The 71767-nt window shown below is 44.6% G+C and overlaps 2 protein-coding genes and 2 pseudogenes across 2 annotated transcripts; all 4 read left to right on the top strand.

The window, feature by feature from the left end:
• The first annotated feature begins 25813 nt into the window (after nucleotides 1–25813).
• Nucleotides 25814–27534, top strand: LOC101419626 (popy Class I histocompatibility antigen, A-1 alpha chain-like). Its single transcript, XM_071211093.1, has 5 exons — nucleotides 25814–25914; nucleotides 26043–26310; nucleotides 26668–26909; nucleotides 27123–27310; nucleotides 27424–27534. Exons 1-3 carry the CDS (start codon nucleotides 25851–25853, stop codon nucleotides 26816–26818), a joined length of 483 nt encoding a protein of 160 aa, XP_071067194.1. The 5' UTR covers nucleotides 25814–25850; the 3' UTR covers nucleotides 26819–26909; nucleotides 27123–27310; nucleotides 27424–27534.
• A 3592-nt stretch (nucleotides 27535–31126) lies between these two features.
• On the top strand, nucleotides 31127–33878 carry LOC111758662 (protein RUFY3 pseudogene; annotated as a pseudogene).
• A 20251-nt stretch (nucleotides 33879–54129) lies between these two features.
• On the top strand, nucleotides 54130–54308 carry LOC111759646 (small nucleolar RNA SNORA73 family; annotated as a pseudogene).
• A 4502-nt stretch (nucleotides 54309–58810) lies between these two features.
• LOC101446791 (tripartite motif-containing protein 10-like) lies at nucleotides 58811–68045 on the top strand. Its single transcript, XM_058285412.2, has 8 exons — nucleotides 58811–58889; nucleotides 59041–59813; nucleotides 60881–60976; nucleotides 61513–61743; nucleotides 62491–62513; nucleotides 62815–62930; nucleotides 63892–63924; nucleotides 64722–68045. Exons 2-8 carry the CDS (start codon nucleotides 59388–59390, stop codon nucleotides 65237–65239), a joined length of 1443 nt encoding a protein of 480 aa, XP_058141395.1. The 5' UTR covers nucleotides 58811–58889; nucleotides 59041–59387; the 3' UTR covers nucleotides 65240–68045.
• The last annotated feature ends 3722 nt before the right edge of the window (nucleotides 68046–71767 follow it).

The following is a 71767-nucleotide window of genomic DNA, read 5'->3' as shown; positions in this document are numbered from 1 at the left end:
CTACTCTCCTATCTTCACAAGGTCGGCTGTAAACTATCAGGTGAATGGCTCGTCTCTCCCTGGGGCTCCAGGATCAAACCTGGCAAAGTTCTTTCCTCTTCTATGTCTACTTGTTTGTAGTCTCCTTTTGTCTGTCTTCTTGAGTGTCTATTTGATCAGCCCACAAAGGGGGCAGGGACTCAACCCTGAGTCATTCTAATAATGTGCTTGCCTCGAAGCCCTAATCTTGATATAATCAAGTAAAAGTAAAACCTATGAATTTAATGCAAAGGGTATTATGCCCAAAGGAACAGACCAGTTTACAAACATAATCAATATCTTTTTTGGGGGAATTCATAAATAATACCAATGCTACAGATACAAAACAAGCAAACTATTTCAGAAGCAATATTTATATTAATATTGGTCACATTGAAATGAGGCAATTTTGGACATACTGGACTAAATAAAATATAGTTAAAATTGAAAAAAATTTAGCTTTGCCTGTCACCTTTTTACTTTTTAAAATGTGGCTTCTAGAAAATTTAGAACTACGTATGTGGCTCACATTATGTTTTTATTGAACAACAATGTTCTAGAAGCTTTATAATTTTACCTCTTTTGTTTGTATCTATTCATTTCAAGTTAGTGTTTGTATATTGTATTTATTGTTTTCCTTTTGAGTATCAATTTGTTTAAATAGATGATGAATGGCCAATGAATTATTTCCATTCCATTCATCTATGGCTATCCTTAAGCCAGTACCAATTCTGTTTTGATAACTGAAGTTTTATAGTAAGTTTTGAAAGTAGTTGGTGAGCATCCACCAAATTCCAACTTCTTTTAGAAATTATTCCAAAATCTTTGGTGCTTCCATATAAATTGTACAAGTCATCTTACCATTTTCTTTTTAAAAATTTGGCATAATTTTGATAGGAATTGTATGTAAACTGTAGACAAATTTTAGGAGAATATATACCTTAAAAATGAATATTTCAGTCCTTAACATGGTATATCACTCCATTTATTTAGGTTTCCTTTAGTGTCTCTCAGCTGTACTTTGTGGATTTCAGTGTATAACTTTTGGACATTTCTTTTTTTAAATTTAATTTTATTGAGGTATGTCATTCATGCATGAACATAGATAAATAATAAGTGTATAGTAAAAGTTTTGAACTTACAAAACAAACATGGATAACATCATACAGGGGTCTTGTACATCACCCCACCACCAAAACCTTACATAGTTGTGAGACATTTTTTACAAATTATGGAAGAATACCATCAAAATATTACTACTAACTATATTCCATATATTACATTCAGTGTATTTTCCCCCAACCCACCCTATTATTATTTTAATATATATATATTTATAGAAGTTGTGAACTTACAAAACAATTATGCACATGTATAGAATTCCCATACAATACCCCTTCACCAAATACACTCCACCATTGTTGAACATTTGTTACAGATTATGAGATAATGTCATAAGAATATTGTCATCAACTATGATCCATAGTGTACATTTGGTACACTTTTTCCATGTGGCAGTTTGAGATTATTTATGACCCCCCAAAAGAGAGATTATGTTTGTAAACTGGTATGCTCCTCTGGGTGTGATACCCTTTGAATGTGTTAGATCCAGTTGAGAAGTCTTTGATTAAATTATGTTAAGATTAGGGTTTTATTTGACCATATCTGGTTTGGGTTCCTGCCCCCTTGGTGGGCTGATAAAGTGGACACTCACTCAAGAAGACACATGGGAGAGGAGATAGCTCTGTCAGGTTTGATCCTGGGGTTCCAGGGGGATATGAGCCTGATAGCTTGCAACTGAAGAGAACAGAACAGCTGAGCAACTGGTAAGTCCTGGAAAGAAACAAGCCCTATGCCAAACTGATATAGGTACCCCTGAAAGATGAGCCCTATGCCAGCATACAGCTGAGATCAGAAGAAGCTGGGATCAAGGGGCTTTAAGAGGAAGAAGGAAGACTAAACCCTCATAGATGCCACCTGTCATCTTGCACCAACATGTGGTAAATGACTTTGGGTGAGAGAGTGTCTCTTATGGTACCTTGAGTTGGACTCTTTAGGGCTTTGTGAGGGTAAGCTTGCATTCCAAATAAATACCCTGTATAAAAGCCAACAGAGTTCTGGTACTTTGCATCAGCACCCCTTTGGCTGACTAATACAAAACGCAAAAGTCAAAATGAGTGAAATAAGAACTGCCTTTACAGTAATAACATTGAGTGGTAATGGATTAATTTCCCAGTGAAAAGACACAGACTAAAATAGATAAGAAAACATGAATGATCTATATGCTGTCTATGAGAGACTCACCTTAGACCCAATGTCACTAGCATATTGAAAATGAAAGGATGGAAAAAGATATTCCATGAATGCAGTAACAACAACAAAAAAAAGGCTGGAGTATCTATACTTATATAGTATGAAATGAACTTTAAATGAATAACTGTTATTAGAGACAAGAAAGGACAGTATATATTAATAATAGGGGCAATTCATAAGGAATAAATATCAATCATAAATGCATATGCACTTAAACATGATGTCCCAAGATACATGGAGCAAACATTGGCAAAACTGAAGGGAGAAATAGATATCTCTACAATGATAGTTGTAGACATCAATATACCACTCTCTACATTGGATAAAACATCTGGGCAGAGGATCAATAAAGACACAGAGAGTTTGAATGATATGATAAATGGACTAAACCTAACTGACACATACAGAACACTGCACCCCCAAAACAGCAAAATATATATTCTTTTGAAGTGCTCATGGATCTTTCTCCAGGATAGACCACATGTTGGGTCACAAAGCAGATCTTAATAAATTCAATAAGACTGAAATTTTACAGGGCACTTTCTCTGATCATAATGGAATAAAGTTGAAAATCAACAAGAGGCAGAAAAGGGGAAATTCACAAATATATGGAGATTAAATAATACAATCTTAAATAATCAGTGGATCAAAGAACAAATTTCAAGAGAAATCAATAAATATCTCAAGACAAATGAAAACAAAAACAACATATCAGAACCTGTGGGATGCAACAAAGGAAGTGCTGAGAAGGAAATTTATAGCCCTTGATGCTTACATTAATAAAGAAGAAAGAGCTAGAATCAATGACATAACTACACAGCTGAAGGAACTAGAAAAAGAACAGCAAAGTAATCCCAAAGCAAGTAGAATGAATGAAATTTAGAAGATCAGAGCAGAAATAAATGAAATTGAGAAAAAAATAGAATTATTAACACCTTCTTCAAGAAGATTAACAAAATGAACAAACCCTTAGCTAGACTGACAAAGAAAAAAATAGAAAAGATACAAATTTTAAAAAAAGGAAAAAGAGGACATTACTACTGACCCCACAGGAATAAAAGAGAGCAAAAGAGGATACTATGAATAACTGCATGCCAAAAAACTTAACAATGTATACAAAATGCAAAAATTCCTAGGAACATATGAACAACCTACACTGAGAGTAGAAGAAATAGAAGACCTCAACAAACCAATCACAAATAAAGATATTAAAAGTCATCAGTTCCCCAAAATGAAATGTGCAGGACTAGATGGTTCACAGGTGAGTTCGGCCAAGCATTCAGAGATTTAGTACCAGTCTTACTCAAGGTCTTCTCCAAAAAGTTAAACAAGAAGGAATGCTACCAAACTCATTCTATGAAGCCAAAATCGACCTAATACCAAAGCTTGATAAGGATATTACAAAAAAAGAAAATTACAGTCCCATTTCCTTAATGACTACAGATGCAAAAATCCTTAACAAAATACTTGCTAATCGAATCCTACAACTCATTTAAAGAATTATTCATCATGATCAAGTGAGCTTCATACCAGACATGCAAGAGTAGTTCAATGCAAGAAAATCAATCAGTGCAATACACCACATTAATAAATCAAAGAAGAAAAAGCATATGATCCTATCGATTGATGCACAAAAGGCATTTGATAAAATACAATATCTTCTCTTGATAAAAATACTACAAAAGATAGGAATTAAAGGAAACTTTCTCAACATGATAAAGACCATATATGAAAAATGCACTGTGAACATTGTATTCAATGGTGAAAGACTGACAGCTTTCCTGTAGAGATCAGGAACAAGACAAGGATGCCCACTGTCACCATTGTTCTTGTTCACTATATTGCTAGAGGTTCTACCTAGAGCAATCAGGAAAAAAAGAAAAAAGAAAGAAAGAAAATGCATCTAAATTGGAAAGGAAGAAGTAAAACTTCTGCTATTCACAGATTACATGATCCTATACCTAGAAGGTCCTGCCATCTCAGCATCTACAGGATGGAGGAATAAAATAATGGATTAGAGTGGACTTACTGGTATTCTACTATAGAACTATTGTGACTAGCAATGGAAGAAATTGTAGCATTGATGTGAAGGAAATGGCCACGGTAGGTGCTGAGTGTAGGGAGAGGGAAGAAGAGATGTGATGTGGGGGCATTTTCAGGACTTGGAGTTGTCCTAAATTATATTGCAAGAACAGATGCTGGACATTATATATCCTGCCATAACCCACTGAATGTACTGGGGGAGAGTGTAAACTACAATGTAAACTATCATACATATGGTACAGCAGTGCTTCAAAGTGTATTCACCAAATGCAATGAATGTGCCACAATGATGAAAGAGGTTGTTGATGTGGGAGGAGTGGGGTTGGGTGGGGTGTGGGGCATATAGGAATCTCATATTTTTTAAGTAACATTTTTTGTGATCTATGTATCTTTTTAAAAGGTAACAAAATATAACAATTTTAAAAAGAAAAAATCTACAAGAAAGCTGCTAGAGCTAATAAACAATGTCAGTTGGGTGTCAGGATACAAGATCAATACACAAAAATCAGTCATATTTATACGCTAGTAATGTGCAATCTGAGGAGGAAGCCAGGAAAAATTACATTTATAATAGTAACTAAAAGAATCAAATATTTAGGAATAAACTTAACCAAGGATGTAAACCACTTGTTTGCAGATACCTATAATGCATTGCTAAAAGAAATAAAAAAAGACCTAAATAATTGGAAGAATATTCAATGCTCATGAATTGGAAGACTAAGTATCATTAAGATATCAGTTCTATCCAAATTTATATACAGATTCCATGCTATGCCAATAAATATTCCACAATCATTTTTAAATAAATGGAATACATAATTATCAAATTTATTTGGAAGGATAAGGACCCCTAATAGCCAGAAGTATCTTAAAAGGGAAAAAGTGAAGTTGGAGGACTCTTACTTCAGAACTTTAAATCATATTACCTAGCTATAGTGGTAAAAACATCATGGTATGGGCATAAAGATAGACACATAGACCAATGGAATCAAACTGATGGTTCAGAAACAGACCCTCATATCTATGGTCAAGTAATTTTTGACATGCCTGCCTTATCCACCCAGTAGGGGCAAAATAGTCTATTCAACAAATGGTGCTGGGAGAACTAGATATCCATATCCAAAAGAAATAAAAAGGACCCCTATCTCACACCTCATAAAAAATTAATTCAAAATAGATCAAAGACCTAAATATTGAAGCAATAACCATAAGGCTCCTAAAAGAAAATGTAGAAAAATATCTTCAAGACATGGTGATAGGTGATACATTCTTAAACCTTGCACCAAGGGAGTGGATATGGCTCCAGTGGTTGAGTGCCTGCTTCCCACAGGATGGCCAAGGTGTCGTCCCTGGTATCTCTTCAAAAGAAAAAAGATAAGCAAACAAATGAAAAACCAAATCATGGAAGCTGGTGTGGCTTGGTGGTTGACAGTCGGCTTCCCAAATATGAGGTCCAGGATTTGTTCCCTGTCACCACTTCCCAGATAAAACAAAAAACAAAAAACAAAAAACACCTTCCTCCTGGCTCTTTTTGGAGATTCATAGCCATATAAACTCATTTGTCCTTTCCATTTCCCCCTTGATTCAGGTCAAAAAGCATTTTTAACTCCTGGTATTATATGTAGACTGAGATATGCTGCTGGTCTGAGTTGACCCTTTTATTCAAGGTCTTTTTCTATTTACATCATCAGCTGGTACTTGGTAGTAATCCCTCAGTGCCAGGGAGGCTCATCCCCAGGAGTCATGTCCCACCCTGGGGGAAGGCAACACATTTACATGCTGAGTTTGGCTTTGAGACTGGCCACATTTGAGCAACACGGAGGCTCTCAGGAGGTAACTCTTAGGCACCCTGCAACTCTAGGTCTTGTTCTTATTTCAGGTGCACAGGCTCACAAGCATAGTCATTAGTCTGAAGGGCTCATTGGTGGGCCTTCCTTCTTTTTTGGTCTTTGCTGTTGCACTTGGGGGATTGTTTCTGTTCCTTTAGGGACTGTGATAGAGCTCCCCTGGCTAGGAACTCCACACTCCCTCAGTTGTTTTTAATTGTAACCACTATGAAAATATCCAAACATTTTTATGTACCCTGGATATATGCCCTGTAAAACTCCCTGCCAACCATGTGTCAATAACATCCCATACCAGTATTCCTGCCCTGCCATTGTTGAACCTCTCTGTGATCCAAAACTTCTTCAAAAGTGAAGCCCAATATGTTGCCAGGTTCCATTAATAGTAAAATGGAATATAGTGATGAGTTTAAAGGTTAGATATAGAATGCATATTAATTTAGAAAAATTAAGGTAAAAATAAATTGGGGTATCAAAAAATTAAAAAATGCAAAAGCTTTGTTTTTGATATTTTGCCTTCCATCACTGCAATAAGTGTTGCCCTGTATGCACATTGGCAAGGCAACTACTTCCATCTTTTCCTCAGTGTCTACATCCTATCTTTTTCTTTTTTTCCCTATTTATTAAGCTTATCTTCACAAAAGTTTTAGATCACAGTAATTCACATATACAATACACAGTACTCCCACATATCCAACATAAAACCCTTTTCCCTTCCACAGCAACAATCTTTTTTACATATTCATACTATATTTACTGAAACTGAGGTTCAGATATTGAGACAATAGCTTTCAAACAAGGTAATATTTGGGTTTACAGTGTGGTTTATATTTTAGACTATACAATTTTCTAAAGTTTTAGTTATCTTATGTTTTACATTATGATTTACATTTTAGCCTATCAGCCCCTATATATTTTTGGTGTAATTTAACATGTCTTATATCCATCCTTGCATAATCTTGTGGAACACTTCTATTGCCCACACTGTTACATTGGTTCCATCTATTCAATACCTCTTTCCCCTTCCCCTCAGGGCCCACAGTGACAGTCAATCTTCATTGCTTGAAGGGCCATGTTCAGAGATACTTGCAACAGTGTTGAAGGCTTGACATGCTCAACTGCCCTAATGCACTGGGAGCCACCATTTCTCTCGAGAGATACAATTTCTTCTATTTGAGAACATCAGTCCTCCCCAGGATGTGGGTATACCTTCACTCTCATTATATGGGTCTCTATCCAATGATATAACCCACTATGGCAAAATGAGCATTCACATACTCCCTAGGAGCCTGTCCTGCATCAGATTATTCCCTTTAAGCATCTTAAATAGGTAACCTTCCTTATTATATTTTTGAAAAAGTTTTCTCAGCATTATACTCTCAACCAAATACCTGATAATCTCTTATGTTCATATGTTGCCCCACCCTCCCCCCAATTTCTTGGGCAATATTATCCATCCGCCCATCCCTAGCCCCACTCAAACCTGCAAAGCCCCACCCAAAGGTAATCCTATGCCCCTATTTTACCCCTTCCTTGTACGAATACTTACCTCCAGCTTATCATAGATTTCACCCATGTAGGTGTCAGCTTACATCCTTCCTCTACCCCCATTTTCCTTTAAGCCTATCATCCAGTCTCTAACCCCCTGAGGCAGCTTGGTTTACTTATTTCATATCATTGAGGTCATGTAGTATTTGTTCTTCAATGCCTGGGCTGCTTCACTCAACATAAGGTTCTCAAGATTCATCCATGCTATCACGTGTGTTTGCAGTGTATTCGTTCTTAAAGCTGAGCTGAGTAGATGGAATTGGACTCGGAGGGGATCTCTTCCCACAAGACTTGCATGCTACTTTATTGGAATTGTAGTTGGTGCTGGGGTTTAAGATATATTTAGGGGATTTGAATCTCTGGACTGATAATATGACACCCAGGCCCAGAGCCTCAACAGACTTCAGCTCCTACACTTTGATCTATTGGACTGACCCCACTCAGCTAACATGGAGTTGAAGAAGGTCAACCACCACACCATGGAGCCTAGAGTGTCTACAACTGAAAGCAGGAGGAGTGCATCCAGTATCCATGTGGAATCTAAGCCCCCACTTGACATAGATGTGCAATGGACACAACCAATCCAATGTCCACAGAGAAAATGTGGAATGGGTGTGGGAAGGGTAGCCATGGTGGCTGCTGGGTTTGGGGAATGGGAGGAAGAGATGAGATGTGGAGGCGTTTTCGGGTCGTGGAGTTGTCCTGGGTGGGGCTTCACGTACAATTACAGGACATTGTAGATCCCCCCAGGGCCCACTGGATGGAACGGGGGAGAGTGTGGGCTATGATGTGGACCATTGACTACGGGGTGCAGTGATGTTCAGAGATGTACTTACTGGGTGCAATGGATGTGTCGTGATGGTGGGGGGGAGTGTTGCGGTGGGGGGAGTGGGGGGTGGGGGCGGTGGAGTTGATTGGGACCTCGTATTTTGTGAATGTAATTTGTAAAAATAAATAATTTTAATAAAAAAAAGAAAAAAGAAAAGAAAAAAGCTGAGTAGTATTCTGTTGTATGTATATATCACATTTTATTTCTCCATTCATCTGTTAATGGGCATTTGGGTTGATTCCAACTTTTGGCAATAGTGGACAATGCTGCTATGAACATTGGTGTGCATATATTGGTTTGTGTCCTTGTTTTCAGTTCTACTGGGTATATACCCAGCAGTGGAATGGAATTAGCCATTTAAATGCTTCAGATTAGAAGATTTTTTCACAAACTTCTTATAACTAGAAGTTACTTTTATCTTTAAACAAGTTTATTAAATTACAATTAGCAACCATTGAAATTTACTTTATCTTAATTTCATTAAACATGAACTTAAAACTTTCATCATTTTAAAGATTCAATGCATGTAATTTTAACTTATTTAACTGGTATCCAATAACACACCAGCTAAATAAAATTGAAACAATTGTAGTTCATGCAAGGAATGTTCTTTTTCCTTCTTTTACAGGTGGCTAAAACCTCTTTTCTTTAATAAAATTTTAAAATTTTGAATAATCTTAAAGGTATACTGACTGCTAGGCTCTGGAATTATAATTTTTTAATTTGTTTTCATCATAATTTAGAAAAGATCTTTCCATAGTTTTCAAGGGCTTTACTTACTGAAATTTGGTAATAGGATTAGTAATTACCATTATTTTAAGGATGTTAAAAGGTTTAAATTAGGGAATTACAGGATAAAATATGATTCTTAATTCCCCAGCCTAGAAGATAGAGTTTTGGCTTTCACACCTAGCCCCTCCCTCAGAGCTCTTACAAAGAGAAGGTCCTGGGGAGACTGGGTAGGTCAAAGTGCTTAGGAAAATCTCTTTCCCATTTCCAATAGTGTCTATATTCAGATTTCTATTTGACCTTTTCAAAGGTCAAAATAGCCTAGCCTAATTTGGGATCCAGGAATATTCATTCATATATATAACTGCATATTTAATATTTTTTGAGGTACTAAGGACTGGGCATTGGACCCAGGACCTTGTATATGGAAGCCAACAGTCAACCATTGAACCATATGAGTGCCCCTGTGTTGTATTGGTTTGTTTGTTTGTTTTGCTTGTTGCTTTTTTAGGGGACACTGAGAACCGAACCTGGGACCTCCCATGTGGGAAGCAGGCACTTAACAAGTTGAGCTACATCCAGTCCCCTTCATATTTAATTTTTAATGATTTGAATAGAGCTTTTTTAAGAATTTTCACTTGTTAATTTGATATTACCATCCCAATGTAAGAAGATAAAAACTGAGCAAATAGGCAGACACAAAAAGAGGGGTAGACACAAACACACAACTCACTTATATTACTTATAATTTGCATTCTTTTACAAAATAAATTTAACTGTATAATAACATTGTAGTCAAAAGTTCTCTCTGATGGCTATTTCTAATTACTCTAATTTGCACTGGGATCAAGCAGTTTTGCACAAGAATTTTGTTCCTTTTAATTATTGGCTTATAACTAAATTGTTCCCAATGATTTAAATACAATTTACAACATTTTCCTTTACTTCAAAGCTTTGCTTATTTCTAAATTTAGACTTTGACAGACCTTGGATGAACAAGAAAAATTCCAGTATATACTCATCTAGGTTATTGAAGTCTCAGGGAAACCTGTATTTTTCCTCATGACTTACTGCTTTTAAGAACATCAACACTTGAAGTGGGAGTTGCCCCTCCTCAGTCTTCAGGAACTGGACTGGAAGACCGGACTTCCAACCCTGAGTGTTGAGAATTCCACCAGGCATCAATCCCCTGGAGTCACAAGAAAAGCAGGGTCACCAATACCAATGGAGACAGGAGTTACTTAAATTTACCTTTCCCTGAGCCATAAGGGGGTGGGGGCAGAAGTTGTCACAAAATAATCATAAGCAAAAGCAAACCCAGTTTAGAATTAGCTGAAGGCTAAGGGTGAAGTGAAACTAATAAGTTAATCACAAAATAACCATAATCGAAGGTAAGTTTAGTTTATCATTACCATTACTATAGCAAGCATAAGAAAGGGTGTGGTTAGACCTGGAGTAACCATAAACAAAGGCAAATTAGTCTAACATCACCATTACAATAGTAGGTTCCAGGCTAAATCCACCCAGTAACAACAACTTCAGAAATGATCCTTCTGCTGTTTTATAATATAAAGGCATTTTATAATGATCTTAACTCTTAGTTACAGTTTCTAGTAAGTTTTCACTTAAAAACAAGTTGGGAAGGACAACCGGTAAGATGGCGGTGGAATAAGGAGCTCCTGGAGTCAGCTCCTGCTACAGGGCAGTTAGTAAACACCTAGAGCTCTCTGGAGTTAGCTGAAGCACCTGTTTGGGGACTCCAGGAGACCAGAAGAGCATCCTGCAGCATCCTTGAAGGAATGAGAGGAGACTGCCCAACTGCAGAGTAGATTCATAAGCAGAGCACTCCATGCCATGGAGACCAGTACCCTTCCTCCTGAGGAGGCACAAGCCACCTCAGGAGTTGTTCCACAGCTAGAATTGACAGCTCCACCTCCCAAAAATGGGGGAGGAAGAGAAGGTTGGGCACCAGCTGCCACTATTGAGTAAATTCGGCTGGTTAAAGTACAATCCTAAGAACAGCTGAAGTTTGAACCTGTCCAAGTTGGATAGAGGCCAGTAGCTCTATTTTGACTCCACCCCCTGAGAATGAGGGGAAGGTGAGCTGACTGAAAATCAATTACAGTGATGGTCAGAATTGGTTTCTTTCACCTAGATTGGTCTGCAGCCCTAGCCTAGGCTTTAGCCCCACCTCTGGCAGGGAGGAGGCCGGTGGGCCCTGCACCAGCTTATTCAGGTAACTGCAGGTACATTTGGTTGCACACACTGAATAATTGGAAGTCTACTGGGAAAACTGGGGCTTTCTTGGACAATCACTGTATAGATTGCTGCCCACACCTGCAGCTCCATCCCCACCCCAGACAGGGGAGAAAGGGGCATAAAGCTTCATCAGTCTGTCTGGGCAACTATAGTGTAGGCCTGCACGACTTGGATTACTCCACACAGCTGTGAATCTGACCCTAATCCTGGCAAAGGAGAAAGTTGGAAGAAGCTTCATAGGACTCTTGGGACAATGAAGGCAGCTTGAGCCTCCACAGCTTATAGTGCCAACCACATCCTTGGCTTCTACTGCATAACCAGTAAGGGGAAAAGTGCAGGGAGCCCTATACTAAAGAGAAAAACTGCACCCAGAATAAATACTCTAGTAAGCCAGATGCCAAGACACCAACCAAAAATTACAATCCACACCAAGCAATAGGAAGATATGGCCCAGATAAAGGAACAAGCTAAACTTCCAGATGACATAAAGGAGCTGAGACAATTAATCACAGATGTTCAAACAAATCTCCTTAATAAATTCAATGAGATGGCTAAAGAGATTAAGGATATTAGGAAGACACTGTATGAGCACAAAGAAGAATTTGAAAGCATACATAGAAAAAATTGCAGATCTTATGGAAATGAAAGGTGCAATAAATGAAATTTTAAAAAACGTTGGAATTGTGAAGCAGCTGTGGCTCAATCAGTTGGACTCCTATCTATCATGTGAGGGGCTCTGGGTTCATGTCCCACACGCTATGGAGAGCTGCCCAGCCTGCAAGCACTGTGGATTGCCACCTGGCCCACAAGTGCCATGGAGTGCCACTGGCCAGCAAGTGCAGCAGAGAGCCAACTCAGCAATGTGATGCAACAAAAAGGGAGACAAGCAAAAATGCAGAAGAGCGTGCAGCAAATGTACACAGAGAGCAGACAGCAAACAAGCTATGTGTGGGGGGGAATAAATAAAAATAAATACAGAAACAGAAGAATGCACAGCAAATGGACACAGAGAGCAGACAGCATGCAAAAAGCCACGGGGGTGAGGGGGATAAAAAAAACCAAAACATTGGAATCATGTAACAGCAAATTTCAGGAGGCAGAAAAAAGAATTTGTGTGTATGAAGAAATGGCCTGTGAAAATGAACATACAAAAGAACAGATGAAGAAAAGAATGGAAAAAAGTGAACAAGGTCTCAGGAAACTAAATGACAACAAAGGAAGTGCAAACATATGTGTCCTGGGTGACAAGGAGAAGATAAGGGAATAGGGGCAGAGGGATACTTGAAGAAATAATGTTAGCAAATTTCCCAACCCTATTGAAGACAAAGATATCCATGTCCAAGAAACACAATGTACTCCCAGTCCAAAAGATCCAAATAGACCAACACTGAGACACACATTAATCAAAATGTAAAATGCTGAAGACAAAAAATTCTCAGAACAGCAAGAGAAAAGCAATGCTTAACATATAAGGGATACCCAATAAGATTAAGTGCTGATTTCTCACCAGAAACCATGGAGACAAGGTAAATACATCATACCACTGTCTTCTTATCTCCATGGTATGATATATTTAAGATGCTACAAGAGAAAAACTTCCAGCCAAGAATCTCATATCCAGCAAGGCTGACTTTCAAAAATGAGGGTGAGTTTAGAATATTCACAGATAAACAGAAACTGAGAGAATTTCTAACCAAGAGACCAGATTTTCAGGAAATACTAAAGGGTGTGCTTGAGCCTGAAAAGAAAAGACAGGAGAGAGAAGCCTGGAAAAGAGTCTAGAAATGATTATATCAATAAAACTAACTAAAAGTGTCAAAAGAGTGGTGAAAATAAAATATGACAAATAAAACTCCTTCAGGAATAAACTTAACCAATGATATAAAGCATTTGCATTCAGAAAGCTGCCACTCAATGTTAAAAGATATCCCAAAAGTCCTAAATAACTGGAAGAACATTCCATGCTAATTGATTGGAAGGCTAAATATCATTAAGATGTCAATTTTACTCAAAATGATCTATATATTCAAAACAATCCCACCAGCATTTTTTTAATTGAAAAGACAATTATCAAATTTATTTGGAAGAGTAAAAGGGTCTGAATAGCCAGAAACATCTTAAAAAGTAAAAGCAAATTCTCATATCCAGACTTTAAATAATATTGCCTAGCTGTAGTGGTAAAAACAGCATGGTACTGGCATAAGGACAGACATATAGGCCAAAGGAACCAAACTGATGGCTCAGAAACAGACCTTCACATGTATGGTCAGGTGATTTTTAACTAGACTACCAAACCCACACAGCTCAGTCAGAACAGTCCATCCAAGAAATGGTGCTGAAAGAACTGGATATCCATAGTCGAAAAAAAGGGAATGAGGACCTCTATCTCACACCTTATCCAAAAATTAACACAAAATGGTTCAAAAACCTAAATATAAAAGCAAGAACCATAATATGCTTCTAGAAGAAATTGTAGGAAAATATCTGAAGACCTGGTAATAGATGGTGGATTCTTAAAGGAGATAAGAGGGGGACTGAGATGGACTACTGATGTCTAATGTATGTAGAAGTTTTATTTAGCTTTACTGTAAAAGTGTGAAAATGTATAGAGTGGATGGTGACACATAGTGAGTAACAGGTAGTTTATAAATGGGGATGTGTCTGAAAATGGTAGTCTAGGTATGTAAATGCCAATTAACAGAATGCTAGAGAATAATCTAGGAACTGAATAGCACAGTAAACCAAGAGGTGAATGTGAATTGTGGTTGATGGTACAGATGCAAGGGTGTCCTTTGTTAGCTAGAGCAAATGGACATCACTATTGCAGGGTGGTAGGAATGTGGAGAAGCATGGGAAAAATACAACTGGAATGAACTATGGACTGGGGTGAGCAGTAATAATGTAATGTGTTTGTATCTATGCCAAAGATGTACTGTACTGATAATGAGACAGTATGAAAAACATGTTCCAAAGGTGCACTGCAGATGTGGTAACAATCAGATGATATTACCTGTAACAAATGTTCCACTACAGTGTGATGTGTTGATAGAGGGGAGTTGTTTGGGAATTCTACATATGTGCTTGATTGCCTTATAAGTTTACAACTTCTTGTCATAAAAATATATTTAAAAAATAATAATAGGGCATGTTGGAGGAATATGCATCAAATATGAGAAAAGGACTATAATTAGTGGAAAGATTTCGACAATATTTTTTCATAAATTTTAACAAATCATTCTGGACAATGCAAGGTGTCTGTGGAGGTTTGTTGTATGGGACCCCTGTAAAATGTTATGCATGTGTGCTTTGTAAGTTCACAATTTTTACTATACACTTATTGTTTAAGTATGTTCATATATAAATAATAAAAAATAATAATAATAGGGTGGGTTAAGGGAAAAATTCTTTGCTTAGTAGTAATATTTTGACAATGCTCTTTAATCATTAGTTAAAAATGTTCACAACAATGCAAGGTAATGGTGGTAGGGTGAAGTATGAGAGCCCTGTATGATGTTATATATGTTTGTTTTGTAAGTTCACAGCTATTACAATACACTTATTGTTTACGTATATTTATGTATGACTGATACACTTCAATAAATTTTTTAAAAAATAGAAAATAGTTCTAAACAAAAACAAAAAACAAAAAAAAACCCTGACCTATTATTCCAAAAAAGAATTTCAAGAAAGATCTTGGAGCCTGAGGGGAGAAAATAGGGTATGTGTACCTGATTTGATAGCTTTACTCTACACTTGCCTCTATTTTGCTAATAATTTTTATTTTTAAAAAATACTTTAGATTACATAAATGTTACATAAAAAATAGAGGAGATACCTATATGCCCCATTGCCTTCCCCTTCTCACCATTTCCCGCAGCAACAATACCCTTCATTAGTGTGGTGCATTTGTTACAATTCATGAACACACATTGGAGCATTGCCAATGAGCATGGATCACAGTTTACATTAGTTTACACTGTGTCTAACACAGTTTTGTAAGTTATGACAAAATATATATTGATCTGTACCCACAAAGACTGAACTCTATTGTAAACTATGAACTATATTCAGTGATATTAACTATAGAGATGCTGGTTCATCAATGACACCTCACTACTGCAGAACATTAATATGGAAAGATGTGTACGGGGATGGGGTGGTGTATGGGGATGCTGCCTGGTTTTTCTGTAAACCTACAACTACTCTAATAAAAAGAAAGAAAAAGGACAAGAAAGGGTAGGGAGGAACTAGTTCCAAGGCTTTCCCCTAAATAGCACCATGGTAGAAGCAGCTGGTCTCAACATGAGCTGACCATGAGGAGGGCGTCTTATCCAGAGATTCTGTAATAATGCCACATTATGCTCTCAGAGCCATAGGGAGCTAAAAAATCCTTCCACATCTGTAATAACATCCTAACCCTATAAAACCTTTATAGAGTAAAGTGGGCTGATTATAGTCATTTTTAGAGAGGAACTGAGGCCAAAGGAAGGTGGGATTAGCATCAACAAGCTGAGCGGAAGAATGTGTGGCTGGTCTTGGCCATATCTCCCCCTACGGGGCGAGCTCTGATGGGAGCTGAGGGGAGCTGGGGAGATCTTTCTGTCCCAAGACTCTTTCTCTGGTCAAGTACCAGGAATCCCCTCACTTTGATTTTTCTCCTGAGTGACTTTCTAGCCTGAAAACCAGAGACGGAGGGTCCAGACATGCCACGTCCTGAGCCTGCGGTGCTTGGTCGGCCTCGTGGCCAGGACTAGAGTCCAGGCACCAGCTAAGCCTTCAGCCTGAGCCCCCCAACCATGAAGGTGGTGCCCTCAGGCAGGCTGGAGCGCTGTGGCCTGAGCACTGGTCCTGGGCACTGGTCATTTCATCAGGAATGTGGACTTAGCCGTGGGCCTTAGAGCATCACAATTTGGACTTCGGTTTTCTGCTCTGTAAAAAATGCCTGATTCAGAAATTTGGATCTTGGACTAGAAGACTCAGAACCACTTCTGGCCCTGTCACTCTGGATTTTGAATGCCTCTGTGCAGACAGGAAGTGAGTGAGGAGCATCTGTTCTTCTTTCCAGTCGTGGACGGACAGCAGAGAGCAGCCGTCTCCTGGCCGAGGAAAGGATGCTGAAGGGGGGACCAGGAGCACCTGGAGCTCATGGCACTCTGTGTCCTCCATCTCATCTCCCTCCACACTTAGAGATTCCAGAGACTCCTGAGAAGTTCCTGTGGGGAGGCGGAAGGGCAGAGAGAGGTGGAGAAATTAGCACCTCAACTCATGTACAAGCATCTGCCATGGGTGGAGCACACTGTTAGGGGCTGGGGGTTTAGGTGCTAAAGGGCAATTGTTGTCCCTAAAGGGAGCACCATCTAGGAAGAGGGCATCCCCATGATCAAGACGCAAACACTGAGCTGTGCTCAGAGAGGCAGAAGCAGGGGGACAAGGGTTTTAGGCAGCACAAAACATTTATTTATTTTTAGGAGGTACCGGGGATTGAACCTTGGACCTCATACAAGGGAAGCAGGTGCTCAACCACTGAGAGACACCGTTCTCTGCACAAATATTTCAACTGGTCCTTGAGAGATGATCTCAGCTGAACAAAAGAAGAGGAGAATATTGTGGGAAGAAGGGCTTGCCTGCAGGCAGCCTCAGAAGTAGGAAAGTATAGGGTAGTTCAGGAAAGCAGGCATGGCTCAGCCTGGCTGGACACTGGAGACTTGGGGATGGGGCCTGGAAAGCGGACAAAAGGGAAGGTAGCATCCACCTGCAAAGCCTGTGTGAGCAGCTCCTTTGGATGCCTGGACACCTTTGGGCAGGATAGATCCAAGAAGGGACTCTGAGCAGTGAAGGATGAGCTCTGCCTCACAGAAGGTGGGTGATGGAAGGGGTGAGAACACAGGACGGAGCATCCTGAGAGCACCCCAAGTCTAGTGAGAGCTGGGGAGGCCTGGCTGTGGGGAAGGCAGAGTTAAACACCGAGATGTTTCTGGGGAAACCTCTTCAAGACCTGGTGGCCAGAGGATAAGCTAGCTCTGAGAAGCAGGCAGCGGGCAGTGCCCTTGACCCCAGAGGACATTCCTGCAGTGCCAGGCTCCTCTGCGCCTCCCTTTCTCAAAAAGAAGGTGTGTGCCTGTGGGATGCCCTTTCCTCTCCTCCCTTCCCTGGACCCCAGTTCAGGGTCGTGGTCAGTCCATGGCTCAGGTGGATCCTGGGGGCCAGGTGCACCTGCCCACAGCCAGCAGGGGAGTTCCTGCTCATGTGGGGTTCTGCTGGCAGCAAGGCCAACTCTTTGCTGCACTGTGGGGTCCTTAAGGCAGCCATGGGGTTGGCTCCATGTGGACAGTCCTCTGAGGCTGGAGCTCAAGACCCCTAAGAGTGAGCTCCCACAGAGCCAGGTGGCAGCACAGCCCCTGGGGTCCCTCAAGGTAACATTAACTCAATAGCAAAAGATGAAAGCTTTCCGACTGAGACCTGGAACAAGACAAGAATGCCCACTCTCCCTCTCATAGTCAGTATTGTGATAGAAGCTCTTCCTAGGGCAAGTAGGCAAGAAAAAGAAACAAAAGTCACCCAAAACAGAAAGAAAAAAGTTAAAAATTTGTTATTCATTGATGATATGACCCTTTACTTAGAAAACCCCCATAAAGCCACACACACACACACACAATATTAGAACTTACGGACAATTTCAGCAATGGGATGGGACACATGATTAATATGCAAAAATCAATAGCATTTCTATACACTTCTAATGAACAGTCTGAAGAGGAAGTTAGAAAAAATATTCCGTTTAATAGTAACTAAAAGAATCAAATATTTAGGAATAAATTTAACTGAGGAAAAAAAGTGACCTGTATTCAGAAACCCATAAAACATTGCTAAAAGAAACCAATGATAATCTAGACAAATGGAAGGATATTCTGCGTTCATGGGTGGGAAGACTAAATATCATTAGGATGTCAATTCTACCCAAACTGATCTACAGATTTAACATAATCCTGAAAAAATTCCTATACCCTTCTTGGTAGACTTGAAAAAGCCAATTATCAAATTTATCTGGAAGAGCCAGAGTCCCCAAAGAGCCAAGGATATTTTTAAAGAGAACAAAGTTGGAGAAGACTCACTCCAGACCTTAAAGCATATTGTTTAGCTACAGGGGTGAAAAAAAACCAGCATGGTACTGGCATAAAGATAGAGAAATGGACCAATGGAACCAAAATCTAGAATTCAGAAGAGACCCTCCCATCTATGGTCCAGTGATCTTTGACAAGTCTTTCAAACCCACACAGAATAGCCTATTCAAAAATAGTGCTAGGAGAACTAGATATCCATATCTCAAAGAAAGAAAGAGGACCCTTATTGCACAGCTTATATAAAAATTAATTTAAAGTTGATCAAGGACTTAAATGTAAAAACTAGAACCATAAAACACAGAACCCAAAGCACAAGCAACAAAAGAAAAAAATAGATAAATGGGACTGCCTCAAAATTAATTATTTTTGCTCTTCAAAACACTTTGTCAGGAAAGTAAAAAGATAGCCAATTCAATGGGGAAAAAAATCTTCAAAACTCTATATCTGATAAGGGATTTATCTCAATGACTTATAAAGAAATTTCACAACTTAATGACAAAATGACTAGCCACCCTATTAAAAAATGGGCAAAATAATTGAACAGATTTTTTTCCAAAGTGGAAATACAAATGGCCAATAGACACATGAAATGAAGTTAACATAACTAGCTATTAGGGAAATGCAGATCAAAACTACAATGAGCTATCATCTCTCATCATACAGAATGACCACTCTTAACAGAACTGAAAACTTCAAGTGCTGGAGAGGATGTGGAGAGATAGGAACACTCCTTCTATGTTGGCAGGACTGTAAAATGGTGCAATCCCTGTGGAAGATGAGCTGACAGTTCTTCAGAAAACTAAATATAGAACTGCCATATGATCCTGCGTTCCTGTTACTAGGAATATATTAAGAACTGAAAGCAAGGGTATGAATAGCAATTTGCATTCTGATGTTCCTAGCAGCTTTATTCACAATTGCTAAAAGTTGGAAACATCCTAAGGGCCCATCAACTGATGAATGGATAGACAAGTGGCGTATTCATATGATGGAATATTACTCAGCTCTACAAAGAAATCAATCAGAGGAGATGTGACAACATGGAGGAAACAATGATATTTGGCTCCCAGCCAAAATGTTTTTTTAATAACAATTTTGAATTCAAAAAATAAAATAAGAGGAAAAGGCAGATAACCAGTTATGGAAGCATTACTCCTAAAAAGTTCTGCCTAGGCACTTTCAACCCATGGGATTCCAACTGTTAACTCAATTGCTCCTTTAGTGTTCAGAAGATACACGGATGAAACAGATTAGTTAAATACCTTAAAACAGGGGCTCTTAATATTTTTTTTGTCCACCGACAGCTTTGCCAGTCAGCTGAAAACCACAGACCCCTTACTTAGTCCACACTATACTGTGTATTATTTAATAGATCACACGTGCGCTGACGTGTCCCAGAAGACATGTTTGTTTGTTTGTTTGTTTTCATTTAAATCAAGCTCACGGAATCGTGTTAGGAACCCCTGGCTTAAAAAGTTTTTAAGAAGAAGAAATGTGGAAGATCCCCTGAGCAGATTTTAAAACTTACCACAGAGCTCCAGTAATAAAGAGCACTTAAATAGAACCAAAGGTACTCATACTTATAACAACGGCTTCCCATAATCCAGTGGGGAGACGACAGACTTTTCGACAAATGGTTGAAAGTTTCAAATACGGTTTTGACACAAGGAGCTGGCGGGGGCAAGGCCGAGGGGAACCTGGACAGCTAAGACTCCCGAAGGAGAAACGACCCGGGACGCCGGGCTCCTGCGCTCAGCCTGGGGAAGGTCCACCTTGGTGTGGGGATGGTGGGCAGGTGCCTGGTCCGGGGGTCTGGGGAGGCGGGAGGGTCAGCCCTCGGGTTCGTGGAGTGCGTGGGCAGAGCCTGGGCGGGTCTTATCGCCCACCTCCCCGCGGTCCACTAGGGTCTCCAGCTCCCAGGCCGCGTCCTGACCTCCGCCCTCCAGGACCCGCATCTCCGGGGCCTCCAGCTGCGAGGCCGCTTCCCCGCACCCAGTCTGGGTCACACCAGCTCAGCTGATCAGGAGCTGAAGAGGCACCTGCAGGTGGCCAAGGGCTCTGACCACAGGCTGCCCAGGGCTGGGGGGAAAGCGGTGAGAGGGGAGACCCTGGGGCTCCTGGAACCAGGGGCCGCGGCCTCCAGGAGCCACACAGCCGCGCTCGCCCCTCCTTCGGATCCTTGATTTCCCTCCCCTCTGGCTCCTTCCCATCCACTGTTTTTGCCTCCATCCCCCAGTCGTCCCTATTTCCTCCCCTCCTCTCCTCTCCTCTCCTCCCCTCCCCTCCCTTCCCCTCTCGAGCCCCGCTGTTCCTAGGCCAATGCCAGGGGGGTTCACACTCCGTTTTTGCCAGATCCTAGAATTGGGGAATCACGGGATGGAACAAGGGTCAGGGGTGTGGGCGTCCAAGGACCTCTCCTAGGAGACGGGGGGCGACTAGTGCTGGCGGACCCCTAGTCTGTGGTCTACCTTGTGCCCGGGAACCAGGTGGAATGGTCTGGAGATCGTGCTGTGCCCTGAGGCGAGAGTCCACAGTCTCATCAAGGGAGGAAACGTCTCCGTCAGCGTTGTCGCACCCGACCCTGCCCTGGATGGCGGGCGCCCCATGATGTGCAGATATTTGCCCGGATGCTGCGGGCGCAGGAGACCCCGGGGAGGTCTCCACTGAAGGTAAAGGGGAGCGCGGGTCTCTGTCCTCCGCCCGGCGGCCACGCGGGGGCGCCGCCGCGCTCTCTGGGATTCTGACGTGAGGAGGGGTCGGGCTTGAGTGCGGCAGAGCTGGGGGACCTGGGGGTTCAGCACTGATGGGAAAGGGGGTGAACTTTCCTTCTGAGCATCCCTGGAACACACTGGAGTCAGACTCCCAGGGGTGCAGGGAGTGGGAGAGGAGGGGCGCTCAGCAGCCCTTGTGCTCCTTGAGGTTTCCATCTCTTCCCAGAGCCCCGACCCAGCCCGCTTGATGCAGCACCTGGGAACCCTAAAAAGTAGAAAGTTCTTTTAATCTACTCTCTATTCTTTTTTAGAGGGGTATTTTAAAAAAAATAAACTTTTAATATTAGGGTAATTTTACACGTACACAAAAAAGGTGAAGGTGTTGGGAGAGCTCACAGACAACCCCCAGTTTCCCACAGATATCATCTTACATTCCTCTGGCACTTTGCTCCTGCTAATGAAACAATTACTGATGCACTATTAGTAACTCCCCTGAATTTCATGTGGATTTCATTAGGTTCACCCTATGTCCTCTCCCTGTCCCAGGATCCCACCCAAGGCAGGGCATTACATTTAGTCCCATCGGGTCTCCTTCAGCTCCTCTGGCTGAAGTTTCTCAGACTTTCCTTGTTTTTGTTGATCTTGCAGGTTTTGAGAAGTCTTGGTCAATTGACTGACTGTCAATTTGAGTTTGGTTGATGTTTTGTCATTGGTTAGACCAGGGCTGTAGGGATTTTAGGGAAAAGGCCACAGAGATGCCACATTTCAGCAGAGTAAGAAGAGGACATGGCGTGACCCTGGTTCCTCTCTGGTGACGGCAGCTGAGTTTTCTGGCCAAGGCAGCATTCCTCAGTATCCTCCTGCATGAACTTACATCCCCCTTCCATTGTCCATGTGAGAACATTTTCTGTGAAGTCCATACTTAAGGGGTGGGAGTTATGCTCAACTCAGTGAGGCGGAGCAACTACATAAATCATTGGGAATTCTCCTGTTTGGGAGCTTTGTCTATTCTTGCTGCATTTAATTATATATCCAGTCATTTACAGGCTCATGGATATTAATTTTGAACTTTTGACTATAATTCAATTTTTTGCTCTTTATTTGTTGTTCGAATTGTTTAGGTTTTGGTCATAGAGAGTCCTTCCAGTTGGCTCCTGAGTCTTTCTGACATGTCCTCACAGTTTTATGTTTTGGGCAATACTCACTTTTGGTCATTCCCAGATGCTCCAGACTCATTTCTTATCCCTCTCCTTGATTCAGTCTTTTCTGCAAGAAGCCTTATTTCAATTTTGAGAAAATGGTATTAGAAACTGAGGTCTAAACTGAGGTCTAAACTGAAGGCACTGGGTTTCCTCATTGTTATTGGTGCATCATAGCTTCTAGACCTTATCAAGTAGAGGGAAATAGAAAATATGTGTGTATACCATTGCATAAGAAACACACATCTATAATACATATATCAACATTTCTACTAAGCTGTGTTATGATAAACATGAGTTGATTCCCTGTGTCCAACTCTAATCCAGTATCATATATTTCATTCTGGCTTTCCACTTTGCAAATCTGTAACCTCCCACTTCTACAATGAGAAATTTGACTCTCACCACCCTCTATGTATTTACTTATTGTTTAGTCCTCACACATTAGTGATTTCAGAATGGTTAGCCCCTATCCCATGAGAAAGAACTTTACCAACTACAGTCAGTGCCTATGCATAGTTCCTTTTGTCTTGATTCTTACAATTTCCAGTCATCTCCAAGGGTCCTCAGTCCAGCAGCTCCTTCTCCCCTCCTTCAGTGAGGTCATGTCATGCACCTGTAATACAACTAGATCCTTCTGCCACAGTCTGCAGCCATCCTGGATTCCATGCTTGCCTGGATGGCTTTTTTAAGTTTGCACACTTAAGGTTCACTCTTTGTGCTGTAAGGTTTATGGGTTTAGACGCATGGACAGTATAGTACCACACAGAGTAGGGTCAGGGCCCTAAAATTCCTTGTGCTTCACCAAACAACCCTTCCTCCTGTCCAACATCATGGCAACCAGGGATCTGCTTTCAGTATCTATAATGTTTTCTTTCCAGAATTTCATGCAGATGGAATCAGAAAATGTGCAGCCTTCCTAGAGTGGTTTCCCTCACTAGCAACATGCAGTTAGGATTCATTCATGTTCTCGCATGAATTAAGGGCTCATTCCTTCTGTTGGCTGAGTAATGTTCCATACTGTGGATCAATGGATTACCACCAGGTTTTTTTACAAGGTACCGTGGGTTGAATGCAGAACCTTGTACATGGGATGCAGGTTCTCAATCCACTGAGATACACCAGCACCCCAACCACTAATTGTTTCATGCATTCACAAATAGAAAGAAAATGTAATTGTTTCAAGTTTTGTGAATTATTAAGCTGCTATAGGCATTTCTCTGCAGGTTTTTATGTAAATATGTTTTTAAATTAGACGAGCAAATACCCGGGAGTGGCATTGCTGAGTTGTTAGTTAACTTTATGTTTAGCTTTTCAGAACCTGCCAAATGCCTTCCATGGTGGCTGCACCCTTTGGCCTTCCTACCAGCAGGGAGTGTGTGTCCCTGGGATACCACGTCCTTGCCAGTGCAGGTGTCACCACTTGTGACAGACTGAAAAACACCCCCAACCCGCCAATGACCTTTACATCCTAATCCATGGAATATGTGAATATTACCTTGTGCAGCAAAAGGGGCCTTTGCGTATGTAATTGATCTAGAGATGGGGATGCTTTGCCAAGATTATCCCCATGGGCTCTAGGTGTGATCATATGGCTCTCATAACAAGGAAATAGTGGGAAATTTTACTACACTCAGAGAAGAAGGTGACAAGAAGACAGAGGAGAGATCTGATGATGATGGCCTGAAGGTTAGAGTGATGCAGCCAGAAGCCAAGGAGAGCTGGCAGCCACCAGAAATGGAAGAGGCAAGACACAGGTTCTCTGTGCTCAAGCCTCCAGAGGAGCCAGGCCTGGCCGACACCTTGATTCCAACCAGGGACATTGATTTTGGACTTCTGACTTCCAGAATTGTGAAAACATACATTTCTGTTCTTTAAAGTCACCAAAAGTGAAAATTCATTCCACTGACAATAGAAAACTAACCCACCAGTTTATTTTGGTTTAGTTTAATTTAGCCATTCTAACAGGTGTGTGCAGGGGCATCTCATGGTGGTTTCATCTGCACTTCCCTAATGACAATGACACTGAGAATGTTTTTAATGTGCTTACTTGCCACCTGTGTATCTTCTTTTCTGAGGTGCCTGTTCAGGCACTAGCCCATTTTAAAAATTGGGTTGTGTTTTTATTGTTCAGTTTTAAGAGTTCTTTATGAATTCTGGGTAGAAATCCTCTATCAGAAATGTGATTTGAAATATTTTAACTCTGGCTTCAGCCAATGATAAAACGTAAGTTCTCAAGAGAAAATTAGAATTTTGGAAAACTGGTATCCATCACCCTAAGCTTGACAGTTTTCCAATACACACATGTTTTCTGTGGGATGTGTGATAATTGTAACAAGTATCACTTTTTGGAAAAATGTAAAAAAATGTGTCGATACTGGAAAATCTACATAATTCTGTGGCCAATGTGCTACTTTAAAATCTTCATACACCAGTACAAAATTGATTTACTGTGCAAAGAAAGAACAGAGGATTTCAATGTCACAAGATGAAATACTCAACATTAAGATTCAGTCGCCTTTAGAAACTACACTCATCAGCTTTTAGTGTAGTATTGAAGAAGAATGTCAACACTCACCTGAAAAGGCTATTAAAAATACTCCTCTTTTCCAACATTTATATCTGAGGCTGATTTTTTGTTCAAACTCAAATAACAGATTGAATGCGATATGAATGCCCATAGGGTGCTCTAGTGAGGCAGCTAAGAAAGATTTGTAAAAATGTAAATTGATCCACTCTTCTTATTACACTTTTATTTTGGAATGACTTATCAACCTGCAATGAGTTTTGTTGTAAGTAATAATTTATAGGAATCAGTATTTTAAATTCCGTTTTAATTTCTAGTATGATCAGTACCAGTAGACCTCACTCAAATCCCCTCAGGGTCCTCACTGATTTGTAAGCTGTGAAGAGTCAGGACCAGGCCTCACTGACAGGGTGACACAGTACTCAGTGCAGGGGAGGGGTCGGGCCAGTCCAGGACTCGGTCTTGGTTCTCAGGGTCTCGCCCCGAGGCTGGCGTGAGGGGCGGGGAGGCAGAGCTGGGGGTCCTGGTCCCCGCAGTTTCACTTCTTCTCCCAACCCAAGTCAAGTGCTTCTGCCCCGACCCTCGTGACACGGGCCCAGGCTGCCTCCCATTGCGGCCCCGGTTCTGGAGAAGCCAATCGCCGGCCCCGCGGCCCATATAGAGCCCGCCCCGCCCGGACTCAGGTCCCTCCAGACCCGGGGATGCGGCCATGGCGCCGGGGACCCTCCTCCTGCTGCTCTCGGGGGCCCTGGCCCTGACCCAGACCCAGGCGGGTGAGTGCGGGGTCGGGGGGCGCTGCCCTCGGAGGGGGGCGACCTCCCGAGGGTAGGGCAGGACCCCGGAAACCGCGTGCCCCCACGCTGACCCCATACTGACCCCGCCCCTTTTCTGTCCTCCCCAGGCCCCCACCCCCTCCGGTATTTCGGCACCGCGGTGTCTGGCCCGAGCGCGGGGATTCCCACTACATTAAAGTGCGCTACGCGGACAATATGCAGTTCTTGCGGTTCGACGCGACCCAGCGAGACCGAGGATGGAGCCGCGGGCGCCGTGGGTGGAGCAGGAGGGGCCCGAGTACTGGGAGCGGGAGACGCGGAGGGCCAAGGACCACGCGCAGACTTACCGAGAGAGCCTGAGCCACCTGCGCGGCTACTACAACCAGAGCGAGGCCGGTGAGCGACGCGGGGCCGGGGTCCACGCACGACCGGGATCCCCAGGACGGGCCGGGGTCGCCTGTGTCTCCGGTCCTGACTGCACCCCGAGGCCGCGGGACCAGGGACCCCCACCCGGGAGCGCGGGAGGGAAATTTGCTATTATTCGTTTTCAGTTTAGACCACAGGGGTCTCGACCAGTCAGCATTGGGGGTGGGGCCAGCAGGTGGGCAGACTGGTGGGCCGGTAAGTGGGCGGGGCTAATCCCGGGGCGGAGCCAACGGTGGTGGTCAGCAATGGGCGGGGCCTGTGGGCGGGGCTGACCACAGGGACTGGGCCAGGGTCTCAAAACTTACAGAGGATGCGTGGCTGTGACAGAGGCCCCATCGGGCGCCTCCTCCGCGGGTATGAACTACACGCCTACGACGGCGCCGACCACCTCGCCCTCAGCGAGGACCTGCGCTCCTGGACGGCGGCGGACACCGCGGCTCAGATCACCAGGTGCAGGTGGGAGGAGGGAGGCCGGTGACGCAGAGCAGCGCAGAGCTACCTGGAGGGCACGTGCACGGAGCACCTGCAGAGACACCTGGAGAGAGGGAAGGAGACGCTGCGGCCCACAGGTACAGGGGGCGGGGCTCCCCAACCCCAAATGTCCTGTCCATTCCTGGTGGTCCCATGAGCACTGCTGGAATGGCCACGAGAGAAATGGAAAGTTCCTGAAGTTTCTGACCTTCCCGCAAACCCCCCCCCCCCAAGAACATACGTGACCCGCCACCCCTTCTCTGACCGTGGGGTCACCCTGAGGTGCTGGGCCCTGGGCTTCTACCCGGCAGAGATCATGCTGACCTGGCAGCGAGAGGAGGAGGACCAGACCCAGGACACGGGTTTGTGGAGACCAGGCCTGCGGGGGATGGAACCTTCCAGAAGTGGGCGGATGTAGTGGTGCCTCCTGGGGAGGAAGAGAGATACACGTGCCACGTGCAGCACGAGGAGCTGCCCGAGCCCCTCACCCTGAGATGGGGTAAGTGGGATGAGGTGGGGGCCTCTTCTAGGAAAGCAGGAGCCCTTCTGAGCTCCTCCAGCAGGGTCAGGGCTGAGCCTGGGGTCAGGGCCCCTGACCTTCCCCCTTCCCAGAGCCGCCTTCCCAGCCCCCCATCCTCCTCGTGGGAATCGTGGCTGCCCTGGTCATCCTTGGAGTGTCCGTGGTGGCTGCAGTTTTGATCCGCAGGAGAAAGAAGAGCTCGGGTAGGGAAGGGGCAGGTCTGAGGTTTCTTGTCCAGGGGGGTTTCCAGCCCGGGTAGCCGTGTGCCCTGCCCCTTCCTGGTACCGTGAAGCCCCTCCTCACACACGTGCCCATCCAGTCTGGGGCCTGTTCTACACTTACTTTATAAAATCTGTGAGAGAAGTAGGACAATGTCCCCAGTGATGACGTGGAGGCCCCTGTTCCCAGCAGTCAGAGGGAAGGGGCTGCTGAGGACAGACCTCCAGGAGGGCAGAAGGTCCAGCCCACACATCTCCTACCTCATGTTTCCTGATCCTGCCCCAGGTCTGCAGTCATGGTTCTGGAAACTTCCCTAGATCCAGGACTAGTTCTGAGGGCCTCATGTCCTGCTCTCACTAGTTGTTTTTGGAACAGGAGGGAGCTATGCTCAGGCAGCTTGTAAGTGGGGATGGAGGGGGAGGTGGTGTGGAGGGTCAAGGCTGACCTGAGGCTTTGGGGAGTATAGACGGAGCCCATGGGGCAGCTCACCCCATCACTCCTTGACTCACATCTCCCTGTGGCTCTGACCAGACCATGTGTTTGTTCCTCTCCAGCCAGTGACAGTGCCCAGGGCTCTGATGAGTCTCTCGAGGCTTCTAGAGGTGAGATCCTGGGGGGCCTGAAAGGGGAGAGGGGTTGGGCCAAGAGGACATGCCTGATCCTGGGGATTCCTTGGACGTGGACATGAGGACTGTGAGGGCTGGTCATGATGTCAGCATTTACAGAGATGACCTGAACGTGCTCTTGATTGTTTTCTTCTGTAGTGTGACAAAGCTGCCTCATGGGGGATGGAGAGATTCCAGAGCTGTTCACACCCCTTGTGTGACTTCAAGACCCCCTTCCTTTGGGTGAGACTTTCCTTCCTCAGCTGGCACCTTTGTGTCTGCATTCCTGTTGTATACTGAAGGATGGGGAGGTAGCTTGTCGCCTGCCCCCCACGTCCCCCACACTGACCTGTGTTCTCTGCCCTGACTGACCGTCCTGCTCAGGAGAGCTGGGTGTGGAGCATCCACAACCCTGTCTTACTTTATGGTTCTCTGAGCTGCCTCTTCCTGCTTCCCTTGAAAATGATTACCTGGGTATGATTTTGCTTTTACAAATTCTTGCTATTTAAATGTGAGTGTGGAATCAATTGAGGGAGAGGAAGATTCTTAAACAAGAGGAAATAGAAGGTTCTGGAGGCTTCTAGAACCCATGTGACTGCTGTGCTGAGTGCTGCTGTGAGGAACCAAGTGTGGACAGGCCTGTCCAGTTGGGGTTCCTTCCATATGGACTTCACACTGAGGAGGATTGACAGTTTCAACTTTATTTAACTCCTGGTGGTTTGGTCCTTCTCTGCTGCCTGTCCTCCCTCTCTGTCCTTACCCAGCTCCACTGACCCAAATGCTGGTTACAGATCAAGCCTATGGATTTGTAGATCAGACTCCAGTTGAGATCCACAGGTGGGCAGTGGGGTCTTAGTCTTGTTTTGGAGGGAGTTGAAATTGTGCTGTAGTCACAGGGGGTGGAAGGGAGGGGAGGGAGAGCAGCCCTTCTGAGGACAGTCCTGGTGGCCTCAGCATCAAGGTGAGTGGACGTTGTGCCATCACTGCCAGGAGACCACAGCTGTGTTAGGAAAGGCACTTGGGGGAGGGTCCTCACTGACTACTTCTGTACCTAGTGCTGTACCTAGTGCTGGTGGAGGACTGTGTGGGACGCCCCTTTTTAGCTTCTGGGAAACATTTGTGAACTTAAAACAGCTATTCACTGGCCTTGGTGCAGGGAAGGTGCTGTGTGAACATGGGTGGTCAGTGCAGACCTCATTGAGATCATGACCTTTTAGGGAAGCTTGAAGGTCATGAAAGACGTATTCCTGAGGATGTCTGGGAAGATCTTCCCTGGCAGGGAACTGGGCAGCGTGTTGTGGTGGGCAGGGGCTGCCTGTGGTCCTGGAAGGGCAGGAGGCTGGAGTGGCTGCAACAACATCATGGAGACAGGCAGAGGTCGGCCAGATCTTGGGGCTTGTGGATATTGGAAGGCTTAATCTTTCTGCATGACATGGGATATTTTTGTAAAGGAGACTCATGTTATAATTTCTCCCAAATGATTACTCCAGCTGCTAGCTGAGAATAGAATTGACAAGTGAGGTGTGAATGAGGGAATAAGGAAGAGAGGATAAAATCAGTGCAGTGTCCCAAGTAGAGATGTGAATTGCTCTGTCTGGATAGGAGCAGGGAAAACAGTGGGAAATAGAAGTCTATATTTATAAATATTATAGGGTTTCCTAGTGGATTAAATTTGGGCTGTGAGGGAATAAGCAATCACAACACAAGAAAGGTCCTCTATGCAAAGGAAAGAAGATTTTGCAAATAGAAAAGTGAAGTTGTCAGTGGTGTGGGGAAGACTCTGAAAGAGGATAGTTGAAGGTCATTACAGGCATTCTGTTTAGGAAAAATAGAATCTGAGATGTCCATCAGAAATGTAAGTGAGGTTATCAGTTGCAGTTGGAAATATGAATCTGGAGATTAGGAAAAGTGTCTGGGCTGGAGACGCAGATTTGGGGGTTAGGCCATATATGCGATATTTTGAACCTAAGGAGAGGATGAGGTCTCCTAGCTTGTGATTAGCTACAGGAAGTAGAGGAGAAAGGACTGACCCCTGGACTTCCCAGAGCTCAGTGATCCATGGACCACACTAGAGTGACCACACAGCTCTGGCACCACATCTAGAAGGCACGTAGACCAGGGAGCCCCAACTTCTCTGTGCACAGGAACCTCCTGACATCCCACAAAGATCCAGAAGTTCTGTGGGGGTTTCATCAAAAGCCCCTCAGACCATCCTGGCTCAGCTGGGTGGTGAAGCTTGTTCTGCCAGTGATGAGTGTAGCACCCCATGTAGTGCTTAAACCATGTTAAAAAATTCCTTTCTGGAAAAGAAAGGAGGAAATCTATCATTAGTTATGAGAGTGATGCTGGGAAATGCATGTGCTTTCTCTATGATGGGGTATAGCGAGGTGGGGATTTATAAAGTGGTTCAAAGTTCCCCAAATTAAATCTCTGAATTCTTGCTATTTGTCTCTATATCTTAAGGATTTTATTCTCACTTATTGGTGCAAACAATGGATTTTAAATCTTTCTAAATTCAACATAAGGAAGTCATAAATGTGATTTCTGGGGCTCATTTTATTTGGGGAAAGCCACAGAACCAGGAACTTGAGGTCACACAGCTAGGGACTTAAAAAGTACTTACCTTTCAAGACAAAATCTCTCAGCAAACTAGAAATAGAAAGCAGTTTCCTCTGTATGGTCCAGGCATCAATGAAAGTCTATGCTAGCATCATACTCAATGATGAAAGGTTAAATGCTTTTTTCCTAAGATCAACTAGTTAAAGAGGTCCAGTCACACCATTTTTATTTAACCTTATTCTGGACATCCTAACCAGTGCAAGAAGGCAAGAATGAAATGCAGGACTTATAGATAGTAAAGGAAGTAGTAAAACTGCCATTATTTGTAATCAGCATGATTGTGTATGTTAGAAAACCATTAAAAAGACCTTGACAAAATTTTGAGAAGAAATGAATTTAGCAAGTCAACAGGATGCCAGGTCAGAATAAACATTAATTCTATTACTATATACTAATCATGACAATCAGAAAATGAAATTTTTAAAATCCTCCACTTATAAATATTTATCAATAGTTACAAATATTGTAAAATCCTTATCTAATACCATGTCGTATCTTGGGTTGGATCCTGGAACAGAAAAAGAAAAGGACATGTGTAGAAAAACTGGTGATAAATAAATAAATAAATCTTTAAAAAAAAAAAAAAAAAGAAAAACTGGTGAAACCCAAATAAAGTCTATAGCTTCAGCAAGTCTAATAAGCTAATTATTATTTCTTAGTTGCAACAAATCACAATGCTTGTTTAAGTAAAAACTGCAGGGGAAACTTGGTGAGGATAACTGCAACTGCCTGTACTATCTCATCAACCTTTTTGTAAATTGAAATTTATTCTAATATTTAAAAGACTTCATTTAAAATTGGAAAAGAATATTTGGAAATAAATATAATGAAAAGGATGAAAATCCTTTACCCTGACAATTCAAGCACATTGCAAAGGGAAAGGAAAGCAGACCTAAAGATATGGAGGATAGATCTTGCTTGTGGATTGGAAAATCAGTATTGTTAAAACTATACTGTAAAGCAACTTGTAGATAAGGGATTCTTAACAAGGGGTCCATGAGCTTGAATTTAGAAAACAACATTACTCTTGGGTCGTTTTGGTGCAGGTGCGGTATGTTTATTAAATAATACGCAGGACGGTGTGTACTTAGTAAGAGTCCATGGTTTCCCCTGACTGGCAAAGGGTCTGTGGGAAAAGAAGGGTTAAGAACCCCTGTTTTAGATAAATGAAAACTGAGAGAATTCATTGTTGTCAGTACTGAATTACAAATAATTTTTGAGGAAGTCTTTCAGATGGAAGGAAGCGTGTTTTTGTGTTTGTGTACATCTACCTATCTATCTGTATACAATTTCTATTGTTAATTGTCCTTTCTGGAATTCCGAGTTACCACCTAATGCCACTTGCCATGCAAGGGTGGCTTAAAATAAGGATCAATTGTTGAAAGTATTTTGTTTCATTAATAGAACAATGATCATCACAAATAATGCAGAAAAGGCAATTGAAAAAATCCAGCATCCCTTCTTTTTGCTATCTGTGTCCATTTGCTCTGTGATCTTTTGTATCTATTTCTCTTTTCGTCTTCTCTTCTTGTTTTTCTCCTCAAGGATTCACCAGGATTCGATCCTGGGGACATCTGATGTGGAGGGAGGTTCCCTGTCAATTGTGTCACCTCAGTCCCTGGTTTCTGCTGCACCTCAACCTTGACTCTCCCCTTCATCTCTCTTTTGTTGTGTCATCGTCTTACTGTGTGACTCACTTGCATAGACACTGGCTCACTGAATGGGCACTCACCTTTGCTGTGCAAGCACTTGGCTCACCATGCAGGCAGTGGCTCACAGCATGGGCACTCAGCTCACTGAATGGGCATTGGCTCCCTGTGCAGGCTCTCACACAGGCATTCAGCTCATTCTTAAAGCTTTTGTGCATCAAAGGGGTTTAGCATTAGTTAAAAGACAATCTACAGAATGGAAGGAAATATTTGGAAATGGCACATTGCATAGGGCTAATATCATGAATAAATAAATAAATTCTAAACTCAACAACAAGACAAATGAGCTGCCCTCAGGGACCAGAGTCTCAAGCTGGGGCTGCAGCAGGAGGGTCTTTGAAGAGGAGGAAGAGGGAAAGGGGGCTGTGCCTGGGGGCCAAAGCACAGGAGGAAGCTGGCAGCATCCACATTCTCTGTTCCTGGCCAGGTCACAGACACAAAGGAAGGAACAAGCCCGGCTGAGACCCCCAATGCCATCGTATGCACAGAGGGTTGCAAAGAGCTACAGTGGGAAGTGGGAAGCATCGCCCTGATTCCCTGATGGCTGCTGAACACATCCACCTGACCAACGGGCCCACCTGGGCAGCAAGGGCTCTCCTGAGCCAGCCCTGAACCTGGGGAGGGTCTGGATCTGACCACGCTCCTCTCCAGCAGTTCTTCCTGGTGGTGGAGCACCACCTGGAACACAGCTTGAGAAACAAGAAAACTTTTCTTGGACAAAACAAACCCTCCTGGGCCTCCAGAACTATAGGAAATCTTGTTCCAGAAGCTTCAGAGAAAACAGCAGGTGTTAAAGGTCTCCCAGGACTGAAGATTCCAGGAGACAGAGGAAGAGCCTGGCTTCATTTGGATCAGCACAAAAGAAACTCCCAGAGTGTATGAAAGCTGTGATCAATAAAAAGGAACTTCTCAGGAATTCTATGAGCCCAATGCTCTCATGGTGGAAGGAGGAGCTATAATTACTGGTCCATCTGAATGATATTGATGCCTATTTCTGTGTAAAAGGAGAAAGTTTGGACTCCCAGATGGAGTTACAGGTGTTTTTCAATGCATCTCAAGGATGGGAACAGCAGTGAAGGCATGAAAGCAATGGTCAGATTCCTGCAACTCTAGACCCAAACAACTAGGTAGAGGAGTTCCACAAACACTTTACTTCTACTATAAACAACTTTCATACAAAAGTGGACACCTTAGACAAACCCAGCACTAAACTGATAGGGGTCTTGCAGTTGCAAACAACAGGATTATTACTGTTAAATGTTTGCAATGATTACCAGGTCATAAAGCTGTGGCTCCATTCTGACTGACTGAGCAAACTACCTATGTGTGAAGACAGCGCATCTCCCCCTAAGAATGAGCCATATCACAGTGGGAATAGAGCAGATAAGGATCCTCATCCCTTCTGGGCCATCAAACCCTCCTGCCTTCCAAGAAAACCCTGCCTCCTAGCCCACCACCCCCAAGCCATAGACAAGAAGAATTCACCTTTATAGCCCGTTATTGACCCAAGGCTGTACTCTGGACCCTGACCCCCACCCCATGAACTAACATTTCCCCACCTATTGATGTACTGTATAAATTCACATCTGCACCTTCCACGAGTGGGCTGAAGTCTCTATTCAGACCCCCAGCATGCTGGTGGGGAGAGGCTGAGGTCTCTTTTTCAGACCCCCTCAGTTGGGAGAGCTTCTCAATAAATTTTCTGCCTGTGGTCATATCAGTCTTCATGTCCCAGGGAGCACCATTTTTCTCCATCATTTGGTACCACATACCTGGGACTGCAGTCATGCTGAGACTGGTTGACTAGGGAGGAATCTCCCCTCTGCCACAGCTGAATGCCCATCCAACACCAGACATTGAATCTCGGCTGGGTGAGTTAAGGATTTCTCCACTGGAGGATCTTGCTGTCTCTCTCTCTCTCCTTTTCCATTGTCCAGGACACCCCACTGGGAAAACCTAGCACTAGGTCAGGATCCTCACCATTCCCCGAGGGCCACAGTGGGCAGTATGCCTGCATCCTTCTGGGAAGAAACCCCTTGGCTCTGGAGATGTCTGGCTCCAAGTGTGGTTTCCTGTTTCCTTGGATATATCTGACTGCTTTGGGGGTGCTTGTCTCACGCAGAATCTTCCCCATTCTAGAGATCCTTAGTCTTGCCCCAGACACCTAAAATGGGGAATTCAAGTTTGCCCCCCACCCCAAACCACACCTCTGGGCTGTCTCCTTCACAACCTTAAATGTTATACCGAAAGGAGACATCAGACCCAAAAAACTCATTTTCTATTCGACCTCTGTGTGGCCGCAATACCAGTTGGACAATGAAAGTCAATGATGAGAGAACACAGTTTTAATTCCCAAGTTCTCCAAGATTTAAAGAACTTTATCCAGAGGAGCAGCAGACATGCAAGACTCCTTATTCTGAGGTCTTCTCTCATCTTTGTATCAGCCTCTCCATCAATCCTATTCTTCTTTTACACCAAAAGACTCTTCAAAAGCTTTCGTCTTCCTCCTTTCTGCCCTGCAAATTCCCCAAAAACTTCAAATTTGATTTCAGCTGATCAGTCTCTCTCTGCACTTCCTCCATATATTCCTTGGATATCACATCCACCCCCACCCTCCTCATTCTCTAACTCTCCTTCTTTTCCCTCTGGTCCTCACTGCCTTTTACCCTAACTTTCTCCCCTCATCATACAGGCACTGGAGCTGGAGCTCACCTCCCTATCCCACCCCTCCTTGCCTTCTATACACAGAAACCCTTCGTAACTCAGAGCTCTCTGATCAAGCCCCTCCTTCACTGCCGTATGCCTCATCAGCACCCCTACTTACTCCATCCTCCTCCAGTGTCCCCAATTCTCCCCTTGAGCCCACTCCCTTCTCCCCACCAACCACCCACTCTCAAGCCCAACTCCCCACTCTCCAGGCTCCTTCCTCAGCTCCTGTCTTCCCTCTCCAGGAAGTGGCTGAGGCAGAAAACACATCCCCTTCTCAATCTGATCTGTCCCAAATTAAACACCTTCTCAGATCCTATTCCTCTGATTCCTCTCAACTTACCAATACCCAGCTGCCCCTAATAACTTTCCTTGACCTACAATTGCTCACCTCTTACAAGTAAGCTTTAAGCTGACTCCTAAATCTAAATATATTCCTAAAAGGCAATAATCCAAACTATATGTGCTAAATATCTATCTAAAATGTTAAGTTAAAGTTTAACTTCATTTATCATGCTCAAATATTCCTAACTGTTGCTAATTAGTAGTAAATGTGTTTCCAAGAACAAGGCTGCATATTACAAGCAATACTGATTCCAAAAAATGAAATTTTGCAGGCAGTAAAAATAGCCATACCAAAGGAGTATAAATTATGGGTCAAATTAATGAACTTTATGTTTCTGCTTCTGTATCATAACTCTTTTTGTGTTTTCTGTTTGTTCTCTGCCAGTGTATATTTTAATACCTCTGGATGGTAATATTAATTCCTAAAGGAGCACTATTCAAATGGCTAAAAATTAAATAAGTGCTTATATTAATAAATAGATAAGAATGCTAATAAAATCTTTAAAGTAATGAGAATTGTATGTCTTGACTGATAAAATTGCTACAAATCTCTTCAAAAAAGATGTTTCTTGCCTGAATTAAAATGAAGTTTATTTTTCTTCAGAGAATTAAATGTGAAATATTGAAAGAAGCAAAAAGTTTCTAGGAGTGCTGACTGAAATTTAATAAGTTTGTTCAAGAAAGTATGTTTTGTCCTAAGATAAGAAGGCTGGTTTTCACAAAATCAGAATAGAAGTATGTAAGACAAAACTTGAATGCATATGGCAAGTTGTAGAAGATATTGTGGTAGCATTGAGTAAGGGAATGTGTTCTGTGAAGGCAAAGTTTGCCTTGAAATGAAGTAAATATACTCTATACAATTATGAATAGTTATTTAAAAAATTGTAAAAGCATTATTTAAACTGAAATATTCAAATCACTAATTACAAAAAATCATTATTAAACAGAAACTGAATTCATGGTTAAAAGCCACCTCAATCTGCATATTGCAGTGATAATAGGGAAAAAATAATTTTAATTCCATTGGAAATCTTAAGGTTTCATAAAATAATGAGAAATGTAGTTTTTCCTGCACTGCTAAAATAAAATACCTGCTAATTAATGTAATCATGATAATTGTATGTTCTAAAGAATTTGCTTTGAGACAGTTTCCAAAATCATTTTAGTAACTTATGTGTTTTATTGTTAAGGAAAAAGATAATAATCTTGTCCTAAAATTAAACAACTGGTTTATCTTAAGGTCCTGAGATAGGCAAACAATTAGGACAAGCTATGAAGTCCTAACTGTCTATCACATTCTTAAATGATGTTTAGTTAAGTAAAAAAAAACAAAAAACTGTACCCTCAGTTGTAACTGATGGAGTATGTTTTCTCACATTATTGAGACACTGAAAACACTTCATACTTTATTTAACTGAAATATTAAAACCATTGTATGTGTTAATCAGAAAAAGTTGTGCATGAAAATGAAAGCCTCCCCCCAGCAGGCTGCTTTTAAAACAATAACATAGGCTCAAGCATTAAGGGGGTGGATCTTTTTTTTTGTCTTTATTTATATTTTTAATGTTACATTCAAAAAATATGAGGTCCCCATATACCCCCCCAACCCCCTCATCCCACTCCTCCCCCCATAACAACAACCTCCTCCATCATCATGAGGCATTCATTGCACTTGGTGAATACATCTCTGAGAACCGCTGCACCTCATGGTCAAAGGTCCACATCATAGCCCACTCTCCCACAGTCTACCCAGTGGTCCATAGGAGAACATACAATGTCCGGTAACTGTCCCTGCAGCACTACCCAGGACAACTCCAAGTCCCAAAAACACCCTCACATCACAGCTCTTCCTTCCACTCCCTACCCCCAGCAGTCATCATGGCCACTTTCTCCACACCAATGCCTCATTTTCTTCCATTACTAATCACAATAGTTCATGGATAAATATCAGTAAGTCCACTCTAATCCATACTCTATTCCTCCATCCTGTGGACCTTAGAATGGTTGTGCCCACTCCACATCTATATCAAGAGGGGGCTTATATTCCACATGGATGCTGTATACAATCCTCCTGCTTTCAGTTGTAGGCGCTCTTGGCTCCCTGGTGTGGTGGTTGACCTTCTTCACCTCCATGTTAGTTGAGTGGGGCAAGTCCAATAAACCAGAGTGTAGGAGTTGCAAGTCTGTTGAGGCTCAGGGCCTGGCTATCACATGGTCAGTCTAGAGATTCAGGTCAAGGGGGTGGATCTTAACTTATCCCGTGAATTGAATGTAGCCAGTACCAATATTGGCTTTGGGTGGGGTTTGTGGCAAAGGCAACATTCTAAACAAATACCACTTGAGTTTTAGTCACAATTGTGAGAAAAAAAACAAAGTGCAAGACAAGAACAATGGACTTTTGTGAGCTGCCCTCTGTGGAGAAGAGAAATCTGTGGAAGAATATCTGGAACACCTGCCAGCAGTGACAGGTAACTATCATGTCCCTGCCCTCTCCTCTAACATCTCTCTTGGGACTCTTAAGGCAGATGCCCTCAGGAAGATCCAGAGCCAACCATTGAAACCCAAAAAGCAGCAGAGGGGCTCCACCAAAAAAGCAAATATTGTGGGTACCAGACCTTGTAGTGCCTAGGCCAGCAGTTCCAACTGCCTGTCACTCACCAGCAGCTCATGAACACCACCCACGAGTGTCCATCGTGCTCACTCCAATGACTGTGACAATTACCTCACTGGATGAAGCATACTGACCAAGCACAGATTCCAGTAACAAGTGGATTAAATCAGTCCCCTCCCTCTCTCAGAAGGGGCAAGGTCTGCTTTCAGTGTGTGGACACTGCAACAGGACTCTTGTAACCTCATAACCTGAATCCTTACAACAATGGACTAAGTCTAAATTACAGGTTAAAATGCCAGTTGCCTCAGCCCAAAAGGGGACATAATAATAAATTGTTGCCTATGCTTCAAACTATATAAACTGGGGAAAATGTGGTCATTTTGATTACTGTACTGGTCTATGCAGCTCTGCTGGTTGGGAATCTTAAATCCATGAAAAATCACTCAAAAACACTGTTATGAAACCATGTTAATAATCTAAAGTCTCTTATTCCAGCTAAAACTCTATGAGTATAAGCCCATCAAATCCTGTAATTTCACTGTCAACCATTAATGACATTGTTTAATGCTAAATGCATAATCTTATTATTCCTTCTTCTCAGACTCACAGCCCACCCTGAATTTTCTGATTAATTCCTATTTTTACCACAATTACAACTCACATTCTCCTTCTATCAGGATGTCCACACATCTTCTATGCAATAACTCAGTTTATCCAGACAGCTGTCCAAGATGTAACCCATGATCATGTACATGATCTTCTCCTGCTGCAAAAATATAGTGCCAGCCACCAAGCCACCAAGCCACCAAGCCAGAAGCTAAAATATCTCAACACCATAAAAGAAACAATAACTGAATCCCACAATGACTTCCCACTCTCCCTCTCCACCCAACCATATCAAAAAGAGTTGAAAATTGTAGGTCTCCCCTAACCTGATAACAGACAACATATAACCTCAACCCACACCCCTGTCCCTAATCCAACAGGATGTCCTAAGCACCTGTACAATCATAAAAGAAACGTTTTATATTAACAACACTACACAGGTAGAAAAAATCTCAAAACTTAAAAAAAAAAACAAAAAACAGAATCATTCAGAGGGCCCAAAACAACAGCTACAGAAATCAATAATGGTTATCCTCATGTCTTTTTTATTTTCTCCTGTACAGGTAAGGCCACATTGGGAAAATAGGACTAGAACTACATTGGGAGGTGGGAATTGCAGGCACCTTCAGATAGATAAATGACTTAAGACAGCTTCCAAGGAGAGTGCCAGTAAATAACTTAAGGCAGCCTCCAAGGAGACTGCCAATAAATAACTCAGGACTGCCCACAAGAAAAGTGCCAATAAATAACGTGGGGCTTTTAGAAGAAAAAAATAGATACGCTGTCTTCAGCTAACGGCAGTGTTCTGCTTCTGTGCCTGCTTGCTTGCTCGTAAACCCCCTCCCCCTCCTTAAAGGCTATAAATACCCCTCTTCACTGAGACCCGGGCTGCTCTCTCTTCTGCGTAGAATGAGACAGTCACCACCTGGCTAATAAGCCCTCAATTGGAACTATTTTCAAAGTCTGAGTCTGGTCAATATCGCCAATCTATAACACTCCTCACCCTTATAATCATTCCTTTTACCCATTATAACACCATTACTAATAGGATTGGTGCTGCTTCTTTTGGTCCTTGTCTCTTACAGCTTCTTCATTCCATACATTGAATTGTACAGTCAACAACCCAAGAATACATAAATGGCATCTTTCTGCTGCGTGAATTATATCAATCCCTGTGGTTACTGAAACCACAGCACCTTGTCCAGGATGGAAGGGAACTTCTTTTCTCCAACCCTTGCCAGCAGGAAGCCGATGTCCCCAATCCCCTCACCCTCCCATCCTGCCCAGTACCATATACCCCAATACCCAGATCCCCAAATATATATATAAATGAAGAGTTAGTAATGTTAGAAGTTCGCAGTGATTACCAGGTCATAAGGCTGTGGCTCCATTCCAATCGATTGAGCAAGCTGCCTATGTGTGAAGATAGAGTATCTCCCCCCAAGAATGAGCCATATCACAGTGGGAATGGAGCAGATAAGGACACTCATCCATTCTGGGCCATCAAACCTTCTTGCATTCCAAGAAAACCCTATCACCTAGCCCACCACCCCCAAGACCTACACAAGAAGAATTCACTTTTACAGCCCTTTATTGACCCAAGGACCCTAATCCCCACCCCATGAACTAACATTTCCCCACCCAGTGTCGTACTGTATAAATTCACATATTCACCTTCCGTGAGTAGGCTGAAGTATCTCTTCAGACCCCCACCATGCAGGTGGGAGACTGAAGTCTGTTCTTCAGAACCCCTCCACTGAGAGAGCTTCTCAATAAATTTTCTGCCTGTGGTTTTACCAGTCTCCATATCTTAGTGAGCACCGTTTTTCTCCAACAATTACCTTGCAAAAAGAAATGGAAGAAGTTAAAGAGGAAGCTCCTACATATCAGAATCCAATCATAAGTGTCGTAAGCAAGACAGAACTTCAGAAGGACAAGCACTGGGTGAAGCAAGAAAGCATTTGTTAGAGGTTCCCCCTCACAAGGTTTGCAAGGATTAACCGTTCATAGAAGTGATTTAACTCCCCAAGACACAAATTGAAGAAGGCAGCCTCCAGCCATATCTGACTGAGCCATACCCTAAGGGCTAGGAGCAGCCCATCCCCACCCAAGAGTAAACAGAGTGGAGCAGACAAGGGCCTCCACCTCCTCCAGGCCCAGGCACCACACACCCCTCTGGCATTCTAGGACCTCCTAGCCCACTTCCCCTGGCCATTTGTCTACAGACTGTACTCAGTTTCCTGATATTGATGTACTATGTAAAATCATATACACCACCCTCCAGGGAAGGCTGAAGCTCTCTTCAGACCCCCTCCATTGTGATAGCTTCCCAATAAACTTCCTGCCTGCAATCCTCAGCCTCTGGATCCCGTGAGTACCATTTCTCTAGCCTTTATTACCAAAAACCTGAGTCTGAGGGTCACGTTGAGGTTGACCAATTGGTGAGGAGTCTCTGCCCTGCCTCTGGCAAGAGAGTCCACCCAATACCAGACACTGAATCATAGCTGGGTGAGTCAAGGGTTTCTCCATCGGAGGGTCCTTCTCTCTCTAGCTCTCTCTCCTTTTTCTGTTGTCCAGGACAACCTACTGAAAAAAAACAGTTCTAGGTCAGGATCCTCACTGCTGTACCTGGGGACCATGATGGACAAAAAGCCTGTGTCCTTGTGGGAAGAGACCTCTTGGTTCCAAGAGTGGTTTCCTGTTCCCTTGGGTGATTTCTGACTGCTTCGGGGATGCCTGTCTCATTCAGAATCTCCCCTGTCCTAGAGATCCTTAATCTCACCTACACCACCTAGAAAGGGGAGTTCAACTTTGAACCCCCCAAAAACCATGCCTCTGGGTTGTCTCCTTCAAACCCTTAAAATCTTATACCCAAAAGGAGACCTCAGACCCAAAAAACTCATTTTCTATTCCACCTCCCTGTGACCACAATACCAATGGGACAATGAAAGTCAATGGCCCAGCAACAACTTCAATTTCCAAATTCTCCCAGACTTGGAGAATTTCATCCAGTGCAAAGGCAGATGTTTTGAAATTCCTTATGTTCAAGCATTTTTTTCCTTCATTTTTTTTTTAAAGATTTATTTTTTATTTATTTAATTCCCCCCCTCCCCTGGTTGTCTGTTCTTGGTGTCTATTTGCTGCGTCTTGTTTCTTTGTCCGCTTCTGTTGTCATCAGCGGCACAGGAAGTGTGGGCGGTGCCATTCCTGGGCAGGCTGCTCTTTCTTTTCACGCTGGGCGGCTTTCCTCACGGGCTCACTCCTTGCGAGTGGGGCTCCCCCACGCGGGGGACACCCTTGCGTGGCACGGCACTCCTTGCGCGCATCAGCACTGTGCATGGCCAGCTCCACACGGGTCAAGGAGGCCCGGGGTTTGAACCGCGGACCTCCCATATGGTAGACGGACGCCCTAACCACTGGGCCAAAGTCCGTTTCCCTTTTTTCCTTCATAATCGCCCCCTCCCTTTGCCATTCCTGTTCCTCTTATCAAATTCTCTCACACCAAAAGCCCTCTCAGGAACTTCCCTCCTCCTCCTCTGAAACCTCAGAACATCTTGACTTCTATCAGCAAACCAAGCGCCTCCCACACCCCTCCCTATGTACGTTCACCCTCATCTCTATCCTCACTCTCCATCCACACTTCCATGCCCCCATCACCACCACCTTCTGACCCCCCATCTTCTGCTGTGTCACCCTCTGACCCCCTTCTCTCCCCTCACACTCACCCTCCCCTCCTCCATTGCTACCCTCCACCTCTATCCTTGCAAAGCCTGGCCCTTCTCCCCATCTTAGCTCTACACAAACTCCAACCCCTCTTAGCCCTCGAGAGGTAGCAGGAGCTGAAGGAATAGCTAAGGTACACACTTCTTTCTCACTCTCAGATTCTAGTCAAATAGAAAACAGGTTAGGATCTTTTCTGAGAATGCTGCCACAGACATTAAGGTATTCCAACACCTCACTCACTCCTGTGACCTCACCTATCAGGACACTTAAACTATCATTGCTTCCTCAACTACTCCAGAGGAAAAAAAAAATGCATTTGGGCTGCAGCTACCACTTTCGCAGATTCCATGCACACCCCAGACCCCAAAACACACCAGCAGACCCCACTGCAGTTCCCATCACTAACCCCTTGGGGTTACCAAGCAGACTCCACCGACCTTGCTCACACAGCCCATTCCTTAACCTGCATGGTAGAAAGCATGAAGAAGGCTGCCCTTGAGGCAGTTAATGATGATAAAATTAGAGATCTACAGAAACCTGATGAAAATCCAGCTGCCTTCAGGAATAGATGAGTCTTTCCTCAAATGTACTAATTTAGATCCTGACTCCTTCTGGCCAGCCGTTCTTACACACTCACTTCATCCCTCAATCTTATCCCTATATTAGAAAGAAAGTACAGAGGTTAGAGACAGCCTCAAATGCCTCAGAAAGACCCAATTAAAGTGGCCTTCATAGTCTTTAACAACAGAGAAGAGGAAGTCAAATTGGAAAAGCATAAATGGGATCAGGCTAACGCTTCCCTCCCAGCTGCTGTCCTCAGGGTCGATTCTGGGTAACCTGTTTCTTCTTCTTCCTTCCTCCCAACCCAGGACCCTGTTTCAAGTGTGGACAGAATGGGCACTGGGCATGCTCCTGCTCTGATCCCAGGCCCCAATGTGGCCTTGCCTCGTGGGTAGCCACAAAGGTCATTGGGAGTTGGACTGTCCTGAAAACCCTACTTCCAGGAAAGCTCCTCAAGTGTACTCCACAGACCCAGATGTAGAATCATCCTTTCCAGACCTTCTTAGACTGATGAAGGACAACTGACAGGTCCCAGGTACAGAACGGCCCCACATCTCCATCAGTAATTCTGAACAAATGGTTATCATCAAGGTTGGATTAAGACAACCTCCTTTTTAGATGACACAGAGGTCACATATTCGGTCCTCCTAGAACACTCAGGTCCTTTGACCATGTCTTCAGTCTCTATTGTGGTGATTGATGGCATTCCTTCTTCCCCTCTTATTACCAAACCTCTCATATGCTCAACAGAAGAGCTCACTTTCTCTCATCAATTCCTCATAATTCCTACCTGGTCATCCCCCTTCTTAGGCCATGACATATTATCCAAACTCCACTCTTCCATTTCGTTCACTCTCCCAACCTCTAAAACCAACTTCCTTCTCCTCTTATCCACTCCCCATCCCCTCTAACATTCCTGACATTCCTCCTGTATTGTGGGCAGAAGTAAGCTCCCAGGACTGGGAACTAATTCTCCTTCAGTTGCAGCACACCAGCCCCCTGTTAAAGTAGTCTTAAAACACCTTCCTCTTTCACAAACTTTCCTCAGTATCCCCATCTGTCAGTGCTCAACAGGGTCTTACGTCCACTCTTGACAAACTCTGTGCTGCTGGACTTTTGCCCCCAACCACCTCACCCTTTAACACCCCATCCTGGAATAAAGAAGCCAAATGGGAGCTGTTGTCTCATACAGGACCTTGAACCCTCAAGGAAGCCTCACAGCTCATCATTCCTTTAGTTCCCAGTCCACACAATCTCATCCCACATATGCCTTCACACTACACACTTCACCATAACTGGTCTTAAGGAAGCCTTCTTTGTTATTCCCTTAGATGGAACTACCCAGATACTTTTGCTTTCATGTGGACAGACCCTAAGGACCCCTTTACCCCCAGCAGTTAATGGGGATGGTCCTTCCCCATGGCTTCAGTGACAGTCCTCACATTTTGGACAGGCTCTACACCAAGACCTCTCTGACCTCCAACTTCCCTCCAGGATCCTCCTTCAATATGTCAAAGCCTTACTCCTCTGCAACCCCTCCTTTCTAACCTCTATAACTCACACTATTGCTCTGCTTAACCTTCCAGAGATAAGGGATATCATGTCTCCCCAAGCAAAGGACAATTTTTCAGAGCTGAAGTAACCTCTCTAGGTCTCCACCTCTCTCCCTCACATAGATATCTAACCAGGATGAATCCAAGTTTTTCAGGGACCACCCTTCCCACATTCCAGGGCAGATCTCCTTTCTTTCTTAGGGCCAGTAAACATTTTCCATCTCTGGATTTCAAACTCTGGGCCTAGATCTAAACCTCTACCAAGCTGCTTCTGACACCTGCATGAGCCCCTCATTTCCATCTACTGCTCAAGTCTACCTTTGATGAACCTAAGGAAACCTCAGTGACTGTGCTGCTCTAGCCTTCCCTAACCATGCTGAGTCTTTTCTCCTCCAAGTGAATACCTGATGTGGACATGCACTAGGAATCCTAACACAATCCTACAGCTATGATAATCAAGCCATTGTCACTTCTCCTGTAATCCTTGGCTGGCCTACTTGCCACAAAACCCTTGCCACTGCTTCCCTTCTGGTGCAAGAAAGTTTAAACTATGTCCAATAAGTCATCTCAATGTTTTTTCCTCGTTCCTTACCTCCTCTCTTAACTCACAGAACCACTGCATCTGTCAACTCCACCCACCTCCAAATCCTCCATGCAACCCTTCTACAAAGCCCCAGAGTCTCCGTACACCACTCTTATCCTTTCGACCCTTCTATGAAGCCCCAGAGTCTCCCTGCACCGCTGTCCTCCTCTCAACCCTTCTACAAGACCCTGGAGTCTCCCTGCACAGCTGTTCTGCTCCCAACCCTGCAACCACTTCCCACTGAACCCAACCCAGCCCCAGAAATGCCTGATGCTAATTCCCTACATGGCTGTAGTGAAGTGCTTGATTTCCTTGCCAAACCCCTTCCTGATATTCTAGATGCCCCTCTTCCTAATCCTACTTATATGTGGTTTACTGCTGAAAGTTCTATGAACCTTACCACCCCCGCTCAGGACTGATATGTTATCATTACCTTACCTGAACCTGTTGAGTCAAGGCCCCCTCCCCCCGACACTACCACACAAGCTGAACCCACAGTCTGCACCGGAGCACTGGTCAGAGGCAGGGGAATGGCCTAGACATCCACACTGACTTCAAACATGCACACCACATCCTAACTCACATGCCACTGTCTGGGGGGAGAGAGGGTTCCTGTCTTCTATTGGATCCTCCATCATGAACAAAATCTCATCTACAATCACTCAAAGTGGCATCACTTCCAATACAAGCTGCTATAATTCACTGCAAAGGGCACAAAAAAATCAAATTCCCCCATACTGTCAGCAATAACTGAACTGATGCTGAAACCAGAGTGCAGGTGACCCAACCCCACTGGGGTTCCCACTCCACTGTCACCCCCATTCTCTAGCACTTCCATATCCAAAACTCTTAAACACCTGAGGAAATGTCAAAGTTCCCCATTATTGGAGCAAAGCAAACTGAGGGGTGGTTCATGAAGGATGGAAAGATTCTTTTACCTGGAAAAAAACCCACGGCATTCTCACCTCCTTGCACAACAAGTACCACATAGGATAGAAACTGCTTTCACAGCTCTTATCTAGGTCTATTCTGCCCTGAACTCTAAAACATTTAAAGGAAGTTACAAAAAGCTGCTCTATTTGCCAACAAACTAATATCCATGGAGGCTCTATAACTTTCTCTTTCACAGCCCACCAATTTAGATGTTCTAATCCAGGACAAGACTAGCAATTGGATTTTACCCACATGCCACCTGTAAGGAGTTTAAATATCTCTTGGTCTTTGTAGACACCTTTTCTGGATGGGCTGAAGCACTTCCAGTCACATCTGAACAGGCGGATGTTGTAATTAACATCTTGTTAACAGAAATAATTTCCAGATTTGGCCTTCCCTCTTCTCTGCAGTCAGATAATGGGACAGTCTTCACCTCACAGATCACAGAAGGGATTTGCAGTGTCTAAGGAGTTACCTGGAAGTTATATATTCCTTGCAGACCTCAGTCCTCCAGAAAAGTGGAGACTGTGAATGGGATCCTAAAACAACACTTAACCAAATTCACAATGTGGGTTCAGACACCATGGACTGAACTTCTGCCCATAGTTCTCATGAGAATTCGAACCCTTCCTTGAAAACCATACTTCCTAGCCCCTTTGAAATCCTGTGTGGACGTCCTTTCACTCTTGCCAGTATACCTCCAATCATCAGATTTCAAAAGTAATATAGTCAGCCTAACACACATGCTTTCATTCCTGTATCAGCTGACTGACACCACTCTTCCTGTCCTGGAAACTTCTGCCCCTCACTGTCTCTTCATCCAGGTCCCTGGGTGACCTAAAGGCCTGACATCTCAGCCTTTAACCCCAAAGTGGATGGTCCTTTTCTTGTTCTCCTGACCACTCCCACTGCAGCAAAGCTTTTAAACTTTTCATCCTGGATACACTTTTCCGGATTAAAGCCTGCTCCTCTGCCTTCTGTAGACAGCAACTTACAAGATCCTGAGGCTCAAGGTAAGTACACCTGTGAACATCTCAGAGACCTACACTTGAAGCTCACAAGAAACTGAGGTGACGATGTTCCAATTACCACAGACCCTGTTTCCCTAATCTCCCTCCCTTTCTTTCCTGCCATTCAGTCATAACTACACTTAATTCTGGAGGTGCCAATTCATAAGTTGTTACTCAGGGCCAGCACATTTTGTATCTTTCTTCCCTTACACTTGACCAGCTTTGTTATGCCCTCTTCCCTTTCACTAGAGCAATACCTTGACATCACTCAGGACCTGTGTTACATGGAGATCTTTCTGATTTTTACCCTGAAGATCTTCTTCTCCTTTGCCACCGTTTTCCTTTTCTTTATTAACTAAAGTCTCTCTATGATGGACATCCTATATTTACCCTTCACTCCTCTTTGTACTAACTTCTCAAAAGACCCCTTATCATCCACTTACAGACAGTATCCTAACCTTAGCAACCACAATTAACCATTCCAACTGCTGGATATGCCCTGGGCATGCCCACACCAAAACTACATCCTTACTCAACTTTCCTCTAAACCCAGAAACTCTCTTGGGTGTCCACCAACAACACACTGGCTTTGGAGGCCAATGGGTTATAGAACCTGCGCCCCCCCCCCCCCCAAGAAAATGAAGATATACTTATTCTTAGTCAGGCCTTAAACATCTTTTATTTGGGGGAAAATTCTAATTCTAATGGTTTGGTCACAGTCCTATAGGCAGACCTTTTTTATGCTTTAAATACCTATCCACATGACCTTATGCAACTAATTTTAGACATGTCCCCACTACTTCTTGTAATCATACTCTACATTTAACACTACTACACTGCACTGGCAGGCAGATTTCAAAGTGCCAAAGAAACATCTTAATTCATTTGATGAATTTGGGGATGACTGAGACATCAATCAAACACTACCTACATGAGTAAGCAATAAAAATTATAGTGAAAATGCACTGTGCTTCAATAGCTCTTACAGACAAACCGAGATATTTGGAGTAGGAACACAATCAGGGCAATTATACAATTTAACCAGATAAGAACCTAGAAAAAAAAAAAACAAAGAATTTCTCCACTTCTCTTTTCTGAAATCTCCTCTGTCAGGCTAACCTAACATAGAATACTTCCAAACCCCACTACTCTCCTTTATGTATTAATGTATATACGGTGGAAAACAAATACTCAACATTTCCAACCACCCACATTCTTATTTATTCCCTTAGGCCCCTCAGTGGCACTAACTCTTGCAGGCACAGGTTTCTATTTTCTGTGTGGTAACACTGCATACCTAACACTTCCTACCATGTGGACAAGAATTGCATTTTTAAATCTATTATTCCTACCACCACCATCCTAAAACCCTGAGATGGCCTCCTCTGGACAAATAGCCAATCTTGGTCCTTTTCTTGAAATATTACTTCAGCATCAGCAAGTGAGGGAATGGAAAAAGGGGCATGTTTTAGGAGACTCAGAATTTCAATATCACGCCTAGCATGATCCATTCCTAGAAAGGTCTGGCATCGGGCAAACCATCTTTCACAGTCTGTTATGGTTTGTAGAAATTTCAATGTTAGAAGGAGGTAACAGTTTCTCAAATCAAAGAAAATACAAGCTTCCAAGTTGAGAAGCTCTGGGTGGTCTAATTTATAAAGTATGTGATTGCCAGTTCCTCTACAGTCAATGTCCCTACCCTGATGTTGATTCTCATTTTATATCAATCTTCCTTTTGCACCTCAATGTGGTTCTGATGTTGGAGTATTGTAGAATATATTCTCCTGACACAGTGTTCAGGAATTGTCACTGGAAAGTAGATGCTGTGAAAGTGAAACTTATTTTCAAAGAAGAAAGAATAGTTCAAACCATAACAACAACAAAAATGACCTACAGATTTTCAAGAAATAAGTTGATTAGAGGGGGAAAAGGAGGGATGTTCATATCAGTGTCTTGATGACTTATTTTTCCTTTTGCTTTCATTTTCAGTATTCTAGGTCCTCTTGTAAATGTTTGAGGAAATGATTCATGGAGAAATACTTAATTTTGTCCTTTCCTGAATTGAAAAGCATAAATAACTTAAAATGTGGATATTCCATACGGGAGCATAAGGCTGGAGAGATATTTTGACACATGAAACTTAGGATACTCTTGCAATTGTTCAAAAGCACACTGATGTTATACATTATTCCTTATCCAAAAGTTTAATAATGCAGTGGATTCAAATAGAAAATTGGTGTTTTGTTTCAATTATAAAATTTTATTTTCCTTCCATATACTGCACCAACACTTGCACATAAAGTGGTTCTATTTTTTTTTTTAGCAAAATAGTAACACTAAATTAAGGAACTTACAAACCGGGAATCTGGTCCTGGGCGGCTGCAGGACATTCCCCATAGCACTCCATGCCACCTGGTGGGTTACAAGGGGTTATGTGGGGTAAGAACAAAGAAGGCACAGAGCCAAGTCAGGATTTGCAAGATGCTAAACATGTTTCTTTGATATGTAGTAAAAATGATTCTAGTACAGATAGCTATTGTGCTTAGGAATATGGGTGGAGACAGGGGTAAGTGTGCCTTGTCTAGGAATTTGTGGCTTCTCTGGATTTTGGCCTCCCACTACATCCCTCAAGAAACCCACTCTTAAGGTTCTACATGCCCCTTTTTTGAGAATATCCTGGAGCAGTAATTGAGGGACAAGCATACCTAGAGGGACAAGCATACCTGGAGACATCAGCAATATAAAATATTTATACTAATTCCTATGCCTGCTAATGTTAAGAGGAAAATTATTAAAGCAGATCCACAACCCCTACTCTGTTAGGTTAAAAGGCACTATTATCCACGGCATTACCAAAAAAAAAGAGGAAGGAAGAGTAGAAGCAACATCAGAATAAGCAGAAGGAAATGAATACCTGAAATGGGCAACTGGAGTGGATGTGGCTCATAAGCAGACAGACTGCTGGATGTGTGGACAGTTGCCAATTCCCACAAGAGATGAAATGCCTCGGATAATAAACTGGTTCTTTTAAAACAGGTCTTCCCACATTTCCTGTGGTTAAAAACACTCCACCAGACATGCATTTCATCAAAGCAGATATGAATGTGTGAAACTGCAGTAGCGTACTGGAATTTTTTACCTCCACATTTCCTAGGTTTTGAAATTTTGAATAAAATAGGCACTCTGTCAGTTAACACCCAGGGAAGACCTCAGTGGAATAAATCAAAGAGAATGTGAAATATAGAGAGACACACACACACACATACACACCTCGACAGAATTTGTAAAAGGGGTAAAAACTATATTCAAATATACACTTTTTGGGATTGGAATGCAACTGTAAAGGGAGGGATAAGTAGATGATGCTGCTGAAGCCCAGGATCAAAGGAAGGACTGTCAGGGCTTCAGTCCAGCAGTTTCCAAATGAAGTTTTTCCAAAAAATTCATAGCTTCTTCAGATGCTCTTTCAAAAACATTACTTAAGATTTTCCTTAGGTACATTCTTGGATTCTTTCATATTTAATCATATATTGTCTAAAATCACCTAATCACTCCTCCCAAACCATATTGGTTTCAGTGCCATTCAAGTTTGAAAATAGGATCCAATTTTCCAGACAATAATTGAGTTGTCAGACAATGTGGGAGAAAAATGAGTGGAAGAGGCAAAGCAGGAAGGTTTTCGAATTGTCACCTCCAGCAGTTACACAACCCAACCACTACTCAGAAAACTAGGGAATAAAATGAATTATCGAGCCTCTTCTCTGTGCCCCCTGTCCCATGACTGAAGAAACCCTGAGCTTGCCAACACTTTTTTCTCTAATTCTTTCTCTTCCTTGTCTGATATGGCCACAATGGGTGGTACAGAGACCCATGGAGTAGAAATAGAAAAACATCATGGAATACGTTTACCTCTCTATGAGCATCTAAAAGGGAGAAGTAGAGAATTGTTGGGGATTATGAAAGGCAGATGAGCGCATATGGTTTCACACCCTCTCAGCAGGAAAAGTCACACAACCACTGAGCCACACTTCTCTCAAGACAGAAATGTCATGAAGACCTTCCTGGAAATATCAGCCATGTTTCTAAGGGGATGCTTTGAAGATATTTTTGGCCAGATAGAAAGTCCAATGTTATACACCCACAATTTCTTTTATTTTTAAAAAATGGTCTTGATTTGGAGTAGGAGCTTACAGATACCAGCCCATAAAGCATAAGTTACTTCCCTCATTAAAGTCTGTTTTCATGTGTTGGAGTGAGATGACTGCCAACATCTGTGAGGGTTCAGGCTTCCTGGGTTCCTCTCTTTCAGGGTCTTGCTTCTTTCTGGGTTCAGGTTTCCTCTCTTCCCATGGCTTACTTTTTCCTGGGCTCAGGGTTCCTTTTTTCCTGGTGCTTGCTTCTCTTTCATCTGTGAGCTTTCTTCCCAGGGCTCCAGCTTAAGGCTTTAGCATCAAATTCCAACATCAAAACTCCAACATCAAAAACCCTCAGCTCTGTCCTTTGCCATGCCTTTTATCTGTGAGTCCAACCCACCAAGGGGTGGGGGCCAACTAAAGCCCTAATCATAACTTAATCAAACCCAGACCAGATTATGGACATATCAAATATCAATTTTTGAAATTTATAAACATATTAAATTGCTACACTCTACCCTCTGAATTCCAAAAAGATATTACAATATTCAAAATAACCTTAAATCAGTAACAATGCAAGTACTAAATCATATGACAATCAATTTAAAGAAATACAGTTTGGCTTGGGGCAAAGTCCTATCTGCTATAGACCTCTGAAACTTAAAAAACAATTTTTCTGTTTCCAATACACAAATAAACAGATAAGGGATAAACATTTTCATTGCAATAAGGAAAAATTAGTAGGGAAACATGAGTTGTGGTCCTCTACATTTCAGTAAACCTGCAGGGCATCCTCCATTCGATTTTAAAGTCTGAGGGTCATTCTTGAGATGATGGCTTCTTCTTTTTGGTGCCTTATGGGAACCCACCCTTTCCACAGGCTTTCCCAATGGCTATTTTCTTGGTTCTACCCTCAGCAAGCATCTGAGCCTCAACCCTGCTCCAGACCTCCCTCCAAGAGTATTGCGGTGATTGCCACACCTTACCCAATTTTGGGGTTAGGGTATTAACACCCCTAGTATAGTGATATGCAGACAACATTCCCCCTAACCTTTGGCATACAGGCTCAACCCACTCAGAGCAACGAGTTGACCACCTGACCTTCCCTAACCTTTTGCATACATTTTCAACCCTCTTAGACCAATGAGTTACCACCTGGCTTTCCCTAACCTTTGGGATGTAGGCTCAACCTTCTCAGAGCAATGAGGTGACCACTTGGCCTTCCCTAATCCATGGGGGACAGGTCCTCCCCTCTCAGATCTGTGGTGTACTGACCTTAACCACCTTAATCCTTGGGGAATGTATTCCACCCTCTCTGTCCCCTGCGGTGGCAAAAATCTCCCTGAGCATCGGGTGGGAACATCCACCCTCTTCAACTACTCACCCACGATTTCTTAAACCTCTGAATCATATCCTCTTGAGATACTATCCTGTTAAGAGCTCATAGACCATATATCAGCCTCTCTGCTCCTAAAATATTCCACCCCATTAGCCTGGTCCAAGGTATGCTATGCAGTACACTATCTGGGACATTTTCCACAAGCACCTTTAATGATCTCCAGATGCAGATTTTCTTGTGTCATCAACATTTTCCTCTCATCCTTTTCTCTTCTCTCTCCTTATAAAATGTTTCAAAGCCCACCCTTAGAAAACAAGATGAGTCACAGTCTGGGAAAAGATGTTTCAATATTTATATTTGACAAAGGATCCTTATCTAGAATAGGTGATGAACTCCTACAAAAAACTGTGAAAAAACCTGAAAATGCAATCAGAAAGAGCAAAGAGCAAGCAAGCACTTCACAAAAGAGGATGCCCACCACTTTCTGACTTTCAGCCCACAGGAGAGATAGTGAAGGCCTCAGGTTATTTGAACAATTTAAACCAAAGCTTGGATATCAGACCAAACCACATGGTTTATATCAACAATAGGAATGACAAAATTAAAAAGAAATTGAGAGATCCCTGTGTGCCCTGTTTTCTCAGCTTGGCCATGAGGTAGATATTGTAGCTTGAAAGACTGAAGATGAGGGGCAGGCTTTGGATATATTTAAGGAACTGGGCTCATCCACAAACATCTTGAGACAGTTACAAGGATTTCCATTTTATGGTAAAGCAATACCAATGCAGAATGCAAAAACAGATTCTTATAATATCTCAAATGCATGGCACATTTGCTAACAAGGAAAAGAAAAGAAAAAGGCAAAATTGTGGTAAAGACTGCAACAACTGCAAACCAAAGCCTGGTCAGGGAACACAAAATTCAATTAATACCCAAGGAAATAGTCAACAAATCCTCAGGTTCCTGACCCTCCAATCTATTTTTATTCCTCCACTTACCATAAGAAACTAATGAGGTAATCTTATCCATGATGTTTAATCAGTTCCCCTTAGAAGTTCCTGGGTACCTGGAAAACATGGCTTTCTATTTTTACCCAAACTTTGGTGTGGCTATGAATTCAGATTTATGGTTTTGGGTGATTTCTTCCAAAAACACTTTAGATTCTTACAGATCCTTTCGGCCCCACGCCTGGTCCAAGCATTCATCTACTTTCCACCACCCCCCCCCCCCCAGCTGGGCAGCTCGCCTCCACTCAACCGTGCTTCAGCCTGTGCTGAGGAAATGCTGCTCCTGGGTACAGTGGTGGAAGGAAATCAGAAAGTGACATAAATGGTAAATGAAACTATCAGCTACAGGAGAATCTCAACACAGAGAGTCAAAGGAGTGGAAGCTGGGCTTGGAGTGCACTGAACTTCACTCAGGAATAGAAGGAGGGAGGTGAAGGGAGAAGTGCCTGCCCACAGAGTGGGACAGAGGCAGGGTATTGAGAAGGTCAGGAAGAGAAGAAGAAAAAGTGAGAAAGGAGGAGGGCAGGAAAGCGTCCTCAGGAAGGCTGGGGTTTCCAGGTGGCACAGGTGAGCACAGGGCTCAGCCCACTGATGTACAGTCCCATCCACAATGTTGGAGATGAAGCCAGCTCTGGAGCCTGCCCCTGCATATTCCTACAGCCTCTCAGACTCCTATGGATGAGGACTAAGGAGACAAATCATGCAGGAAACAGTTCTCTCGAGCACCCCAATCTGGAGCTAGGAATTCTCAAAAGAATTCCAAAATACCTCAGATTTGAGGAAAGACGAGGAGCAAAGTCTTGATATTGAAATACGAGGTGAGAAAGTGGATGCTATACTATCTTGAAGATGATCATGGAGGGTTTGAAAATTGGCAACATCTCCATGTTTGGCTTTTTAAAAAACTGAGTAAATCAAAGAATTTCAGCCTTAAAGACAGAATCATGGGAAATGGATAGAAATGCAAATTATCAGGTCACACCAAAACCATATACCAGTTTTAATATCTAATGTAATAAATAAACCCATGTATTCTGAGAATAAGAGCAAAGTAGATTAGCCTATTTAACGTATTTATGAATTCAAATAAAGATGATTTTGAGGAAGAAAAAAGTTAGGGTTTGAATGAGCCTGAATCCAGGCTCTCCCTCCTAAGGGAAGGAGGATTGTCTCAGAAAAGGGTCCAGCTCCTTTTGCCCAATACAGTCTTGGCCCAAGAGCGCCTCTCTGTTCCCCTTGTGGCTAGACACATTGGCAGGACATTTTGGGGGGAGTGCCGGGGAGCATGAGTGTTTGTTTCCAGTTTAGGAGCTGCTGGCATTGGTGGCTTCCAAGGGAGCTGCCATTATTTCCAGATTTCCATGCCATACTTTCACCACCATTATCAAACATCAAGGCATCTGGGCTCCAGTCCAGCAAATTCCAGTAATTTTAGATGTTGACTTTTGGCTGTTCCAGAATACATTCGGAAGTAAAAAGCCATCTATAAGTAATGACTCAGTGATCCCAACCATTTGTTAATGTTTAACTTTCAGTTACAAACCCATCATTACTGAAATGTAATTGACCAACATTCAAAATAAGGGAAGAAAAAAAACCCTCTGAGTTTTTCTTTCTGAAGCAAGGAACCTGAGACCCATGAGATGCTTGGTGCTTCCAGGAGACTGTTTGTAAAGATGAGGCCAGTGGGTAGAGAAACCTGGTCCAGGGACTACACAGCTGGGAAGAAGGGAACGATGAAAGAGGGAGGAGAGAGCACCAGAGAGGGGCACACCTAGGAGATCAGAATTTAGAGGGAAGATGGCGCTCACTCCAGGGAGGGCCTGCAAGAGGCAAAGAAAATCTAGCTTAATACCAAAAAAAAAATTATTTTTAAAAATACAATTCTTCATTCATAATATAGGTTTCAAAAACGAGATCCTGGACTAAATTCTTGGAATCACCAAATCCTGGGAAAGGGTCTGTTCAGGGTATGAATCACTATGGGACAGTGGAAGGCACAGGAGGTGGGGGTGATAGAAGGGATGAGAACAGAGAAGGGAGCATCCCAAAAGCATCCCGAGTCTGCTGAGAGCTGGGGGGGCCTGGCTGTGGGGAAGGCAGAGTTCAACACTGAGATGTTTCTGGGGAAGCCTCTTCAAGACCTGGTGACCAGAGGACGAGCCAGCTCTGAGAGGCAGGCAGCGGGCAGTGCCCTCGACCCCAGGGGACATTCCTGTAGTGCTGGGCTCCTCTGCACCTCCCTTTCTCAAAAAGAATGGGTGTGCCTGTGGGATGCCCTTCCCTTCCCTCTTTCCCTGGACCCCGGTTCAGGGTCGTGGTCAGTCCATGGCTCAGGTGGATCCAGGGGCAGGTGCACCTGCCCGCAGCCAGCAGGGGGTTCCTTCTCAGGTAGGGTTCTGCCGGCAGCAAGGCCAATTCTTCACTGCACTGGGGGGTCCATAGGGCGGCCATAGGGCTGACTTCATGTGGAGAGTCCTCTGAGGCTGGAGCTCAAGACCCCAAAGAGTGAGCTCCCACACAGCCAGGTGGAGCCATGTCCCCTGGGGTCCCTCAAGCTTGGGGTCCCCTGGGGTAGAATCTGAGACCCTTCATCATGTGCCCACCCCACTATGTGCCCCACACAGGCCAGGGGAAGCCAGGCTTCTACTCTGCAGGATGGCACAGACCCCCTTTTAAAAAGATTTATTTGTTTCTCCCCCCTGTTCCTCTTCTTTTTAGGGGGCACCGGGATGGGAACTTGGGACCTCTCATATGGGAAGGAGGGGCCCATTCGTTTGAGCCAAGCCCCCTACTGCTTATTGAGTCCTTTCTTGGTCTCCTTACTGTGTCTCTTCTCTGCGTCATCTCCTCGTGTCAGCTCGCTGTTTTACTCATCTTCTTTTAGGAGGCACCTGGAACACAACCCAGGACCTCTCATGTGGTAGGCAGATGCCCAGCTGCTCCAGCCACTTCCGTTTCCCCACAAGGAGGAGTGTGGGCCTGGGGGGTCTCTCCCTGCAGAGCTGGAACTCATTCTCGGAGAGAGGTAGATCTCCTCACCAGCCTCTTCCCAGCACGTCTCCTCCAGGGCCCAATGGCAAAGGGCCCTGTGCATCTGTCCCTCGTCCTTGCAGAGGGGGCAGAGCAGGGCCTGCTGGGTGCTGGTCCCACCAAGGTGGGGAAGGAGTGGAGGCAGGACCGGCAGCAGGTGTGTGCTCGGGGCGTCACTGCCACCTCTGGGGAACCCAGGCAGGCAGGGCAGGTGCCCCCTCCCGGCTGTCCACGGTGGGGGGACCCCGCGGGCTTGGCGGCGCCTTCCCAGGGCCCTCAGCCTCTGGCTCCCTCCCGTGCATAGAAATCCCCTTTCCCTGAAACCGAGTCACTTTCAAACAAGTCACAAGGAGAGGAAGAAGCGATAGCAAGGCGGCAAGGCCAGGGGGAGCCGCCTGGCGTCCCCGCCTGCTGCGTGGTCACGCTCCGGGGACCTTGAAGTGGCCAGCACCCCAGTGCCTGATCCTCTCCATGGATTCTCAGGCCCCTTCCGGCCCCTGGGCGGGGAGAAGAGCCTGAGGTCGCAGAGAGGGGGGTTTCGTAGAGTCCCTGCCGGGGCACAAGGGGCTGGAGAGCTCGTAGTGGACCCCCTTCCTGTCTGCGCGAGCAGCAGAGCGTGGACTTCGGAATGGGACACGCAGGTCAAGTCCAGGTGCAGCGGTAGGCGACGGGCTTCCGGAGACGTTGGGGTGGGGACTCCATCAGGGGTGTGTCGGCACATGCAGGGATTGAGCATCGCGCCCCGCCCCCCTGCTTTCCTCGTCTCCCGCATCTCCCCGCGCTGGCCTTTCCTTTACTCTCAACACGGCCACCGCCCCGCGCCAGTGAACACTGGGGGTTCAATTTTACTTCACTGCAGTGGGGAGAAGGTGAGAAAACCTCATGCAATTCATTCATGTGGAAAGAAAGAAAGAAAAAGACAGAAAGAAAGAAAGACGGAAAGAAAGAAAGAAAGAAAGAAAGAAAGAAAGAAAGAAAGAAAGAAAGAAGGAAGGAAGGAAGGAAGGAAGGAAGGAAGGAAGGAAGGAAGGAAGGAAGGAAGGAAGGAAGGAAGGAAGGAAGGAAGGAAGAAAGAAAGAAAGAAAGAAAGAAAGAAAGAAAGAAAGAAAGAAAGAAAGAAAGAGGAAAAGAAAGAAAACTCAGACAAAAAAGAATAAACAGATTTGGCCATATTTATGCGCGGCTTAGTATTTTCTTTTTTTATATCTGATCTGCCAAGAGCTCCTTGACACAGGTGATGCTAACTGAAAGGCCAGGTGACTTTCCCAGGCCACAGAGTGGAGAGCAGCAAGGCTGGGACAGGCCAGGAGGATGGTCAGATGCCAGGTTCCTGGTCTCCTGCCTGCATCTGCATCTGTGGGGAGAACCCAGCTCCTTCCACTCCCATGGACCAGCCCAGCGCCCTGTCTTCCCCTTTTCACACAAAGTGCTGAGAACATAAGCTCCCCCTCCCACCCTGCCTGCCAACCGCCCCCCCACCCCCACCCCCCAGGAATGCAGGCTCTGGAGCTTGGATGTACCATACTTAAGCATGGGAATGTGGCAGGTCTGAGTTGAGATGTGTCCTGGATTCAAAGACTTAGCACAAACAAAAAAGAATGTAAATTTTATACTGATCACATGTTGAAATAGCATTATGGATACTTTGAGTTAAATAAAATGAATCATTAAAATTAAATCAACCCATTTCTTTTTAATTTTACACTTGGCTACTAGAAGTTTAAATCTCACACATCGCTGGCATCTTATTTCTATCCACGGCCCTGCTCTGGAGACCCACAGACCTCCCTGTCAATTACGGTCCCTCCATCTTCCCACTTGTGTCAACTTGGGCAAGCTAAGAAACCTCAATTATAAAATGGAGAGCCTATGTACACCGACATTCCAGAGTAGCAGGGGGGGATAACTAAGTGCAAATGCGGGCAGTGCTTCTATAGTGAGGTACAGAATCGGCGTAGACAAATGCTGGCCGTTTTTGCTCTTCTCCCTCCTCCCCAAGCAGGGCAAAATGTGGAGCCTGAAGGGGCCGATGGGGCCCTCCGCGGGGGCATCTGAGCCTGCACAGCCGGGCATAGCGTCTTATCTGGCCCCCCAGGCTCCCTGCCCATTGGCCGGTGGCCCTGGGCTGGCTGATACGCCAATCTCCCTGGCGACAGCCGGTGGCATTGCCAGGAGCCTGGGGTGGCCCTCGTCCCCTCGACACCCCAGAGAAGAGCGATTTCCCTCCACCGTGGGCGGCAGAGAGCCCAGCACTTCCTTCTCTGTGAGTTTCTGGGGGGGGGGGGGGGGGGGGGGGGGATGGGAAGGAACGGTGACCCGTCAGGGATGGGGGCGCAGAGGGACTGACGCTGCCCTGGGATGCGGGTCCCCCGTCCTCACCCTCCTCTGCTCTTTCTCATCTCCACTGTTGGCAGGTGTGTGACTCCTTTCAGAACGCGGGCGAGGTGACGGCGGCCACCAGAGATGCACGTGGAGGCCTTCCCTGTGCGCACGTGTGAATGCGTGAGTGCATCTGTGTGAGTGCGCGAGTGTGCAAGTGTGTATGTGCGTGCGAGTGCGTGCGCGAGTGTGCAGGTGTGAGCGCATGAGAGTGTGCGTGAGTGCGCGAGGTCATCCTGTGTGCGGTGTGCCTGTGCCTGCGCGGGCGCAGCGTGTGAGCGCGTGGCCCGCTCCTTAGCCTGCCCGGCCCTCGCCCCGCAGCCGAGCGTGCAGGACCAGCCCGAGGACCCGGCCGGAATCGGGCCCCTCCCGGCGCGCCCGCATGGCCACGGCGTCCTCCGTGAGCAGCCTGGCCGAGGAGGTCACCTGCCCCATCTGCCAGGGCGCGCTCAGGGAGCCGGTCACCATCGCCTGCGGCCACAACTTCTGCCGCGGCTGCCTCACCCGCTACTGCGAGCCCGCGGGCGGCCCCGACGCGCCCCGCAGCTGCCCGCTCTGCAGGGAGCCCCTCGGCCCCGGGCGCCTCCGGCCCAACTGGCAACTGGCCGGCGTGGTGGCGAGCCTCGAGCGCCTGCAGCTGCTGCCCGCGCCGGGCCCCGAGGAGCAGGCCGTGTGCCCGGAGCACGGCGAGAAGCTCCACTTCTTCTGCGAGGACGACGCGGCGCAGCTGTGCGCGCTGTGCCGGGAGGCGCCGGAGCACCGTGCGCACCGGGTGCGCCACCTGGAGGCCGCGGCGGGGCCCTACCGGGTAGGACCGGGAGCCGCTTCCCGGGGTGGGGCTGGGTGTCTCCTTACGGTTTTCCTGGGTGTTCTGTGTTGCATCCTTGCGCGACACACAGTAGGCCCTCAATACGCGCCTCTTGAATGAGCGGATGAAGGAAACGTGAGTGTGGGGTCTGGGCATGTATCAGGGGTGGATTGCGGCGGTCCGGGTTGGGTTTTGCGTGTCTGCGGAGGGCAAGGGCAGCTGTGTGAGTGCTAGTGCTTGGGAGAGAAGAGCGCTGACAGCTACGAAGTGCTGTGGGTTCACATCCAGTGGTGTGTGCTGCGTGTAGCTGTGCTGTGTGCTTTATACTCTTGTTTTTCCTTTTTTTCTTTATTTTTAAAGAAACTTTAGATCACATAAATGTTACATGGAAAGCAAAGGGTATTCCCATCTAAACCCCCACCCCTACTCTGTTGTTCTTTAGGACAGACAGTTGTCTAGGAGTGTGCGGATGTGTTAATAGTTAACTAGCACTTTGTGAGTTCTACATGTATTTTTGAAATTACACATATATGGGCGTTAATGGGTATGGACCTGTTTATGTCCCTAACTCTATTTCTAGAGCTAATAGTTGATAAAGCATTTTATTGATGGCTTTGGCATTACCCGAGTTCTTCTCACTCCAGAATCACATGCAGATGATTGATTTGTTCATAAGGGAGGGCTGTTACTTGGACTCACTCCCTTTGGGACATGAGCATAAACTTGGAATAATTTCAAAGAAAGGAAGATCATAGGTTCAGAAGCTCAGGACAGATCCCCGGTGTCACTTACCAAAGACAAATATTAGGATCCTCCCCTGGAGAAAGGAAAGCTTGAGTGGAACCTGAGTCCTGGCCTCTGATGGCTCCGCATCAGGGCAGGCTTGATAGACATTCTTGGGGCACAGATCAGGAAGAACAGGACCAAAGAGCACACGCCATCCAGGAGGAGTGAGGTCCAGGCAGGGTCAGCTACGGCCATGGTTCCTTCCTGGTTACACAGAGGGTGGGGTGAGATGACACCTCCAACAAATAATATCTTAAATATTTCATGTTCTTTCTCCCCAGGAACAAATTCAGAAGTGTCTTGACAGTCTGAGGAAGGAGAAAGAGGAGATTCAAGCAATCTGGGCAAGAGAGAGTCAGAGACTCCACGTCCTCCTGGTGGGTCAGCTTCCCTGCCCCTCCCCTCCATCATGGCCCATGGCATCCCTGAAACAGGGGCGAGAGCTCACTGGGCCTTGAGGCCATTCTGGGCTTGAGTCCTGACTCCAGCTGTAATGAGCCAAATGACCTCAAGTAACTTGCTGAACTCAGTTTACCTATCTGTGAAATAGAGATTGAAAATAGTCACAGCCCTTAAGTTGCTGTAGAAATTGGGTAAGGCTGTGCCTTGGAGGAGTTGAGTGCTGTGCCCCTGGCAAGCACTTATAAAAGGGTAGCCTGTCCCTGCCACTTCCCCTGCCCTCCTCAAGCCCCATCCCTTTGGGAACTTCCAGCAGATGCACCTGAGGCAGCACCTGGAAGTGTGCCCCAGGAACAGGGGTCGGTAGGAAGGGAAGCATACTACAGTGACAAGTCTGGTTTAACACTGAACCTCGGGATGTGGGTCTGAGCAGGAGGGAGATGGGGTGAAGGAAGGAAGAAGGGAAAGAGAGGAGGAGAGGAGGGATGACTTTTGGCTCCACCCCTGCCCTCAGACTCAGGTGGCTGTCAAGAGACAGAAGGTGGTTTCCGAGTTTGCTCATTTGAGCCGGTTCCTGGAGGAGCAGCAGAGCGTGCTCCTAGCCCAGCTGGAGGGGCTGGACCAGGGCATCCTGCAGCACCGGGAAGAGGTCGACCTCCTGGCCACTGGGGAGATCTGCCGGTTCAGCACCCTGATTGCGGAGCTGGAGGAGAAGAAGGAGAGACCAGCAGCAGAGCTCCTGACGGTCAGCCTGGAAGCCTGCCCCTCCCTGTGCCCTCTTGCTCTAGGAGCTCCTGCACTTTTTCCTTTCCTAAGCCATCTCTGCTTTACTCAAACACCTCTGCACCTGAGGGGAAGAGGGACCATAGGGCCAGCAGGATTGAATTCCAGTCCATGCTTCCCCAAGAGCCCTCTGCTGTTTTCCTCTCTGGCCTCAATCTTTCCTTCTCACCATCCCTAAAATAGGGAAGGTAATTTACTTAATGACCTCGCAGAGATGTCTTGAGGCTCCAGCGATACAATGGAAGTAAAAGTAGCACTTTGGAAAGTATCAAGTGCTGTGCAAACAAGGGGCAAGTGGTATTTACAGTACAAACTATTTTCCATAACCTCAGTTTCCCTTCCACCCCCTGGGAAGTTCATCCTGGTGTATTTTTCTTCCTGGCACTGTGGGAGGGATTTTGGGATCCAATAAGGCACCAGGAGGGCACTGTGGTTTAGGGCAGCACTCTGCACTGGGGAAACAAGACCTGGGGGTGAGCCTGTACATCTCACCAGCATGTGCAGGTCAGGCCCCCTGGGTCTTTAAAAGAAGGGGGTGGACTGCGTGTCCCTGAAGTGCAGTAACCCCTGACACCTGGTGACTCCAGGGAATGGGTGACCTCCCCTCACCCAGGGCCAGGACACTGGTCTAGCAGTGTGGTTTTTGTCTTTTCAAATTATAACGCAAGTGGGAGTGGTGACACCTGCATCTCTGCTCTCTCTCTCCTAGGATATCAGAAGCACTCTGATAAGGTAAGCAGTGAGTATCTCTCTTTTCTTTTCCCACAAAGATGCACCACACGCACCTAGCAATTGCCACACATATACACAGCATTGTCACATCAAGGACATAGAGCCACCTGTGACCCTTCACACACCCTATCCCATCCTCAGTGCAGCCACAGATGCCCCCAGCAGGGCCCAGCAGTGGACAGTGGGCCCGTCCTGGAGGAAGCAGTTCCTGTGGGAATGGCACTTCCAGTTAGAAGGTGGCGGCCAGCTGAGGCTGGGGCATCTCGAAGAACTCCCAGATCTGTCATTTCTGTGTCCTTAGATGTGAAAACAGAAAGTGCCGGAAACCAGCGGCCCTGTCCCCTGAGCTGGCCCAGAGCATTCGGGACTTCGCGCAGCAGGCCCTCCCGCTGCAGAGGGAGGTGAAGAGGTTTCTGGGTAAGGGGCAGGGTCTCCCCCCGGGCACAGCAGGTGGAGCCTGCTTTCAGGAGCAGCCTCTATGCCTCTGTGCATGGCAGGGCTGCAGCCCTCTCTGCCCCTGGTTTCCTTATCTGCAGGTTTTAAATAAAATCTGCCTCTCAGCATGAGATAACAGTAAAGAGAAAGAGTATTTCCAGAAAAAAAATAGTTTTGAAGAATAATTAAATAAATCTGATCAATAGGCATTGAGCAATATAAAGGACAGTGGTGACAAATCGGCCATTCTCAGCCATTTAATCCATGGTAATCCATGGTAATTTTTGATGGTGAACTCTGTTGGTTATTCTCCAGCACGGTGTTATCTTCGTCCTCTGGAAGCTGCCTCTCCCCTCTCCCCTTGCCTTCACTCTGCTTCTGGGCTGGATGCTCTTTTCCAAAACGAGAAGTGGGTAGGGCAGGGCGGGGCGGTTTAGGATGGAAGAGCCAGGAGTCTGGCTCTCGCCTGCTGCCCACACTGTGAGCTCCTGAGTCCTGTGCTGATCTCAACGACCCGCCCCAGGTCCAGCTCCTGGAATTGCTCCCAGCGGCCTGTAGTGAAGGGACTTTCATGCCAATCAAAGGCCGACTGTGAGCACCCAAGGTATTGGTGAGAAGAATGAGGAGTCAGAGCCCCGTCCCCTCATTAGGTGGACGTCTCTGTCACACATACCACGTCCTGGGCTCCAGGCACAGCACTGGGGACCCAGGGAGCAAACAGACAGGGTCTGGCCCTCGCCCACCCCACCTGCTGGACCAGAACCGTGTGCTTTCCCCAGGGCTCCAGGGGCTCCTGCTGTGCTGAGCTTAGAGCCCCTGCCCCGAGCTCAGCCTCCTGTTGCCCTGTGCCCGCCCCTCCTGGGCCACGGTGCCTCCTCGCTAAAATGTTCTGTGGATCCGTGAGACCAATGGAGCCTCACCCTGTGCCATTTCCTCTCCACAGAAAAGCTCAGCGTCGAGCTGGACCACGAGCCAGGTCAGCAGCCACCTGGGAGGCCGCGGGGCCCAAAATGGGGAAGGAGAGATGACCTCGAGGGCTGCACGGGCACCGGGATGCCACTTCTATGAGCACACGCACTTGAACACGCACATGCACATGCAAACACACACATGGGGCTGCATGGGCATCGAAATGCCACTTCTATGAGCACACGCAGTAGAACATGCACGTGCACACACATGTGGGGCTGCACAGACACTGCAATCACTCCTCTGTAAGCACACGCACATGCACACACACGCATGGAGTGGGGCTGCCTGTCCCACACGCCTGGCCCGTGACCTGCTCCTCTGAGGATCTGCTCCTCTGGATCTGCTCCTGCTGAGGACACAGGGACTAGATCAGAGTGGAGCGAGGTCCGTCAGGACAACCCCAGCTGAGGAGCCCCTCGCTCTGGGTTTAGGATCAATTTTTGGGTTCCAGGAACCCAGACCCCCTCTTAGATACAGCTCGTGGTTGGGGGTGGCCTGGGGAGGGGATGGAGGGAACCAGCATAACCACACAGGCCATGCCCCTTCTTAGCCAGAGGCCCTGGGAGCCACACACCCCAGAAGGGCCCTCTGACCCATGCACATGTCTGAATTTGGGGTTTCTCCTGACATGTGAACACATGTCTACTGACATCCATGTCTCTTTTGGCTACCCCCATGGCATGTCTGTTGATATCCATGTCCCATTGGCTTCCCCATGGCATGTCTGCTGACATTCTTGTCTGTTTGTCTTCCTCATGGCATGTCTGCTGATATCCCTATCCCTTTTGTCTTCCCCCACAGCTCACCTCACTCTGGACCCTGAGACGTCCCACCCCAAGCTCCTCTTGTCTGAGGACCACCAGCGGGCATGGTTCTCCTACAAGTGGCAGAACTCACCGGACAGCCCCCAGCGTTTCGACAAGGCCACCTGTGTCCTGGCCCAAGGCGGCTTCTCAGGGGGGCGGCACACGTGGGTGGTCAGCGTAGACTTGGCCCACGGGGGCAGCTGCACCGTGGGTGTGGCGAGTGGAGCCGCGCGGCGCAAGGGGGAGCTGCGGCTGCGGCCGGAGGAGGGCGTGTGGGCGGTGAGGCTGGCGTGGGGCTTCGTCTCGGCCCTGGGCTCCTTCCCCACTCGGCTGGTGCTGACGGAGCAGCCCCGGCAGGTGCGGGTGTCCCTGGACTACGAGGTGGGCTGGGTCTCCTTTGCCAACGCAGCCACCCACGAGCCCATCTACACCTTCACGGCCTCCTTCACGCAGGAGGTCTTCCCCCTGTTTGGGCTCTGGGGCCGAGGGTCCAAGTTCTCGCTGAGCTCCTGAGGGGCTGGAGTTAGCCCCGCTCGCTAAGGGGTCAACCCAACCCCAGGGCACGGAATTTCTGGCTGCATCCCCTGGAGACTTGGAGGCGAAATCACTGCTCTAGAGGACCCAGGTGAGAGCCGCGTCCTCCCCGCAGACGGCGCCCCCTGCTGCCGGTCGAGAGAGTTGGGGGCTGAGCCGAGGACCCTCCACCCGGGGACGGGACGGCAGGGCAGAGCGTCCCGGGAAAGGGGTCGAGGAGACTGAACGTGAAGGGCTGCAGGGCGCCCAGGAAAGCGCAGGAATGCAAGCCCGGCGGGCGGGGGGGGGGGGGGGGGGGGCGGCGCTCCAGGCCCTGCCGGGTCAGGGCTTGGGTCCGCACTGGCCCGCCGCCCGGGGGGACCTGGGGAGGGAGTCTGGGGAGGGGTCTGCTGCGACCTCACAGTGCAAAGTCGTGCTGGGACCTGGAGAGGAAGAGGGGCAAGGACGCGGGGTGGATTTAGCTGGAGGGCTCTGGAGGAGGGGCTTGAGATGCCCAAGGCTGGGCCAAGGGCGCGAAGGCGAGAGGACAGCTCTGGGGCTGTTGGCGAAGTATGAGCACAAGCAGGAGAGCTGGCCCGAATTAAATGGAAATAAGGAGGTGGATCCGGGAAAGCAGAGGTGCCTCCACCCCGCAGGCCCCTCGTGGGGCGCATGGGAAGTGCTCTGCAGAGCACCAGCTAGCTGCCAGCCCAGGGCAGTGAGGGACTGTGTGTGCCCAGTGCTCCCAACACTGGGAACAACGTTGTGGATTTCTGATAGTATGTTAGGGAAAAATACTATTTCATGTCATTTTAATTTGCCTTTTCTTTATGTAACATTGAACTTCTTTTTATGTTTTAGAGCCATGTTGTATTTCTTTCTCCGTGGAGTGTCTATTCATTTTCTTTGCCCCATTTTCTAGTGGATAGTTAATTTCCTGTTTTCATTTGCAAGAGCTCTTTATACCTTAGGGAAATTAGTCCTTTGATTCTGATGGTAATTGTAAATATGCTTTCTTTTTCTATTTTTGTTTGGCCGATCCTTGATATTGCTTTTTTTAAAATAAAATTTTATTGAAATACATCATTCATATATACACAATAAATGCATAGTAAAATTTATGAATTTACAAAACAAACTTGGAAATCATCATACGAGATTCCCATATATCTTCCCACCACCAATACTTGGCATTATGTTAAAAAATTGTTTTATGAACTATGAAAGAGCATCATCAAATATTGCTACTAACTATAGTGCATAACTTACATTCAGTATAGTATTCCCCTATCCCACCCAATTATTAACAATTTAATTAGTATTATGTATTTATTATCATATAGGAGAAAACATTCTCATATTTGTCCTGTCGACAACAGTCCATCATCCACCACTGGATCCCCTGTGTTATACAGCCCCATGCTTTGTACAATCCATTCAAAGTGTATACTCAGTGGCTCTTATTTTCATCACAGAGTTGTGCATTCATCACCACAGTCAATTTTAGTATGTTTTCCTTACTCCAAAAAGAAAAATCTCATATCCTGTTATACTCACTATTGTTGTCGCTTAGCATTGTAAAATTATCTTATTGCCAATGCTGCAAATTATTTCAATAGTACTGTTAACTATTATTTATAAATTACATTAGTTGTAATTTTCCCATGTATCACCATGACCATAACACACATATTTTTGGGAGGAGGAAGGATGGTCTTTCAAGCCTGGCTTGTATTAAATTTAAGGCCCTCAGCACTAACTACAATGAATAACAAAGTGATAGTTCAGGGAGTCTTGGGGGAAGGATGAAGAGAAGAGAAAATGAAGTGGAGAGTTGCTGAGGGCATGGTGTGGAAGTGATGGGAGGTGCTCAGCCCAACTCAGGGATGTAGTCAGAGGAGAGACTGGAGGGTCCTGAAGAATCTTCTTAGAGGGCCCAGGAGTGCTTGAGGAAGAATACTGAGTGATGAAATGATCTCTATCTTAGTCTGCTACAAGGTGCCGAAAGCAATAGGCCAGAAATGGGTTGACTTTTAGAAGGAGGACCTATTAATTTAGAGCTTTCAGTTCAAGGTCATGAAAATTGAGGCTTCAGCAGGTGAGTCTTTTCTTCCTGAAGACCAGCTACCAGTGATCAAGGCACTGTGGCTCCTGGGCTCTGCCTCCTCCAGGCTTCCTTGCCCACATCTTCCTGGTATGTGGTTTTCTTTCTGCTTCTGTGCACACAGATTTCAGCTTCTGGCTTCCAGGGTTTTCTCTCACCTCTGGGGCTTTCTCTGTGTCTCTCTCTGTTTTCATCCATATTCATTTATAAAGGACTCCAGTAAGAAGATTAAGATCCACCCTGGCCCACGCCTTACTGAAGTAACCTAATCAAAAGTCCCTTAACTGAAGTGACCAAATCAAAAGGTCCCACCTGCAATAGGTTCAACCCCCAGGGATGGATTAGCTTTAAGGAAGTGATTTTCTGGGGTCCATCCAGCATCAAACCATCACCCTGACAAAAAATACAATAATTCTTTTTCTTTCATCTCAGTATTTATACTTATTATTTCTTTTTCTTTTATTTAATTGCCTTGGACTTCTAGTGTGAGCTTGTTAGAAATGAAGATAGCATATTTATCTTATTTCTGATTTTAAAGGGATGCTTCTATTTTGTCATTTAGAATTAAATATGTTAAATTTGATGTTTGATGTATGATTGTAGCATGTTTTTTAGAGGGCAGGAAAATCCAATTCCTAGTTTAAAATGGATATTAAATGATAGCAAGTGATTTTTCTACAGTAATTGAAATGATCATGTTTTTATCCTTTAATCTGTTAATCTGGGAATTACATTCATGAATTTTTTTAAATTTTTGGGTTCCTTGGATAAACTCTGTTATTTAAAAATACTTTTGCTGGATTCTGTGTATTATTTTATTTTGGATTTTTGTATCTATGTTCACAGGTAAAATTGGCTGAGGGATTTCCCTTCTCTACATCCAATTTTAGTATCAACTTTATGCTGGACCCCTAAAATGGCTTGAGAAGCATTCTCTCTATTTTCTGTAATACTTTGTGGTGAGGGTTATATGAGTTTTTTTGAAGGTTTTGTCAGAGTCGACAGACACGAGGGTATCGGGAATGAAAGACAAAGAAAGATTGGGTTCAGGGGATCTGTGAGCATTGATTCCTCAAGCTCATCAGACAAGTTTATTAATCTCAGGGGCTTCTTTATATACCCCAAGCAATTGTGAGAACTAGCAACTATTCTAGCTAACTATTCCCATTACCTCATTCTAAATAACACAGTGCACAGTGGATAAGATAGTTACCAAAGCTCATAATGTTCTATTATATTATTGAAACAAATATACTCATTAATCTTGTTGCCCAGGTTACTTGAGATATCAAGTCTGGGTTCTGCTGGAATGTTACATTTCCTAGAGAGATTAGCCACCTGCACATATAGCTCTAGGGACAGCATGACCCAGTGGTCAGAAAGTAACTTGCTTCCATGGAAACGACATGCCTTTTTTTCCCACATTTCCCCCTTTTTGTTTTAGTCAGGGTGGTTGTGCCTGTCTTAGGTTGCCCTCCTCTGAGAGTCTTACCCGTCATTGACTACCAGCCAAGTGCTCTGACCATGGGGAACTATATTAGATTTTTTGCAAGTACCAAATTATTAGCTTGTCCCATCACATCAACCACATCAATGGTGCAGTCTTCAATAGACTTCTCATCCCAGGCAAGCAACAACAATGAGCAACAAGATTAATACACAAAATCCTATTCCTAATGCCGATAAAAAATGTTGAGACTTCCACTGATCTACTGGATTAAACTTATTAAAATGAGAAATTAAATCATTAAAGATACCCTTATCTTCAGCTACATAAATTTGATTATGAGACATTTCTAATATCTTTTTTGTAATTCTTCTATTTCTAATGACATATTACCTTTATGACCTATCAAATGATTTTTAATCTTTTCCCAATTAAACATAGAATTATTATAAGCAAGTGGAGTAATGTAAAAGTTACTTTCATTCCAATCACATTTTAATCCTCTAAGTAAATTTAAGTTATATACTTGATCTCCAAGATGTAAAACCGCTGATTCTAAATCATTAACTCTACTGTTTAATTCTCCATCAGTATATTCTTGACTATGCCATAAGTCACTAACATTCTTATGCCATTCATGCATGTATTGTTGAGTCTGCACCATCTCTTGCAAGGCCAAGGTAGCTGTAGCAGCAGCTGCAATGACACCAATCAGTCCTAATATGCCAGCTATTATCAGTCCCACAAATCGCTTCAAGTGCTTCAGGATTTCTTGAGCCATATGGAACAGCAATTGACTCTCAGGTGACAATTGCCAAATTTGGTTCAGTCGCACTGGGATCCACACTCCCCACCGCCTTCAAGCCATTGTAATGAAATCTCCATTCTGTAAAATACTCTCAGACAAACAAGTATGCAAGGCCCCACTTTTATAAAATAGAGCATTCTTGGTTATAGTTAATTTTCCAACCACAAACACATACGAATCTCTTATCCACACCTGAAGATGATGAATTTGATCTAAATGCAGATATTGACCATTCTTACTATTATTCTCAATCTATTCTATAGTAGGAGCTATTCTTAGAAAAACTTTCCCCAAATTCTTTTATGTATAGATGTAATGTTACATCATGGAGAAGGGATCCATTTCCTTTTATATTTCCAAACACCATTGTTTTTAGTAAGAATTATTTTTTGTTGTCCTTTACTATTTAGACCATGCCAAATAAATCTGTCTTTATATTCAATGAGACTCCCCATAGGGGCACTTTCTCACACTATTCCATAGGAATCATTAAAAATGACAGATCCTCTTCCTATATGGCACTCTTGCCTTCCTTCTTTTTATCCCTACTGTTTTTTTGTGGACAATGATAAGTAGGATTTTTGGTCATGAATAAATTGGAAGAGGGAAATAAAGTCACAATAAACTGAGTATTATTATTTTTGAAGATAATTATTGCCTGATTTTTAACATACATACAGGAAGGATGGTTACCAATGGATAAAGGTCGATAATCAAATGGTAATACAAGATTATAGATTCTTTGTCCTTCTTCATAGGGTTTAAATGGCAATCGATCATTAGTTGGTCCATGGAATATATGGGTCTTATTCAGATATATATGAAAGAGTGGATCTTTCCAGGTTAACACTCTAAGTAATGGGGGGTTAGGAAAAAAGGCCCATTAAGTGTAATTACTGGCAGCTTCCTCATTACTTACAATCATCATCATCAGAAGTTGCAGAAGACTCCATCTCTTCATTCTGGGGTTTAATCCTCTTTGCAGGTAACTAAATTTGTTCTCCATTTTCTGAAACGATAAGAGCATAGCCTTGCCCCCATGCTTTAATCCTGCCTTTTTTCCATTCATTGCTTAAAATATCTTTCCAGAATATTGGTTGATCTTCATTTCCTGCATCCACTGTAGATGTTTGACATTTTCCAAAGTGACATTCTGCAGGTGTCCATGGATTATAAACATTAAGAAAATTTAAAGTAAATAAAGCTTTTGCCAATTGATCTTTTTGGTGTTATAATAGCATCATCTCCCACTTTTTGTTTTAAAAGCATAGTTTTTAGGGTATGATGGCTGCATTCAACTATGGCTTGACCTGTAGGATTATAAGGAATGCCAGTAACATGTTCAATACCATATTTTAAACAGAAAGATTTAAAGGATTTACTAACGTAGAAGGTCCATTATCAGTTTTAATTTTCAGAGGGCATCCCATTACAGCAAAAGTAGACCAGAGGTGTGAGCGAACACAATGAAACCATTCCCCACTTTGAGCAGTAGCCCACATAAAATGAGAATAAGTGTCAATACAAACATGAACATATTGTAGTTTATCAAAGGATGGTATGTGAGTAACATCCATCTGCCATAATTGATTAGGAGTCAGGCCTCTGGGATTAGTTCTAGCTTGAAAAGGCACTGTTGTTAGTGGTCTACAAGTAGGACAAGTGTGAATAATTTTTTGCACCTGTAGTCTTGCTAACTTTTGATATTTATTTTGCAGGCCTTTAGCCTTAATGTGAGTTAAAGCATGGTAATCATGAGCACTTTGTAAACACCCCACTAATAAATCAGCTCAAACATTATTTGCTGTCATAGGACAAGGCAAAGAGGTATGAGAGCGTACATGAGTAATGTAAATAGGATGCTGTCTTAACCTAATGAGATGTTGCAAGTCAGCAAAAAGTTGAGATAACTCATCAGTAGCAAAGATATGAGCTGTTTCAATATGCTTGACAGTAAGACATACATATTCAGAGTCAGAGACAATGTTCAAGGGCTCTCAAAACATTTGTAAAACTTTAATGATGGCTGAAAGCTTTGTGCATTGAGCAGATGAATATGGAGTCTGCCAAACCTGTTCTTCTTGAGATGTAACATATGCTGCTTTTCTATTACTATTACTATCAGTAAATACTGTACAAGATGATTGGGCTATGCACATAGCCCTGAAA

This window comes from Dasypus novemcinctus, chromosome 22, assembly GCF_030445035.2.
Source record: "Dasypus novemcinctus isolate mDasNov1 chromosome 22, mDasNov1.1.hap2, whole genome shotgun sequence".
Classification (NCBI taxonomy): Eukaryota; Metazoa; Chordata; class Mammalia; order Cingulata; family Dasypodidae; genus Dasypus; species Dasypus novemcinctus.
Note: the sequence above shows the minus strand (reverse complement) of the source record. Positions and strands in the feature narration are given on the sequence as shown.

Coding starts and splice junctions, on each gene's coding strand:
- LOC101419626 (XM_071211093.1), top strand. CDS start 25,851: ATGGCGCCGGGGACCCTCCTCCTGCTGCTCTCGGGGGCCCTGGCCCTG. Junction 25,915..26,042: donor CCTGACCCAGACCCAGGCGG/GTGAGTGCGGGG, acceptor TGTCCTCCCCAG/GCCCCCACCCCCTCCGGTAT. Junction 26,311..26,667: donor CTACAACCAGAGCGAGGCCG/GTGAGCGACGCG, acceptor TGGCTGTGACAG/AGGCCCCATCGGGCGCCTCC.
- LOC101446791 (XM_058285412.2), top strand. CDS start 59,388: ATGGCCACGGCGTCCTCCGTGAGCAGCCTGGCCGAGGAGGTCACCTGC. Junction 59,814..60,880: donor CCGCGGCGGGGCCCTACCGG/GTAGGACCGGGA, acceptor CTTTCTCCCCAG/GAACAAATTCAGAAGTGTCT. Junction 63,925..64,721: donor CGAGCTGGACCACGAGCCAG/GTCAGCAGCCAC, acceptor CTTCCCCCACAG/CTCACCTCACTCTGGACCCT.